Here is a 70,866-nt window from a genome sequence, read left to right on the forward strand (position 1 = left end):
ACCACGTTTACAATTTTTTCTGTCTCCTTTCATTGACACCACTTGTAAGAATTCTGATAATTTTCACACCACCTGTACTATTATTAGGAGATCTGATGGCGCAGTAGTTAAAACCATCAACCGCCAACCGAAAGGTAGGTGGTTCGAAACAGCTAGCGACTCTGCTGGAGAAAGATGTGGTGGTCTGCTTCTGCAGAGATTTATAGTCTTGGAAACTCTATGGGGTCGCTATGAGTTAGAACCAACTTGATGACAGTGGGTTTCATTTCTGGTTTGGTACTATTATTTACCTAATAATAGTCTTGAAACTATTTCCCTTTTTTAAAGGACAAATATTGTATGATCTTACCCATTGCCATCAAGTCAATTCCAACTCATAGCAACCCTATAGGACAGAGTAGAGCTGCCCCCATAGCGTTTCCAAGGCTGTAATCCTTACAGAAGCAGACTGCCACATCTTTCTCCCAAGGAGAAGCTGGTGGGTTCAAACTCCTGACTTTTTGTTTAGCAGCTGAGCACTTAACCACTATGCCACCAGGTCTCCTTTGTATTATCTTACTTATGTGAAATATCTAGAATAGGCAAATGTATAGAGACCAAAGTTTATTAGTAGTTACCAGGGGGTGGGGGGTGGGGGGAGAAGGACAGTAATTTTTTAGGAAACATTGAGTTTCTGTTTACAGTGATGGAAAATTTGACAATAGATTTTGGTGATGGTTGCACAGCATGATTAATGTAGTTGGTGTCACTAAATTGCACACATATAAAATGTTGAATTGGCAAATGTCATGCTGTATATATTTCTACAACAATTAAAAAAAAATCTCTCTTTTTTAATGGAAATAAATTTATTTTAAAAGGAAACCTGTATACTAGTTCCCAAAATGGAAGCTTGCAATTAACTAGAAGGTAATTAAAAATACTTGCGTGTGATATTAATGTTATCGTTCTAAGTAAAATTTTGCTGAAGATTTCAAAAACAGTTGCAGCAATACATCGACAGTGAACTGCCCAAAATTCAAGCCACATTCAGAAGAGGACATGGAACGAGTGATATCATTGTTGATGTCAGACGGATCTTGACTGAAAGCAGAGAATACCAGAAAGATGTTTACCTGTGTTTTGTTGACTATACAAAGGCATTGGACTGTGTGGATCATAACAGATTATGGATAATATTGAGAAGAATGGGAATTCCAGAACACTTATTTGTGCTCATGCGGAAGCTGTACATAGACCAAGATGCAGTCGTTCAAACAGAAAAACGGGATACAGCATGGTTCAAAATCAGAAAAAGTGTACGTCAGGGTTATATCCTTTCACCACATACACTTATTCAATCTGTATGCTGAGCAAGTAAGACAAGAAGCAGAGCTATCTGAAGAAGAATGAGGCATCAGGATTGGAGGAAGACTCACTAACAACCTGTGATATGCGGATAATACCACCTTGCTTGCTGAAGGCAGAGGACTTGAAGCACTTACTGATGAAGATCAAAGACTACAGCCTTCAGTACTGTTTACACCTCAACATAAAGAAAACAAAAATTCTCACAACTGGACCAATAAGAAACATCATGATAAACAAAGAAAATATTGAAATTGTCAATGATTTCCGTTTACTTGGATCCACAATCAACACCTATGGAAGCAGCAGTCAAGAAATCAAATGACGCATTGCATTGGGTAAATACACTGCAAAAGATCTCTTTAAAGTGTTAAAAAGCAAAGATATAACTTTGAGACTAAAGTGCACCTAACCCAAACCATGGTATTTTCAATCGCCTCATATGCATGAGAAAGCTGGACAATGAATAAGGAAGACCGAAGAAGAAATGATGCCTTTGAATTATGATACTGATGAAGAATATCGTTCATTCTTCTGAATGAACAAATCTGTCTTGGAAGTAGTACAGACAAAATGCTCCTCAGAAGCAAGGATGGCTAGACTTCGTCTCAAGTACTTTGGACATGTTATCAGGAGGGACCAGTCCCTGAAGAAGGACATCATGCTTGGTAAAGTAGATGGTCAGTGAAAAAGAGGAAGATCCTCAAGGAGATGGATTGACACAAGGGCTCAAACATAGCAATGATTGTGAGGATGGCGCAGGATCCAGCATTGTTTCGTTCTATCGTGCATGGGGTTGCTAAGAGTTGGAACTGACTTGACGGCACCTAACAACAAAAACAAATTGAAAATACAGATACTGAAAGCAAAAACAGTTATTAAATTCTAGTTAGATAATATTGCCTGCAGAAACTTATCATAATCTGAGGTCTGCTCTGTTTATAAAATTGGAGGGTTAAAATGTGTTAGAAGTGTTAAAAGACATGCAAATACCAGGCTGAGATATTCTCCTTGTGGTATTCAAAAGATGGGGGGTAAAAAGGGGCAGGGAATAATTTTACTATGTTATTCATTGTTATTTAATTTCATGTACTCTTAAAATAATCTTCAAGCAACCAGTGATAGAATCCCACTCTCTAGAGGATACTATTTACCTGTGGATTTTTCTGGTTCTGTATGGGAACAATTAGGTACCATGCTAAGAATAATCTCTTGAGGATGGATACAATTGGAATTGTCTTACAGTATTTGGACCAAAAGAGGGTTTGTCGATGTTTGTTTTGTGTATTGAGCAGGCATTGCCAGCATGGACTTCAGAGCAGGATAACCCTGCCTTGTGACCTAGTACCTGTTAAAATAACCGTACTTTCCCTTGAAGTTCTCATATAAGGATTAAGTGAAACAACTGATGTAGTTAGCGTGCTTGGCAGATAGTTGACAGCAAACTTTTGAAAAAGTTTTTAAAAAATGTACCAGAAATAAATCTCTGTTCTTTAAAGCCATCCACTTGTGGTATTTGTGTTACAGCAGCACTAAGACACCCTGTTTTCCAGAGTTGGCTCCAAAACTTTTGAAAACATTCGTTAAAAATGTGCCAGCTCTGGAAAACAAGGTGTGTTAGTTAGTGCTGCTATAACACAAATATCACAAATGGGTGGTTTTAAAGAACAGAAATTTATTTTCCCACACTTCTGAAGATGACACCCCAGCCTCCGGGCACCATTACCATCCCCCAACTTGTAAGTAGAGTAGCATGAGCCACCTCCCCTTCTAACTGGTTTTTCCGGATGTTTGGCTAACTTTCTGCCCAAGATAAGAGAAACAAGAGGCTGGGGTCTGCAGACCACAGAATCACTTAAGATCAAGTCTGGCCCACCTGACACGTGCAGAGCCATCAACCCCATCCTCTGGGTGACCCCGGAACTTTTCTCCCGCCGGATGGAACCAAACTTTAGTGGCCCAAGATTGGGAGAAGACTTTCAGAAACGAGGGGTCTGAGCCTAAGATCCGGTTTAAGAGACCCCCCCTTTTGGACTGAACATGTGGAGACCACGGAACTGCCCTGGGATCGTCTTTTTCAGACTAGACCAACCAACGACTTTGCTCCTTTCCCCAGGATGCTTCCCCTAAGAAATACTCTTTCGGCCATTGTTCAGAGAGCCATCTTGGTGACGCAAGTCCCGTGTGCTTCTTTGCCTGGCCAACCAAATAGAGCTGCTGCTTTCGCTTTCACCCGGTTCGTGTCTCTATGGCTGCGCCGAGCAGACCTGAAACAGTCTGGTTACAGAGGCAAAAATCCAAATCAGGATCTTGGCCATGGTGATTCTTTCCTGGTCATGAGCAGTCCTGGTCCTGGCCATTCCTTGCTTCCTTGGTGATCCTCACATGGCATCTGTCTTCCTAAGCATGTGCTGGCTTGCTCTGTGTCTGATCTGCTCTTTTTTATAACTCAGAAGTGATTAGGTTCAGGATACCCGCTGTACTGGTATGGTCTCATTAACATAGCAAAGAAAATGATTTTTCTAAATAGGATTATATCCACAGGAGTAGGGGTTAGGATTCCAACACATTTTGGGGAGGACAAGATTCAATCCATAACACAAGGCCTGTCTTTCTTTAAGGCTGAGTCTCTGGGTCAGTTAGCAATTTTCCACAAAAATGATTTCTTTCTCTATAAAACAGTGGATGGTTCTGAATTATCACCTTGTAGAAAACTCACAGGGACTCTCTTCCCTTGACATTTCTGTTTTCATTTCTTAGACTCAAGGGGTTCTTGAAGTTCAGCCATGAGAGCTTGTCTGATAGGTAGGGAAACACTCCATTTGATGAGGTTCAACATCTCCAATAACAGTTGGCAATTCTTGCTAGGTGATCTAATCTTTGGTTTACTTGGAGAATGCTGTGATTTCCTGCTTGAACTAGCCAAAGGACCGGATCATATGGTGGCTTTTATTTAACTATTGGTTCAAATTTTTGACAGTTGCATGCAACTGACTTGCATCAAGGACACCCAGACTCATTAATGGTGTCCATCACCCCTTGTGGAGTGGGGCAACGAGTGAGTAAACTACATTTTACTGAAGGTGCTATCAGGTGCTGGGCACTTGCCAGCCCTTCTTGTTAATCTTCATAATAGTTCTGCAAAGTTGCTATTGTTCCTAATAAAAGATGAAGACCTTAAGGCTCGGCAATATTAAGTAATTTGCCCAGGCGTTCATGGCTGGTAAGCAGTGGTTTGGAATCCAGATCTGATTCTAGTGCCCTTGCTGTACCTGACCTATAGCTAACACACCTCTGTGGTGTAAGAACAAGTCCAGTGAAACTGTTTACAGCCTGCATTTCTGTAGTACTTTATGTTTTTCAAGATAATGTCACATCTAGTCTTCCATTTGTACCTTACAATACCCTGCTTTGCAGAGAAGCAACTTGTTGATCTAGGGAGTGGTTTACCTGGAGTTTCACAGATACTCAGCTCATCTAGTCAACTTACTTTGTCAATAGTTGTAGTTTTAATGCAAATATGTGTACTGTAGTCTTTTTAAACTATAAGTCACATTTCCAGGGCTAGAAGAGATTTTCATTTGTATAACTAAATGTTCCATTCAGTACCGATTTATTCCTGGATTGAGACAGGTCCAGACTCTTCCAGTCCCCAAATCCCATGAAAACCAAATAAGTTTTTTTTAGAACAGAGAAATAAAAAGGTATGTTTCCTAGGGAGTTCCTGGCTGATGAAAATGGTTAACATGCTCAGCTGCTGAAAGGTTGGAGGTTCGAGTCCACCCAGAGGCAACTCAGAAGAAAGACCTGGCAATCTACTTCTGGAAAATCAGCCATTGAAAATCCTATGGGGCACAGTTCTACTCTGAAACATCTGGGGTCACAGTGAGCCAGAACTGAATCCACAGCAACTAATTTTTCTTTTTTTTAAGGCTTGTGAATTTCATTAACCCTTCTCTGTGATTTCAATTGGGCACCTTCATTTCCCCTAGCACTGGGCTCGTGGAATAGTGTATATTTTCATGATTATTTCGATACTATGGAAAATGATGGGCTCTAAAATTCTGATTGAAATTATCTGGACATCCTGTAAAGGCTACACAGACTTAAAATCCATAACTTAGTCTGATGTTTTTATTTTCTTTAGGGGTGTCTGGTTTATTTCTTTCCCCTTCAATTGTTTTTACTTTACCAAGACGCTCAGTAACTTGGAGGTGATTTTGCATTCCAGCTTAGTTTTCCTATTTCCAAAACCCTGAGAAAAGGCAACCTGACATTCCAAAGCTCATCTAAAACAAATTACAAAAGAATGGAAAGAAAAGTGTTTCCTCTGAAAGTAATAGGGAGGTTTTGTGATGAGGAGAGAGAATACAAAGCTAGAATACAAAGCTCCATTGAGTAAGTCCCGTAAGAGCTGATTGGAGTCAGTGTGTGCTTTGAGGTCTTGAGGTCAAGCTTCAATCTCCCAATTTCTTTCTGCTTTCAGTGTCTAGTAATTAGCTATAGAAAGAAAAAAGCAAAAAAATATTCTCCTTCACTTAAAAAGTATTGCTAGGGTATCCTTTTACTCTTCGGAAGGATAAAACTAGTATCTTCTGGACGTTGCATTGTTCTTGGTGCACGGAGGAAATGGTTCTGTTTGTATGGAATGCAGGACTGGAAAAAAAAAGAAAGAAAGAAAAGCCCAAAACCAATTGGCATGGAGTCGATTCTGACACATGGAGACCCCATGTGTCTCAGAGTAGAACTGTGCTCCAATGGAGTTTTCAATGGCTGGTTTTTTGGAACTAGGTTGTCAGGTCTTTCTTCCTAGGTGTCTCTGGGTGTACTAGAACCACCGGACTTCAGTAGCCGAGCATGTTAACTGTTTGCACCACCCAGGGACTCCAAGACACTGCAGCAATTCTGAGTTCTTCCAGAAAACGGTCTGGCTAAACCCCCAAGGCTCTAGCAATTAGCCCAGCCAGACTAAGTGGTTGACACCAGGCGCTAAGGTCTTATAAAGGCCCATGCTTTCTTCCCCATGGATCTTGGCAAACTATAAAGTAAATGCTCATCTTAAGCCCCCTTCTACTCCCTTTCAGTGTCTTCTACCCTCTTGGCCTTATTTTTAACTTGGATTTTTACAACATGTAGAGAATGTGACAGACACTGGTAATGGTTTATGAAGATCTGTTTCTTTTTTCTTCTTGGTATCAATGAGACAATGTTTCCTAGCCTCCTTTGACTTTTGATGGGCAGGTCAGGCATGTGACCAAGTTCAACTAATGGAATATGGGAAGAAATGATGTCCTTAACTTCCAGACCTTCCCCAGGCACATAATGATTAGCTGTTTCTAACTGGCAGTGGGCGACTAAGAAATAGACAACTAAGTTTACTGGAACAGCATCAAAATTAAGAGGAAGAAGGCTCTGAGTTAGAACTCTCCAGTAAGTAGTCCATGAACTTTAAGATGTGGCTGTTATGCTTATATTTGGCATAAGCTGTGGTAGACTGAATAATGGTCCCCCCAAAATGCCCACTTCCTAATCTGCAGAACCTGTGAATATAGTAATATACATGCAAAACAGACTCTGCAGATATGATTAAGTTAAGAATCTTGAAATGGGGAGTTTATCCTGGATTATCCATGTAAGCCCAATGTAATCACAAAAGTCCTCATAAGAAGGAGGCAGAGGGGTATTTGACGACTAGAGAAGTGTCAGGGTGATGCAGTATAAGGAAGACTTGAACAGTCATGGATGGCTTTGAAAATGGAGGAAATGGTCATGATCCAGGAATGCAGGCAGCCTCTAGACGCTGGAAAACGCAAGGGAACAGATTCTCCCCTAGAGCCTCCAGAAGGAACACAGCCCTGCCGACACCTTGATTTCAGCCTGGTGAAAGTGACTTGGGATTTCAGACCTCCAGAACTGTAAGATAATAAGTAGGCATTGTTTTATGCCACTAAATTTGTGGTAATTTGTTACAGCAGCAATAGGAAACTAATACATAAGTCTTTTTTTTTTTTCCTAGCTCTCCTTTATATTTCCCTTTCTGTTACTTCTAAGCCATTTTGTGTAAATGAGATTCTCCTATGAATAATAACAATAAACTTGAAAACATTATGCTAAGTGAAATAAGCCACGAACAAAGGAACCAATATTGTATTATCCTACTTGTAGGAAATAACTGGAATAGGTAAATCCACTGAGACAAAAGAAGATTGGTGGTTACCAGGTTTCTTGGTTACCTAGTGCTGCCATAGAACAAATATCACAAGTGGGCGGCTTTAACGAACAGAAATTTATTTTCTCACAGTTCAGGAGGCTGGAAGCCTAAATCTAGGGTGTGGCTCTAGGGGAGGTCCTTCCTTGTCTACCTCAGCTTCTAGTAGCTGCAGGCGATCCTTGTCGATGCACCTGTTTCCATTGTCTGTCTTCCTCTTCTCCCTATGTGTGTCTCTGTTCCATTCTGCTCTTTTAATAACCAGAAGTGATTAGATTTAGAACCCACACTACTGGGAATGATCTAATCAACATAACAATGAAAATCTTGTTTCCAAACAGGATTACATCCACAGGTATAGATGTCAGGATTCCAGCACATATTTTGGGGGGACACAATTTAAACCATAACACCAGGGAATAGGGGAGGGAGGGATAGGAAAAAAAATTATCATAGTGTCCACTTAAAATTGGTAAGTTGTACTTTATGTGAATTATTCCTCAATAAATATTTTAAAGAATAGGAATAACAATAGATAACATGTATTGAGCGCTAACTCCGGGCAAACTATTATACCTATCATTTTCCAGTCATTATATCAGTTAATCTTCCATACAAGCCCATCAGATAGGTCAGATTATTAATTTCCTGCTTCTGGAAAATGAAAGTAAGTCTAAGAGAGATTATGTAACTTGTCTAAGGTCACAGAGCTTATGATTGCTATAGGCAAGTAGTCTAACACCAAAGTTCATGCTTTTAACCGCATGTAACACATGTCTGCTTTATCTCCATGTATGGGGCTGTATGTGGATATAACCATACACACTCAGAAACTAAGCTCTAAAAGCTCTGTTAAAACTTGATTTAGAGAAGTATTAGCAGAAATAAAGTAATAATAAAACATCATTTTAATACATACCATTTAGAATATGTATTCACATCTTCTTAGGCAAAAAGGGCCGATTTTATACTCATGTGTAGCTAAGATTTAACCATCCACCAATAAATTACATCAGGTTGGAGCAATTTTATCCCAGTAGTTAGTTTCTTCCATCAGGCCTGTGCTCTGTAAAATAAGTGCAGTAAAAATTGTAAGTCTCCCTCATTGTATTATAGCAGGCCATAATGGGCTAAAATTATGCAGAGCACTTAAATCTTCGCATACAACTTATTAGGTCATTTTCAATAACCTTACTTTATTCAAGAAATGTTAAGACTTACCCAGCTGGAAAATCATTCAGATGTGAGAGATATTCTATGGGACCACAGTGATTTTTACCTTTCTAAATTAGAGACGCCAGTACTGATGTTCAGAAGAAAGTAGAACACCATCTTGTATTTCCTAGTGTTACGTACTGCACTTATTTCACGTGAGGACAACTATGAACTAAAGGTGAAAGGCCCAACTCACCACATGTGTGTCGTTGGGATAGACCTACTCTGCGTCTGATCTCTTCATTTATAAAGTCAGGCAGCATTTCTGTCCTATCATCCAACAGGCTTTTTGTGAAGGCTGAGCTGGGTCACATGTGACGGTACTTAGAACCCTGAAGTTATATTGAAATGAAAAAGAATTATCATGGATTTTTTATTATAATAGAATACACAAAATTCTTAGCCATTAAAATCTGAATTTTCAAAATAGTATTGTGAAGTGGTCAGGAAAAGGGAAACCGAAACTGAAAACTGCTTGGTTTTAGGAAGTTTCCGTTTAAGAAGATGGAGATTCTTTGTTCTGCTGAGAGCCTAGAAGAAGAAGCAGTATAAAGCTGCTTAATCTCTACCTGTCTTAAACATCTAGCGCTGCTATAACAAATACCACAAGCAGATGGCTTTAACAAACATGAGTTTATTCTCTCACAGTTTAGGAGGCTAGAAGTCCGAATTTGGGGTGCCTGCTCCTGGGGAAGGCTTTCTGTCTCTGTTGGCTCTAGGGGAAGATCCTTGTCACCAATCTTTCCCTGGCCTAGGAGCTTCTCAATGCAGGAAACCCAGGTCCAAAGCTCCTGGCGCTTCTTTCTTGGTGGCTTGAGGTCATCCTCTCTCTGCTTGCTTCTCTCTCCTTTTATCTCTTGTAAGATAAAAGGTGATGTAAGCCACATCCCAGGAAAACTCCCCTTACATGGGGTCAGGGCTGTGACCTGAGTAATCCTCTTTAGCATAACCTAATCTTGCCTCATTAATCACAGGCAGAGATTAGCATTTACAACACATAGGAAAATTACTCAGATCACAAAATAGAGGACAACCACACAATACTGGAAATCCTGGCCTAGCTAAATTGACACATATTTTTGGGGGGTACAATACAATCCATGACATTACCTGAGTCTTTATTTACATCTGGCTCACCCTTGTGACCTGCTGGATTTCTTGGTCCTACCCATGTTTTAAAATAAGGAAAGGGCTAGATGATTACATATACTTTAAATGCCCGTGCCATCTCCTCCCAAGACCAAAAGATTCTCAAAGTATCTCACTGACCCCTTCAGAGAATCCTTAGGACACACAGAGTCAGAGGACAGGTTTCCTCTTAGCTCTCCTGGGCTGATTTCCAGCATCTGCTCAGGGCGAGATAATTGCCTACCATCTGGGTTCAGGAAGGTGCAAGAACTGAAGTAGACTATGTAGTTCTCCACTGCAACCCCAATACCTAAAGCAGGGCCTGGCATGAGGCAGGCAATGAGTAAATGCTTATCAAATATCAAATGAAAACAGAGGCCGCTATCTGAGATTGATATACAACAAAATCAAACAGGGTGCAAGATAATCACAGCAGGAGAAAGGAGAAAAAGAAATTACTACAGAAACTGTCTGCCCCCTGCTGTATTTATCGTTCTCACACAATGAATTAGCAATAAAAATTATGCAGGCAGAAATATGTAATGTTGAATACAATTTAAAGGTCCATGGGGCAATGAAGATATTTACCAAAAAGATTTACCCAGAAGAATTTACCAAACTTAATTGAACTAAGCCAGACTGCCTGGATCCAAAGCCTAGCTCCATCGTTTACAAGCTATATGGACAGTCAAATTCCTTACCTTCTCTGTGCTTCAGCTTCCTCATTTGTAAAATGGGGCTAATAATAGAAATTCTATCCCTAAAGATGTTACAAGTATTAAATGAGTCGATACACAAAAAAACTTATAACAGTGCCTGAAATTTATTACTCACTATATAGATATTTGAGCCCTTGGTAGCACAGTGGTTAAGAGCTATGGCTGCTAACCAAAAAGGTCAGCAGTTTGACTCCACCAGCTGATCCTTGGAAACCCTATGAAGCAGTTCTGCTCTGTCCTGTAGGGTCGCTCTGAGTTGGGATCAGCTGGACAGCAGTGGGTTTTTTGGTATGTAGATATTTGCTAATATTTTTCAGTGGTGCAGTGGTTAAGCCCTTGGCTGCTAACCTAAAGGTCAGCAGTTCGAACCCACCAGTTGCTCCACTGCCTTTGTGGATACATGATTTGAGGCTTGGGGTCCACTGGGGCGTATTAGGGCCCCTGAGCTGGGACTGGGGCTGGGGGGTAGGAACTCCATTTATACTCAGTGCTAAGAATATTTGCAAAGAGTCAAGATAAAACATAAATCTTCACCTGTCCTCCCCAAACTCTTTTCATTCCTCCCCTGGGGAAGGAAGAGGCTCTTTCTTTCTCTATCCCTCTGAGTAGTGGAAGATTGAAGTACAGCTGATTCAAAGTAGGTTCGCGCTCAACTATTAGTAACCTAAGGGTTGGCAGTTCCAGTCTACCCAGAAGCACCTCCAAAGAAAGGCCTTGACAGACTTACTTCTGCAAGACGACAACCTTGAAAACCCTGTGGAGCACAGTTCTACTCTGACTCACATAAGGTCGCCATGAGTTACAGTCAGCTCTATGGCAACTGGTGTTTTGATCATATTTTAGGTTCTTCTCAGCTGCTGTTTTTTCTCCTATTAAATTGTAAAACCCCTCTCACTTCCCTCTGCAGGGTTCTGCCTTACACTCGTTCCATTTGTACTCTACCTACCCATCTCCTTCCTGAACCCCTCTGGGCTGGGTTTCCTTGGCAAAGCAGCAGAAATGAGAACTGCCTGAAAGGTGGAAGCTTCCTTGTCACACTCAGGGTGCACAAGCATCTCTCAGAACTAGGTAACTGAGTTCTATGCACCCCAGTATTTGGGAAGGACAGCTTCTCTCGGGTCACACCCACATGTGTCCTCTCTGCTCATCCATTAACACTGCAATGCATCTTAACTTTCCTAGAAACCACCTCCTGAGAAACAAACATCCCGATGCTACTTTCTCTGGACAAACGATTGCTTCTAGCATCATCTGTCATGGAAAGATACTTTCAAATGTTAATAAATTGGTTCATTTATACAAAAAGGTCAATATTAGAAAATGTCTTCCCCCTGTGTCTCTTCTACACTGTAACGTAATGTTCTATATTTGCAGTGAGCTCTCTGTGACATCAACGCAGGGAATAAATGGGTATAGAGTGAAATGATTATGAGAAAAGGCAAAAATAATTCTGCCACTGGTGCTGACTTTTTTTTCTGGTCTATTTTTTGTTTGTTTAATAAAGCATCTAAAGCAAGAAATTAAAAAAATAATGATAGGATAAAGGTCAGTTTACATCTAGTGGATCAACAGTAGCCATAAATCTAAATTTAATTTTATATTTAATAAAACCCTCTATATTCCCTGCATTAGAGTCCAGGAAACTGATTTGCTTCATCCAGATTGCTTTTCCTGCACATTAAGCTGAATATTGTATCTAATCATCTGCTTTGGTGCCTTCCAAATATACTCAACTTAAAACCTGCTGCAGAATCGGTCCAGTTGATAAATCTTGTTATCCTTTTCATATGATTTATCTACCTTTTTTTACATTATTCTTAATTATCTTTGCTGCCTTGTAATTTATAACTCGGGTCACCTAAAAAGTATAAGTCATTGTTTGATTTAGCTTCACTCTCACGTTTCTGACAGCGTGCTTTAGCTTCAGAAAGTATGAGTTTCATGCTATGCCTCTGTGTTTAACAGTTCTTTGAAGTAAAAACAAGATGTGCTAAGAGCTTGTTCCAGTATATGAGGAAAGAGAGCTGGGACAGGGATGGGTGGTAGAGTGGTGGGCAGAACTGTGGCTGGAGTAAAAGTGGTAATTGAGTTTGTACCAAAGATTTTGAAATACCAACTCCATAGCAACTGGTTTGATTTTGGGTTTTTTTTTTTTAATGTCAATACATAACAGCTGAATGGTATTCCACTCCATCACCATACCAGCCTTTAAAAAAAAACCAATCTCTTAAATAGTGCATATAGGTTTATTCCTTTTGTAGTTTTAACAAGTTAGCAATAACTATTCTCGTACATACATCTTTGTAAGTTTATACAATTATTTCCTTAGAATTAATTACTAGAGGAGCAATTGCTTAAATTAATAAGAATGTACACACCACATTATGATGCATACAGTCAGTCAGCTTTCCAGAGTACACTTCCACCAAAAGTATGTGAGAACTCATTTCCTGCACCCTTACCAGCCCTGGGCATTGTGACTCCTTTTGCTCTTGCTCTTTTTTAATATGATAGGAGACTAATGGTATTACTATTTTACTTTCATTTCTTTAATTACAAACTTTTATTTGGATTTCTTCTTTTGTGAATTTTTAAAATTATGTCAGGCTCATGTCAGGACTCTTTTGCAATTACCAGTTAACTACCTCAAATTGGTTTAAAACCAACCAACCAACCAAAATGGGATGTATTGGCTCGCTCAGCTAGGTGGACATTGGGTGTCTCAGGAAACTGAAGGAAGATCTGCAGGAACTCAAGTCTCATGGACTGGGTGAGGACATCAGCTGTCATGGATTGAATTATGTCCCCCCAAAAATGTGTGTATCAATTTGGCCGGGCCATGATTCCTGGTATTGTGTGGTTTTCCTATATGTTGTAAATCCTGCTTCTATGATGTTAATGAGGGAGGATGGGTGGCAGTTGTGTTAGTAAGGTAGGACTCAGTCTACAAGATTGGATTGTACCCTGAGGCAATGTCTTGAGATATAAAAGACAGAAGTGAGCGGTAAGACAGGGGGACCTCATACCATCAAGAAAGCAGTGCCAGGAGCACAGCGCGTCCTTTGGACCGGGGTCCCTGCACAGAGAAGCTCCTAGTCTGGGGGAACACTGAAGAGAAGAAGGCTGACAGAGAGAAAAAGCCTTCCCCTGGAGCTGACCCCCTGAATTTGGACTTTTAGCCTACTTTGACTGTGAGGAAACAAATTTCTCTTTGTTAAAGCCATCCACTTGTGGTATTTCTGTTGTAGCAGCACTGGATGACTAAGACATCAGCACTACCAAGACTTCATCTCCCACTTCTGGTCTCTGCTTGCACTCATTCTGCTGATAAGTTCTCTCTACAAGGCAAGGAAAATGGCTACTGGCAACGCAGATGTACTTCTTCCAAGTTGAGCAACGTCATTGGTAAGAAATTGTCTCTTCCAACTCCCAAAGAAGTACTCTAGTTGATTTTGCTCGAGACAATAGCTGTGTCCAGGAAATTGGGATACTGGCCATCGTGCTGGGGCCAAGTACTCATCCCTGTTCCGAGAAGGTAGGTTCTGTTACCACCAGAGCATAATGGGGATAAATGTATTGGGCAGTCTAAAATGAGTCATCACAGCCAACTACATGTCCTTGTCCATTTGTCTATTTATTCCCTTGAATTCCCATGGCAATTATAGACTGCACTACACGATCCACAGTAGCACCCACCAAATATTGCCTTGTGTATGTTTATCCTCCTCACTTGGTCCTTGATGCTAGCAAAACCCATTCTTACAGCACTGGCCTGGAGTTCTGGCTGTGGAAGTCTAGGGCCACCATACTCTTTTCTTCTCCATGGAACTGGGAAGAGGGAGAGGTGAGATTCAAACAGTATAGCTTCTATGCTCATGTCCTTCCCATGCCCCCATTCCATTCTCCTCCTTTTCCCATGACTCAATTCCAATCCTTTTGAGTTACTGTCTTCTATTTCTTTTTTTATTTTCCCCAAGATTCAACAAAGACATCATCTCCTCCATCCCACAAATCTGCATGGAGTGCCCATTTGTTGTGTTCCATTAGTCTACCCCGCACCCCACCCCCTGACCTCCTATCTCTACCATTGCCAGGACTCTTATCATCTGTATTCTTGTCCTTCTCCACCACTGCATTGTAATCCCCTTGAAGGTAGGGAAATTTGGGTATCCTCCGCACTGTGCTGCATGTAACAGGTTCTCAGTAAACATGTAAGGAATAAAGAATGTATTTGTATAATCAAAGAGTTAGACCAGATGACTTCTAAGCTTCTTTCTGATTGTCTTAGTCATCTAGTACTGCTATAACAGAAATACCACAAGTGGATGGTTTTAATGAAGAGAAGTTTATTTCCTCACAGTCAAAGTAGGCTGAAAGTCCAATTTCAGGGGGTCAGCTCCAGGGGAAGGCTCTTCCTCTCCGTCAGCCTTCTCTTCGTTGTTCCGACTAGGAGCTTCTCGGTGCAGGGACCCTGGTCCAAAGGACGCGCTCTGCCCTTGGCACTGCTTTCTTGATGGTATGAGGTCCCCCTGTCTCTCTGCTCACTTCTGTCTTTTATATCGCAAGAGATTGCCTCAGAGCACAATCCAGTCTTGTAGATCCAGTCCTGCCTTACTAACACAACTGCCACCCATCCTCCCTCATTAACATCACAGAGGCAGGATTTACAACATATAGGAAAATCACACAGTACCAGGAATCATGGCCCAGCCAAACTGATATACACATTTTTTGGGGGGACATAATTCAAACCATGACACTGATTCTAATATTTTTTGGATACTAATGAGTCTTGTACATTTTAGCCCAGCCCAAATATACATAGTAGATAGTCTCTAAGGAGTAGAAAGGTGCAGGTTTTGGTGGCAAAGGAGATATTCTTGGTCAGTTTAGTTTGATTGTGCTATGTTGACATCACTTCCTCCTCTGAAGATAGATTCTACAGAAGGAAGCCTGCGACGTAGAATCAGACAGCCCTGTGTTTAAATTCTGATTCTGTCACTTAGTGGGCATGTGACCTAGAGCTACTTATTTAATCTCTTCAGCATCTTTAAAAAAAAGGACAAGTCAAAATATAAAGTTAAAAGGACAAAAATAAGAATAACAATATTTGCCAACCAGAAATTTTACAGGTTTTGATGAGATAATGGATTTAACATTGAGCACAGTATCTGGCACATATTAGGTACTCAATAAATTATTCATTGAATAAATGAAGTATATATGATTATACCATGAGTGCTGACATACCAACCTGGACTAGATCCCAGAATATCTATGGGATATCATTGGAAGTAACATAATCAGACTCATCTTAATGAACTGAGACCACATTGTACCCACCTTCTATTGAAGCTCCTTTTTTTAAAAATTAATGTTTTATTGTGTTTAAGGTGAAAGTTTACACAGCAAATTAGGTTCCCATTTAATAATTTCTACACAAATTATTCAGGGATATTGGTTACATTTTTCACAATGTGTCATTATTCTCATTTGTTCCATTCTGGTTGTACCATTTCCAGTATTGTAGTTTCCCTGCCCCCTTACCTTCTTTACAGTAATCTTTACTGTTTGGTCTTCTATGGATGATTTTTCTTAAAGAAACTTACTACTCATGATAGCATTCTTTATGAGCCAATCTGTTATTTAGCTACAAGGTGACCTCAAGTGATAATTTTAAGGCTTAAAGTATATCCCAAGCCAATAGTCTTGAGGAGTCCTCTAGTCTCAACAGTCCAGTAAGTCTGGACTTTTTAAGAACTAGAATTCTGTTCCACATTTGTCTTCTGTTCTTTCAGGATCCATCCATTGTGGTCCTGATTAGAACTGTAGGTGGTGGTAGCTGGGCACCATCTAGTTTTCCTGGTCTCAAGGTGGATGAGGCCACAGTTTCTGTTGACTATGGAGCCCTGGTGGCACAGTGGTTAAGAGCTCGGCTGCTAACCGAAAGACTGGCAGTTTGATCCACCAGCTGCTCCTTGGAAACCCTATGGGGCAGTTCTACTCTGTCCTATAGGGGCGCTATGAGTCGGAATCGATGGCAACAGGTTTGTTTGTTTTTTTTTTTGGTTTTGAATTAGTCCTATAGACTACTTTCTTCTCTGAGTCTTTGGTTTTCTTCTTTTTCTTTTGTTCCAGATGAGTAGAGACCAATAGTTGTATCCTAGATGGCCACTTGCAGGATTTTAAGGCCCCAGACACTACTCACTACATTAGGATGTAGAACCTATACTTTATGAACTATATTATGCCCATTACCAGAGTTGTCCCACAAGGCTATGGTCCTAAATCTTCAAACCCAGAAAACCAATCTCACAAGGTGTTTAATTATATTTAAGAAGTATATGTACCTGTGTCCCCTATGTGGCTTATTATATATATGGATGTACATATGCCTATAGATTCTTCTATCTTTGCACGCATACATACCCACATATTCATACTTACATATTTACGTGCCTATGTACATATTTGGGTAACCACACACATATTTTTTGTGTTGTTAGCATTGCTAAAAAATTGTATTTGTCATATCCTTTGCCAAAGACATCCTTTTCTCTTGTGTAGTTCTTAGTGACATCCTTTAACAGAGTCGTGTGCACTTCACCCACATTTGATGCTACCTTTCCCATCACCAAAAATAACAAGTGTCTACCAGCTCCCCCCACCCCCCATCCATAGTAACCACCAATAGGTGTTGGTCTCTGTATATATATCTGTTCTTATCTTCTTAAAAAGTGCCATCATACAACGTTTGTCCTTTTGTGATTGATTTATTTCACTCAGCATAACATCCTCCAGATTCATCCATGTTATGTTTCAAGGACCCATCATTATTCTTTATGGTTGCGTAGTATTCCATATTTGTTTATCCATTCATCCGTTGATGGGCACTTAGGTTGTTTCCATCTTTCTGCTATTGTGAATAATACTGCAATGAGCATAGGTATGCATATGTTTATTCATGCTGCTGCTATTAGATTTTTAGGGTATATACCTCGGAGTGGGATTGCTGGATCATAAAGTATTTCTTTTGAGGAAGCAGCATACTGTTTTCCATAGCAGTTGTTCCATTTTACAATCTCACCAGCAGTGGATGAGGGTTCTAATCTCCCCACAACCTCACCAGCATTTGTTGTTGTTTTTTTTTTAATCAGTGCCATTTTTGCAGGGGTGAGATGTATTAATAGCTTCTTAAAGTCATCAATCCTTAACCCTGTTCTCGGTAATGAGAGAATGTAGAAATCCATTGGCTCTTGTCTAATGTGAGCATATGTTTTAGTGAGATTCCCATACCTCTTTCTCAGCACCTTACTATACTGAACTTTTAATTGATGTGCATTACTTTATCAATTGCTCTAGTATTTTCCCAGGATTTACTTGGAAGAGGGTTAGCCAGGTCTTTGTTCCTAGCTTGGTCCGCTGTGTATTTCTCAGTGGAAAAGGCATGCATATGGGACTCTTAGAGAACAGAGTGGGGAATGCAGGCAAGTATTGTTTATGAAATATAAATTAAATTCATTTCTTCATTATAAAATCTGATTTAGGTTACTGGGCTTGCAGGACATGTAGCAAACACCATTTAAAAAAAGAGTCAAGTGAACATGGGTTGGAAAAAGCCCAGATTTTGGAAATATCAGAGGCCAGAGAAGTATTTGGGGTGACTATGGCCTTTATTTACCCTTCTACAACCCATACCTTTGCGATCAACATTCCTTCTTTAAGTATAATGATCTTTATTTTTAAAATGGTAAAATATGGCACAAAGAGGGGAAAGCTAAATTAATAGTTTAAATTTTCTATTGGACTTTGTCTTGGATGGGGTAAGGGGATATTTGTATTAAAAATGGGCTTTGTATTGAGAGTTGGCATTGCATTAGATCAGGAGTCAGGAGACCTGCCTCAGTCTCTAATCAGCTGTGTGATCTACAGCAAGTCACTTGACTTCTCTGGGCTTCAAATTCCTGCTTACATAATTGAATCATCAGACCAGATCAAAATAGGCTGTGTGGGGTTTTTGTGTAACTATCAACAGGGACCAGACTCCCACCTCCAGAACACACACATAAGTAAATATTCAGCAACCAGAACAGCCCCCCATGTATTTGTTTTGTATAGATTTTATGCAGAAATTTCACAGAAAAGAAGGAATGTAATAAGATGATTATAAGAATGGGCTCTACTATCAAATTGACAGAGTTTGAACATCCATTCCACCACTGGCGACATATGCAATGTTGCAAAGCCTCAGTTTCCATACCTATATAATAATTATTATTAACAACATATTATTATCATTATTATTAACAATACTCACCTTATACGGATGTTGTGAGGGTTAAAAGAGGTTATGCAAAGTATTCGGAACAGTGTCTGACACACAGTGTCTACATAATAATATTGTATTTGTGGAAAGGATGCTGAAATTCAAAAAAGATTTGAAAAATCAATGGACTAGATAATTTTCAAAATTCCTTCCAACTCTAAAATTATAAATTTCTAAAAAGTGACTCTTGTTAAACAGAAGAAAGGAGTCAGCAGTAGAAGGAATTTTTTAATTCCTTGACTTCAAATGCAGCTTACCTCCCAAGCAGTACTTTGTTGTGAATTTTATTTGTGGATGTGTATATGTATTTATTTATTTTTAAAAGTCAGGTTTAGTGAGGTATAATTTGTGTATAGTAAAATGTGCCGTTGGGATAAAGATGTGGCAGTCCGCTCCTGTAAAGAGTACAGCCTTGGCAACTCTATGGGGCAGTTCTACTCTGTCCTGTAGGATTGCTACGAGTTGGAATCGACTCGATGCCAAGGGATTTGGTTTTGGCTTTTAAAATGCACCCTTCAGGGCTACAGCTCTATGAGTTTTGACGAACACATAGAGGCATGTAACCACTACCACAATCAAGGTTTAGAATAGTTGTAGTACCCCCCGAAAGTTCCTTCATGCCCCTTTGTAGTCAGTCTCTGTTCTCTCCTCCGGCCCCTGGTTACCACTAATGTTGTTTCTGTCTCCATCAGACATGTTACTCATGTGTTTTACTTCTTCTAGAAAGTCATGTAAATTATACAGCATATGGACTTTTGAGTCTGGCTTCTTTATTTAGCATAATTCATTTGCAATTCATCCATGTTGTTGCATGTATCAGTAGTTCGGTCCTTTTTATTGCCAAACAGTATTCCATTGTGTGACTATACCATAGTTTGTCTATTCACCAGTTGATAAATTGTGAAAAATGTCACAATCAGCATTTGTGTGGATGTAGGTTTTTATTTATCTAGGGTAAGTATCTAGGAATGAGATTGCTGGGTCTTGTCGTAGATGTCTTTTTCACTGTATAAGAAACTGCTAAATTTTGTTTCCACAGTAGCTGTCCCATTGCACTCCTATTAGACATTTAGGAGAGATCCGGTTAGTCCCTGTCTTCATTTTCTATGGCTGCTGTAACAAATTACCACAAATTTAGGGGCTTAACGCAACACATTTTTTACCTTTCTGGAAGTCAGAAGTCCAAAATGAGTCTCACTGGGCTAAAATCAAGGCAAGACTGCATTCCTTTCTGGGGGGTCTATGGGAAAATTAGTTTCCTTGCCTTTTTCTACTTCTAGAAGCTGCTAAGTTTCTTGTCCTTTGGGCCCCCTTCCATTTTCCAAAGCAGCAATGGCTGGTAGTCTTTCTCACATCACCTCACTCTGACACTGACTCCGGCCTATTCTTCTGCAGTTAAAGGACCCTATGACTATGTTGACTACTTTGATAAGCCAGGAGACTCTCCTTACTTTAAAGCAAGTTGATTAGCAACCTTAATTCCATAAGCAACCTTATTTCTCCTTTGCCAGGTAACATAACATATTCACAGGCTCTGGGGATTAGAACACGGACATCTGTAGGCGATCATTATCATGCCTATCCCAGTCCGCATCCTGGTGAGCACATAATACTGTCATTAAAAAATAATCATAATAATTAAGTCATTCTAACGATTGTGTAGCGGTAACTCCTTATGGTTTTAATTTGCATTTCCCTAAGGACTAACAACATTGGGCATCTGTTCTTGTGTTTCTTCACCATTGTATGTCTTCTTTGGTGAAGTATTTGTTCAAATCTTTTGCCCTTTTTTCAAATTTATTTGTTTTATTATTATGAAGTTTGAGAGTTCTTTAGATATTCTGGATTCCAGTCTTTTATCAGATATGTATTTTGCAAATATTTTCTCCCAGTCTAAGGATTATATTTTCATTTTCTTAATGATGTCTTTTGAAGAGAAGGTTTTAATTTTGATGAAATCCAGTTTATCCCCCTTTTTTTTCCCCTTTATGATTCATGCTTTTTGTGGACTGAGAAATCTTCGCCTAACCCTAGGGCACAAAGTTTTTCTTCTACGTTTTTTCCTACAAATTTTATGATTTTAGATTTTACATTTGGGTCTATGATCTATCTTGTATTAAATTTTATAGGTACAAAGTATGAGTTCAGGTTGTTTTTGAACATGGATGTCCAATTATTCCAACACCATTTCTTAAAAAGAATTACATATTTCTTTTATTTTAAAAAAAATTCTTGAAGGAAAACTTCTCAGCTGTTTTTGATTTTTTGTTATCTCAGAAAGCCCTGTGTGCTAATGGTAACAGGCTCTTGTTGAAACTGAAACATTCATTCATTATAGACCAGGTGAGACACATACCAAGATGGTCAATACACATCCCCAGATTTATGATGAATAATTGATTTCTCCCTGCCATGAGCAGGGCCTAAATAATTTGATTATGTATTTAGCTGGTAATGGAAACTCATTAACAGAATTCTATTTCATGCTTATTTGCACCTGCAAACTATTTCTTCTTGTTTAAAGGATTGTTCCATTTGATTTGCCTGAAATAATTTTGCTCAGTAATACTGTACTGATGATCATCAACCAACCTCGCTAGAAAGTATGATGAGCTCTCAATCATTCCCTTCCCACCTGGCCCGATTAACGCTTCATATCATCATGGTGCCTTCACTGGCACAAAAGACTTGGAGTTCCAGGATCTTTTTTGAGAATTGGCTCTGAGTGACTTTGGGCAAGTTGCTTAAGCCAAGAATAAAAGCATGGGGGCACCGGAAATCACATCTGCATGTATACAAAACATCTTCAACATGTACTCTTCACAAACATTGCATTTAAGCATTTTGCCTATGTATGTGGAGTGGCTAGAGAGAAGAGGAACTCAAACACCTAGTGATTAGGAAATCATTGGAAATACGCTTTCACCATAATGATTGCTTCAATGATGATTGCTTCAAATCCAAATATCACTGACTCATCCAGAACATAAATTGTTCTTTTTGTTTTGAAAATAGAAGATTCACTGAGATTACAAAGCACTTAAATCAGACTGAGGTTGCATTTTAATAGGAATGGGTATGAGCATTGATTTAGCCAATGGAGCTGTGACTGGCTGTTCCTTTCTCCCTGCATTATTTACAGGTTTCACTTACACTCCCTCAGAGCAGAGAGAAGCAAGGGTGCAAGGACTCAGGGTTAGTGCTCTGAGATAATTTATGAGCCATCTGGAAGTAGGATCAGCTATAAATCCATAGATACTGGATTCCTGATATCAAAAGAAGCAAAGCAGTAATCTTCAAAAACTTCAAAAATGCTTAAACTACACCATGTTATTGTTGTTGTAAGCTACCATCAACACACAATATAATAAGACACTGCTTGGTCCTGCTCTATCCTCAGTATTTTATTGTGGTCCATAGGGATTTCATTGGCTGATTTTCAGAAGTAGATCACCAGGTCTTTCTTCCTAGTCCATCTTAGTCTGCAAGCTCTGCTGAAACCTATTCAGCATCATAGCAACACCCAATACTCCACTGACATTTGGGTGGTGGCTGTGCATGAGGTGCATTGGTCAGGAATCAAACACAGGTCTCCTGCCTGGAAGGCAAGAATTCTACAACTGAACCACCAATGCCCCAAACTATACCTACTATCCTCCTTTAGAAGATTTATTATGCATGTTAATGACCCTAAGAAGTCCTGCAACAAAGAAGTTAGTTTTACTTTATTAGCTTCCCAAGCATGTTTGACCCTGGAACACTTGTTTTCCCAGCACACCTATTAATAGGCTATGGAATAGCTTTCTGTGGGACACCAGTCTGGGAAATACTGACCTAGAATGCCGGGAGCTAGAAAGGTGCTTACAGGTCATCTTTTTTATACTATTTTCTCTTTTCCTCTGAGAGTTTCAGTATTTTCTCCCATTTCCCTAACCTCAGTGAATTTCATTTTTTCCCATCCTGATAGCAATCGAGTATTTTCAAGTTATACTGGGTTCATCAGTGCATCTTTTAATATATACAAAACAACATGTGTGAATGGTTCCAAGCCTCTTCTTAAAAGATGGTTGCACAACATGATTGATGTGAGTGGTCTCAATGAATTGTACATGTGAAAAATGTTGAATTGGCAAATACCAATATTTCTATAATTAAAAAAGAAACTAGAACTTTATCAATTAAAACAAAATTTAGAAACTATTGAGTCTGTTATATGTTCTGAACTTTCAGCTAATAAGTTACAAATATGTATGGAACTCAATTACTAAAATTATATCTTATCAAATCTAAATAATCACATGAACTTATGTAAATATCTAATCAATATAAACTCTGAAAATTAAAAAAAGACTACTAGTTTGATTCTTGCAAAGATTAAATAAAACACGGTAACTTGGAAATCCTTAGTAAAATGTCTACTGAGATTATTATAACTACTTCTTTAGACTAATTATATTTTCTATCTCCCATTTGAACAACCACCACCTGCCTGTCACTTTGTCCTACTGTGGTGGCTTTTGTGTTGTTATGATGCTGGAAGTTATGCCACCAGTGTTTCAAATGCCAGCAGGGTCATCCATGGTGGACAGGTTTCAGCGGAACTTCCAGACTAAGACAGACTAGGAGGAAAGTATCACCTGGTGATATGCTTTCAAAAAGTAGCCCATGAAAACTCTGTGAATCACAACAGAATATTGTCTGATACAGTGCTAGACCTTATCATGAAAGACTAGTCACTAGAGAAGGACATCATGTTTGGTAAAGTGGAGGGCGGCAAAAACAAGGGAAAGCCTCAGTGAGATGGACTGACACAACGGCCACACCAATGTGCTAAGACATGAAGATGGCGTAGGTCTGGGCATCATTTTGTTCTGTTATACATAAAAGGTCGGCATGAATCACAGCCACTTGATGGCAGCTACCAAGAACGAGCTGAACTAGCTCATCTGGCATAGGGCAAAATAGTGGAAAGATGAGGTTTATTTTTGGGCAAACATCACTTCTGATTTTGTACTCCCTCATGGACCCCCTCTTCCTGTTCTGTTGTCCTTTTTCCTCTCTTCCTAGCCTGCTCGCAGGAAGGGATAAGATAGAAGTTATTTACACTTCACAATTAATGTAGGCATTTGAATTTTCAGCCCTATTAGTCAGTAAGGTGAAGAAGGTGTGGAAGTGTGTTTGGATGGAGGCCCTACCCTCTCCACTTGTCACCAGTCTTGGAGCCAGGGGAGGCACAAGGCTACAATTATTCCAGATATAGTCCTATCAGGAGAATTTTATGGAGCATGTCATCTTGGGAGCGTTTAACCTTATTGAGGATCTACACAGTTTTGTGTGATTTGGGGACACATTTTACTCCCACTTATATAACTTTGAAGGAGCCCTGGTGGCACAGTGGTTAACTACTCAGTTGCTAACAAAAAGGTTGGTAGTTTGAACCCATCCAGCAACTCTGTGGGAGAAAGACCTGGCAATCTGCTCCTGTAAAGATTACAGCCTACAAAATCTTATGGGGGAAGTTCTACTCTGTCACATGGGGTCGCTACGAGTCAAAATCGATTCGACGGCACCCAACAACAACAACACAAATGACTTTAGACAGTGTGAGGAGAGTGCGAATGACCGAGGATCTGTGATGGTCATCAGATACTCCCTAGTAATGCTTTTATTTTTAAGGGCGAAACCTTGGGTCTCAGAGAGGTGACGTGAGTTATTCAAGAGTACAAAGCGTGTATCTGGAACAATGGTGGAAGAGTAGACAACATTAGGAGCTGGTCAAAGCCAAGAATATGAACCTCAGATCTGGGTACCATAGGGAAGAGAAATATAGGCGAATACTCATTGCACTGCCAAAGGACTTGAAATTACTTCACAGAATAAATGGTTGAAGAGAATAGGGATGTTGGACCCAAGAAGAGAAGAGTCTTTAGTATATGGAAGCTCAGAAGACCTGAGGAACAGAGGCTGTAAAACAGAGGCAAAATCTTCTGTGTTTCAAATAGAGACTGACATATAATCTCCTTCTTCTCCGGCTGAGATGGAAACAGCAGAGAAGTAAAGTCTTTCTTAAGATCAGTTAAAAAAAGAAAGAAAGAAAAGGCATGAAGACTTCTACCTTCCATTCTTTTGAGTGTCAAATTTTCAAAAGAGAAATAATCTCTCAAGAGTTTCCCTTGAATTGGATTATTTCAGGCAAGGCCTGAGAATCCGGCACACAAGCAATTAGCAATATGAATCATGGTCCTTAGTGAAATCCCCTTGGCCAAGGAGCAATACTTCTCTTTTCCAGAGCGCATAGCAGCTCAAACAACACTGCCTCTGAGGCTGCCTCCTCCCTGGGAGAGGATCTGCCTGGTAGTATCTGTTGGTGTGACAGGCCCAGGGTTTAAATACAAAATTTAAAAACACAAAGCAACCTCACTGTGAAAAGAGTAAAATTATTTAAGTCCTAATCTACTTGTTGTTCAATAAAACATTGTTAAAATGGACGATTTGCATGACTTTTGATAGCCTCTTCCTTTGGGGAGTAGAACAATCTTACTCTAAAGTTTCATTAACAGCAACAACAACAACAAAAACCCAAACCAATTGCTGTTGAGTCGACTTCTACTCATGATGGCCACATGCGTGTCAGAGTAAAACTGTTAGATTGCCAGGCCTTTCTTCCAAGGCTCCTCTGGGTAGATTCAAACCACCAACCTTTTGGTCAGTAGGCAAGTGTTCAACCATTTATGCCACACTGGGACTCCTAGAGTTCCATTATACCACTTAAAAGGAGTTGGATAAAACCTGTGGGCCAGGTATGGTGGTTTTTAACAATTTTTCTCCTTCACTTAAATATATATATCTTTATGGCTCTCTGGAGAGTTACTGACCTAGAGATAAGTATTTTTTTTTTTTTAAAGCCTCAAGAAATATTCTCATAAATATTTGACAGAACCCCACACGAGTCATCCAGTTTTCAGCTGAAGGAAACAGCAGCTCGGTTTTTATGCTGACACATTTGAGATAGTAATTTACGGGGTGCTGCAGAAAGCTCCCGCAGTAAACTAAAACTCTGATTCTCTCAGCATTCTCCAAAGTGTACAGACAACTGGTCGGATGCCTGTGTCTTTAAGACCATGTTCGTGGGATTGTGGCATGGGTGAATTGCACTACATCTCATGCAAAGCTGCCCTGATTGGATTCTTATAAGAATCAGTAGCTTTGAGACTGATGTGGTGGTTGCCAAATTCCTTGTGCCTGGCAACTGCTTCCCATGGAGAACCCTTAACAGCATGATGCAGGCAAATCTAGGTATGCTGTATCACCCCTCTAAAATGTCCTTTTCTGACTCTGCTTCTCGTTTCCTGGTGATGCACAAGGAAACGAGAACAAGGGATATGCAAAGGCCATGATCCTACTGCCTTGGCCTATGCCCTCAACATGTGCTGAAACAGCCCATAATTTTTCTACACCTTTCCAAAAACTATGAGGACAGACATTGCTACAGCGCTCATCAATATCACCTCATTAAATTCGCTCAGAATTTCATGCTTAGAAAAATATCTGACACTTCTTTGTATTGATGTTAGATTATGAAAGCACTGCCACATATTGTATTTCCCTTTTTGCCTTGGCTGACAGGAATCTCAGAAATGAGCTAAGTGCTCTGTTTTAGCAACTTTCATTAACCTCAGTTTTCTGTACAGTTTTTCTCCCCAGGCCTTAAAATATTGCTTTAGATCTTTTATCTTTGTTTTTAATCATCCTATTATATCTGTACCTTTTAGTATAAGCAGTTAGAAATAAGTACATACCTGTTGCCGTCGAGTCTATTCTGACTCCTAGTGACCCTACAGGACAGAGCAGAACTGCCCCATAGGGTTTCCAAGGAGCGGCTGCTGGATTCGAACTACCAACCTTTTGGTTAGCAGCCATAGCTCTTAACCACTGTGCCACCATGGCTCCCTTAGAAATAAGTACATAGAGCCCATGTATTCTAAACGTAGAACGTTTAATCTGATGAATCTTTACTGGTGGTACTCTATAGAGCAATGGTGCTCATATGTGGAGGGGGAAATCTTTCTGAGTATACTTGCCATTCTCCTTTCCCTTAAGTATATCCTGATGGTTGGTGATGAGATGTAAATGCTAGGCTAGGTATGTGTGGTTTGGAAAAGGTTCCATGATAATTTTTATATTCTCCTTAAACACTGCCACCCAGATTGAGAGCTATGGGAACAGAGCAATGTTCTTAAACTTTAGTGTCTGGGATGTATTCTGGTCATTGGCCTGGCATAGGATCCAGGGATGTATAATTAAAACTTTTTCTTATGGAGATTTTCACACAACAGGTTTGAAACACTGCTATAAAGATTCTGAGAAGTGGTGACTAACCAAAGTGAAAAAAAAGAAGTGGGATAAGGATGGAGATTGACCTTCGCTCCACAGCTCAGCATCAAATGCTGATTTCAGAATCAAACGGTCTCCATTGCCATGGGACATTCCCTACCTCAGTGGAATTGAAGAGTAGGAGACCGGGACTCTTGTCTGACTCTGACTGGTATCTTGGTGACCTTGAGGAATCCACTTAATGTCTGTGTCCTCAATTTCCTCATCTCTAAAATAAATGGCAGGCCTATGACTGAAGCCAAGTTCCTGGGTAGTGAAACTGTTAAAGTGCTCGACTACTAGCCCAAAGTTTGGCAGTTCAAACCCACCCAGAGGAGCCTCGGAAGACAGGCCTGGCAAACTGCTTCTGAAAGGTCACAGCCTTGCAAACCCTATAAAGTACAGTTCTACCCTGCACACATGGGGTCGCCACGAGTCCGAATCGACTAGACAGCAACTAACAACAACCACAATGACCGACACGACTCCGTGCATCCAGAAAATTCAATGATTCTTCCCTGCCATCCAGGGAGATGGAGAATTTAGACACAAGAGGAATTTTAGTGCTGCCAGATAAGGGATGATCTGTGCGAATGACGGGAAAAGGCATTTCTGTAAGAAGTCAATATGGCTTGATTGCCTGCCAGGAAAACACACATCCACTTTGGTTCCTCAGCATTATAGATGTGAAAAGGGAACTCGCAAGTTGTGCAAATGGCTGTTTCATCAACAGGAGTTGAAGCCAAGTGCAATTGTTAAATATTCACAATTGATTGAACAAATCTGTAAACTTGATTTAGCTTGGAAGAAGGGAGGCTGGCTGAAAGCACGTGCTCTAAGGCACAGAGCAGCCCCGGCAGCATGGATGCTGAGGGTGATAAAACTGTCTCTTTCCGCCCAGATCTATTTCACCCAGGAATCGTAATTCCCCAAATCAGAAGATTAAAACTCCTTTGCAGCAATGACCAATTGAAATTAATGAGTTCATAATCCTGTGTCTCTTTTGGAAGCCGTTCTGATCAAGACTAATTACCTCCAGTATAAAAAAGTTTTTTTAGTAAAACAGATTCCTTTTTCTTATTGCTGTACCTTACAGTACAGCACCACGTTTTAAATAGAGAAGCTGTAATTAAATTAGAACTCACGGTGAAAAAGCAGTGGAGGCTGATAATAATCGCTTTTCAGAGACTGCTGTAATTGGCCCTCCAAGGATTTTATTTCAAAGCATCAAAGTCAATTTAAGACGCTTGCTTTATCTGATTTGAGCTTCTTTGATGAAGACACTATGTCTTCATATGTCAAGGTTTTCTTAAACTTAACTAAACTGTTTTTAATGATTATGCTAATAATTACAGCACCACTAGGCTGTTTTATGGACACTGGAAGATAAAATTCAAATTCCCTTTCTGCCTATTAGTTAAAGTTGTAACCACAAAATGTATACAATTCTTGCTTATTAACCATTTGATTAGCTCTTGAAATTCCACGACCAATAAAAATACTTTCATCACTTGATACCTCCCATGCTGTGTTTAATACATTAAACCAAGGCATGAGAGGGAGTTTGTTAATGAACACCCCCATACACCATTTGTTTTTGCTCATGCTGGTCCCTCTACCTGGAATGTCTCCCCATTTTTGTTCTGGTCCAATGGGTAAAATTCTACTTGTCTTTCAAATCCCAGCTCAAATGCCACATCTTTCGTGAAGGCTTCCCTGATTACCACAAGAGTTTAAGATCCCAGATCCCAGAGCTTAAGCTTTCTCATCTGCAATATGATGATCACAGGTCTATGCTGATGATGAAATGAGATATTTGTGGAGTCTGAAAGGCTATTGCAATCACTGTTTTGAGTCCTTTTCTGCTTACCTCTCAGGCTCCTACTAGCCAGAAGACATGGGATACAACACAAAAGTAGGCTAAAGACAAGAGTCATCAGGACAAAATTTTTACCTCTAGGAGTCAAGCACTAATTAATTGCCTATAGAATGAAAGAAAGTATTGGGGTCCCGAACTGGACACACTACCTGCCTGTGTGACCTTGGAAAAGTCGCTTGACTTTTCTGGGCTTCAATTACTGTTGTGCAAAACAAGTTGTCATACTAAGTTATCATTAAGATTCCTCTTGCCTCCAGAATTCTATGAGTATAATTACAGGTGGTACACACCTTAAAATTGTGCCTAGGGTACTTACAGCATTAAAACTAATTAATAACTTGCCAAATCATGCCAATGGAGATCCAATTTCTCCCATGCAATTATTGCTCCTGGCTTCATAAAGGCAAAGCAAAGCAAAACTTCATTATCTTACCTCTCCATGCAAAGCTGATTAGTTGTGTGAAACATGCTGGGTAATTAATAACTGGAAGTAGAACTCTCCATCTCATGGTTGCATTGTCATCTTAACAAAATACCGGAGTCCCTCCCCTTTTGCAGAGAATACACTGAATTCTGTAAATGCTGTGCTATTTCTGTGCATGATAGAAAAAAAGACATCTCAATGATAAATCAAAAAATAGCTAGCATTTTTATTATTTCTATGTTATTATTATTTGTATCTCCCACCATGAGCTGGGTGGAAACCCTGGTGGCGTAGTGGTTAAGAGCTACAGCTGCTAACCTAAAGGTCAGTAGTTCGAATCCACCAGGTGCTCCTTGGAAACTCTATGGGGCAGTTCTACTCTGTCCTATAGGGTCGCTATGAGTCAGAACAGACTCAATGGCAAGAGGTTTTATGAGGTAGGTACTGTGCTATCATGAATTATCTTTTCTTCTCTGTTATACAAAATCTTTCAAATTTTAAAATCTTTCTTTCTGGAATATGAAGTGGAATTTTATAGACATAAACTTATCTATTTTCTAGCAAGAAATGGCTTCTGGTCACTTGTGTCCTGATTAGCTGTGGACAGTTTTCTTTCTTTCCTAGTGTCACCTTGGGTGCTTCTGATTGAGAGTTTGGGAAGTTTCTGCAGCCTTCCAGTCTGGAAAATACATCATATTGCCTGGGGCTTTTCTCAGTAAATAAACGAGACCATGCTATCACACCAGTCTTCTTGGGAAACGTCAGCCTTAGCTGGTCTCTCACCTCACAGCAGAGAAGAACCAGGAAAGAAATTTTGACAAAGTGCCATCAAAGTGTCTCTGCCGTACCCCATTGTGAATTGTACTGTCAGTTCAATGGGACACAACTTAATTCATGGATGCTGGTCTACAGTTTCATTTATGTGCATAACATGAAATGGAAATATCAATCTAACCTGATAGTTTTGCTCATGGATAATATTTTAAATGTACAATTTGATGAGAGGATCACATAGCTTCTTGCAAGGAGTAACAGGAACATAATTATGGGACATTCCAATGTTAGTCAGTTGACATAACATAGTTTCAACCTTTCTATCAATGTATTTTGCATACTTCAGCTTAAGCGTTCACTTGCCTTAAACTTGGGCCTAATGATTAGAAAAATAAAGACCAGCTTAATAGATTTAATGATGGTAAGCTGAGGGAAAACAAAGCCAAGAGGATAGGAATAGGATGCTTGAATCTAGGTCTTAGAGCTTACGCAAATAATAATTGTGGAAGTAATACTTGTAATAATGAAGATGATTTATAAAAATATAATAGCTAGAATGCACACACACACAAATATACATATATGTCTGCTTATATGTGCTGAATATGAGTAGGCTAGTTTATCTACGGGGAGAAAAAGAATAGAGAAATAAAAGTTATCTGCTTTCGGGGAATGACTAAGAATAAGATAATAGTGTGTAGCCTAAATACACGGGCCCTATATTATCCAGTTATATGTATGCAAAAGCTGGACAATGAATAAAGAAGATCAAAGCAGAATGGAAGTCTCTGAATTATGGTGTTGGCAAAGAATACTGAATATACCATAGACTGCCAAAAGAATGAACAAATCTGTCTTGGAAGAAGTACAGCCAGAATGCTCCTTAGAGGCAAGGATGGCAAGACTTCATCTCACATACTTTGGACATATTATCAGAAGGGATCAGTCCCTGAAGAAGGATATCATCCTTGGTAAAGTAGAAGGTCAGTAAAACAGAAGAAGACCCTCAATGAGATGGATTGACACAGTGGCTGCAACAATGGGCTCAAACATAACAACAATTATGAGGATGGTGCAGGACCGGGTAATGTTTTGTTCAGTTGTATATAGGGTTGCTGTGAATCAGAACCAACTCGATGGCACCTAACAACAAAAACAACATGTTACCCAGTGTCTATAAAAAGTTGAATTCTAAGAAGCACATTCTTGGAAACTGAGTATTTAAAAGAAATTCCAATCATTATTTGTATGTCCTGAAAAACTTTGTTGTTCTTAGTTGCTGTCATGTTGGCTCTGACTCATGGAGACCTTATGTAAAATAGAATAAAATTACTGCCTGGTTCAGTGCCATCTTCATGATCCTTCCAACCTAGAAGGGGGCTCATCTTCCAGCACTATATCAGACAATGTTCTATTGCAATCCATAAGATTTTCACTGGATGATTTTTTGGAAGTAGATGTAAAAAAAAGGTGCAGTGGAGGCATATGACCTCCTCTAACTTCACAAGGGGATAAGAGAATTAAGATCAACATCTCAAGGCTGACTGCTATGAGATGGAAGTCAGATATGCCTCCTCTGTCCAATGTTTTTACCAATTCTACTCCCAGCTGTCCCTCCCATGGCACTCTCTACTTCTCTGCTGGGTTCCATAATTCATTGCTATGGCCACACAGAACTCACAGGCCATACTCACAGTTACGGGGTTTATTAGAGAAGTAATAGGTTACAATTCAGGATCAGAAATAACTCAGGATACAGTTCTTTGATCCGGACAACATCTTCTCAGCCAGCCCACAGGCAGGCCTCTCTATGGCCCTCAGCCCCTCGGCCCGGCCTCTGTTCTGCTTGGGCAAGTGTTACAAAGCTCCTTCGCTCTGCCAGTAAGTGCCTGGAGGCACCCCACTCTGCCAGGAAACCTCCTGCCTGAAGGCGCTGCCTCCGTGGGTCTGCACACCCACTGTAACCACCTTGCTCCATGGGCCAGGAAGCCCATTGTGCTGTCTTGTGCCAGTCTCCTGGTTCTGCTACCACTGTTTCTCTGCTGCCACATTCTGCTGTCTTGCACCGTCTCTGGTGTTACAGATCTCTCGCTCTCTCTGTCTTTTGGGTCTAGGTGGTTCTCAGCATAAGCACCCCAATCTAAATGATGCACTCTGCTCTCATCTATTCTTCTTGGTGGTAGTCACGTCCCTCCTAACCACCTCTGGGATGGCAAAACTGACCAACACCCTCATTAGGGTTCCATACATCTTACTTGCATGGTTTCACCCCCACAAGGGTGCCATGCACCTTATTTGCATTATTAGCAAGTTACCTAATCTCCTTGGTGGGCCACAAGCACCTTATCTGCGTAGTCTAACCCAATCTTTTGGTGGGAGTTAAAAGACCATGGCTAGAAAGGCCATATAAAAGTGACTCATCATACTGCAGTAGATCTTCCTAGTCTTAGTCTGGAAGCTCCAATGAAACCTGTGCACCATGGGTGACCCTGCTGGTATGTGAAATACTGGTAGTAGAGCACCCAGCATCATAGCAACACGCAAGCCACCGCAGTACAACAAACTGACAGATGAGTGGTGGTGAAAAACATTAAAGGATAATGTTTTACAGTGTTGTTCGTAATGTTCACCGTCATTTCTCAAAAGCTCCTTCCTCAAAAGAAGAGATTGAAAAGGTGATTAAAAAACTCTCAACAGAAAAAAGCCCTGGCCTGGATGGCTTCACTGGAGAATTCTACCAAACTTTCAGAAAAGCGTTAACATCACTACTGCTAAAGGTATTTCAAAGCATAGAAAACGATGGAATACTCCCAAACTCATTCTATGAAGCCAGCATAACCCTGATCCAAAACCAGGTAAAGACACCACAAAAAAAGAAAATTACAGACCAATATCCCTCATAAACATGGACGCAAAAATCCTCAACAAAATTTTAGCCAATAGAGTTCAGCAACGTATCAAAAAAATAATTCACCATGATCAAGTGGGATTTATACCAGGTATGCAGGGAGGGATGGTTCAAACATCAGAAAAACAATCAATGTAATCCACCACGTTAATAAAACAAAAGGCAAGAGCAGAAAAGGCATTTAATAAAGTCCAACACCCATTCATGATAAAAACTCTCAACGAAATGGAAGGGAAATTCCTCAACCTAATTAAGGGCATTAATACAAAGTCAACAGCCAACATCATCCTAAATGGAGAGAGCCTGAAAACACTCTCCTTGAGAACAAGAAGCAGACAAGGATGCCCTTTATCACCTCTGTTGTTCAACATTGTGCTGGAGGTCCTAGCCAGAGCAATTAGGCTACAAGAAGAAATAAAGGGCATCCAAATTGGTAGGGAAGAAGTCAAAGTATCTCTGTTTGCAGATGATATGATCTTATACACAGAAAACCTCAAAGAATCCACAAGAAAACTACTGGAACTAGTAGAAGATTCAGCAAAGTATCAGGATATAAGATAAACATACAAAAATCAGTTGGATGCCTCTACACCAACAAAGAGAACCTCAAAGAGGAAATCACCAAATCAATACCATTTACAATAGCCTCCAAGAAGATAAAATACTTAGGAATAAATATAACCAGTGACGTAAAAGACCTATACAGTGAAAACTACAAGACACTACTGCAAGAAACCAAAAGAGACCTGCATAATTGGAAAAACATACCTTGCTCATGGATAGGAAGACTCAACATTGTGAAAATGTCAATTCTACCTAAGCAATCTTCAGATACAATGCAATCCCGATCCAAATTCCAGTGGCATTTTTTAATGAGATGGAGAAACAAATCACCAACTTCATATGGAAAGGGAAGAAGCCCCAGATAAGTAAAGCATTACTCAAGAAGAAGAACAAAGTGGGAGGCCTCACGTTACCTGATTTTAGAACCTATTATACCGCCACAGTAGTCAAAACAGCCTGGTACTGGTACAACAACAGATACATAGACCAATGGAACAGAACTGAGAATCCAGACATAAATTCATCCACCTATGAGCAGCTGATATTTGACAAAGTCTGTTAATTGGGGAAAAGACAGTCTCTTTAACAAATGGTGCTGGCATAACTGTATATCCATCTGGAAAACACTGAAACAAGACCCATACCTCACACCGTGCACAAAAACTAACTCAAAATGGATCAAAGACCTAAATATAAAATCTAAAACGATAAAGATCATGGAAGAAAAAATAGGGACAATGCTAGGAGCCCTAATACATGTCATAAACAGAATACGAACCATAAGTAACAATGCACAAGCACCAGAAGACAGATCAGATAACTGAGAGCTCCTAAAAATCAAATACTTATGCTCATCAAAAGACTTCACCAGAAGATTAAAAAGACAACCTACAGACTGGGAAAAAATTTTTTAGGGTATGACAAATCCAATCAGTATCTAATCTCTAAAATCTACAAGATACTGCAAAACCTCAACAACAAAAAGACAAATAACCCAATTAAAAAATGGACAAAGGATATGAACAGACACTTCACCAAAGAAGACTTTCAGGCAGCTAACAGACACATGAAGAAATGCTAACCATCATTAGCCATTAGAGAAATCCAAATCAAAACTACAATGAGATACCATCTCACCCCAACAAGGCTAGCATTAACCCAAAAAACACAAAATAATAAATGCTGGAGAAGTTGTGGAGAGACTGGAACACTTATGCACTGTTAGTGGGAATGTAAAATGGTACAACCACTTTGGAAATCTATTTGGCTCTTCCTTAAAAAGCTAGAAATAGAAGTACCATACGATCCAGCTATCTCACTCCTTAGAATATATCCTAGAGAAATAAGAACCATCACACGAATAGATATATGCACACCCATATTCATTGCAGCACTGTTCATGATAGCAAAAAGATGGAAGCAACCTAGGCGCCCATCAACGGACGAACGGATAAACATATTATGGTATATTCACCCAATGGAATACTATGCAATCCGTGAAACATTTTATATCATGGAGGAATCTGGAGGGCATTATGCTGATTGCATTTAGTCAGTCACAGAAGGACAAATATTGTATAAGACCACTATTATAAGAACTTAAGAAAAGGTTTAAACACAGAAGAAAACACTCTTTGATGGTTATGAGGGTGGGGAGGGAAGGAGAGGGGTATTCACTAACTGGAAAGTAAAGAAGAATTATCTTAGGTGAAGGGAAGGACAGCACACACTACAGGGGAAGTCAGTACAACTGGACTAAACCAAAGCTAAGAAGTTTCCTGAATACAGTCAAACACTTCGAGGGACAGAGTAGCAGGGGTGGGGGTCTGGGGACCATGCTTTCAGGGGACAGCTAGGTCAATTGGCATAACAAAGTTTATTAAGAAAATATTCTGCATCCTACTTTGGTGAGTGGCATCTGGGGTCTTAAAAGCTAGCATGCAGCCATCTAAAATGCATCAACTGGTCTCAAACACCTGGAGTAAAGGAGAATGAAGAGCACCAAAGACACAAGGAAAGTATTAGCCCGAGAGACAGAAATGGCCACATAAACCAGAAACTTCATCAGCCTGAGACCAGAAGAGCTAGACGGTGCCTGGCTACCACCAATGACCACCCTGACAGGGAACACAACAGAGAATCCCTGTTGGAGCAGGAGAAAAGTGGGGTGCTGAACTCAAATTCTAGTGAAAAGACCAGACTTACTGGTCTGACTGAGACTGGAGGAACCCTAGAAAGCACGGCCGCTGGACTCTCTGTCATCCCAGAACTAAAACAATTCCCGAGTCCAACTCTTCAGACAAAGATTGGACTGGACTGTGGGACATAAAACGATACTCATGAAGAGTGTGCTTCTCAACTCAACTAGATACATGAGAGTCAATTGGCAGCTTCTGTCTGGAGGTGAGATAAGAAGGCAGAGAGGGTTAGGAGCTGGTCGAATGGACGTGGGAGATCAGGGGTGGAAAGGAGGAGTGTGCTGTCACAGTAAGGGGAGAGCAATTAGTGTCACATAACAGTGTATCCATAAATTTTTGAATGGCAGACTGACTTGAATTGTAAACGTTCACTTAAACTAGAACAATAATAATAAAAAAAAAAAAAGCTCCTTCCTGAGTTTCCCAGCTCCCTCATATACCAAATCACCAAACTTTCTTTTTAGTCTGAGCCCAGTGGCTTGTCTTCCTCTGTTCTTACTCCTTTTCTCCCAGTTCTTTGTTATGGAAGTCCATTATATTAGTCTTCCATTTGCCTCTCTGATCTGCTTCTTGCTTAGGATTCTATTTCAGAAAAGATCAGGAAACTGGGGTCATTAAGACTTCTTTAGTGGGTAGATGATGATGGGGGAAGTGTTTTGTGTGTGTGTGTGTGTGGTGGGGAGGGTGGTACCAGGAACAACTGCATGGCAATGAAGTCCCATATGGAAGGTTTGGCTTGCTCTAGTCTCAACCTGCAAGGGAACATAATCACTTTTGTCCGTAAAAAGGACTCCTCCTCCTCTAACAGGAGGTAGTTCTGTCACCATGCCCTCAGTTACAGAAAGAGCTCTTCTCAGACTTAAAAGTTGAGAAATTTAAGCGTGGAGCCAAGTTATAAGGGTTACCCACTGGCAGTTCAGACACAGTGGGTCCCTGGGTAGCACCAATGTGGATCATGCTAAGCAGGCGTCTTCGCAGCCAGCCCTCTTTCTCACAAAAGTTTTCATAAAAGCTTTTTATTACATAATTATACTTATATGTGGTAACCCCTCACAATTAGCATGTTTCATTAGGAAATTAGGTGTTATAATCACAATATAGAGCAAAAATTTGTCATTAAGTTTTAGTTCATAAACAAATGGCTTTTTTCTTTAAGGAGCAAAAACACAAAATCAATGTTAACTTTTCTTTCTGGCAGATAGTGAGATTTATGTTTAGCGCTAAAAGGGGAGTATCCCATCTGTTTTCCAGATGGAATCCGCCTTCCCCCTTTAGCTGGGAATTAATCACTTGCTATGTAACTGTCAACCTCAGTCACTCCTGAGCTATGCTAGGTTTTCTCTCTAGAGTATATATTGAGCTGATTCACCAGAAGCTCTGGTGGTGCAATGGTTAAAGCAATTGACTGCTAACTGAAGGGTTGGCGGTTTGAACCCACCAGCAGCTCCGTAGGACAAAGATGTGGCAGTCTGCTTCTATAGAGATTTACAGCCTTGGAAATCCTATGGGGTTGCTATGAGTTGGAATTGACTCGATGGCAGTGGGTTTGGTTTTTTTGGTTACCTAGAGGCATGTATTACAGTGTCAGTACCCAATAATTTCATTCATTCTGTTCAAGACATGTTTAGTGCACCCTATTGTGTGTTAGGCACTGTGAAGTGCTGGAGATGAATTCATCAGCTTAGTGGGAGAAACTGTATTAATTTCCTAGGGATGCCATAACATAGTGTCACAGACTGGGTGACAACAGAAATTTATTGTCTCACGGTTCTGGAGGCTATAAGTCTGAAATCAAGGTGCATCATGGACTGAATTGTGTCCTCCAAAAAATGTGTGTCAACTTGGCTAGGCCATGATTCCCAGTATTGTGTGAGTGCCCACCATTTTGTCATCTGATGTGATTTTCCTTATGTGTTGTAAATCCTACGTCTATGATGTTAATGTGGCAGGATTAGAGGCAATTAAGTTAATGAGGCAGGACTCAATCTATAAGATTAGCATGTTTCTTGAGCCAATCTCTTTTGAGATATAAAAGACAGAAGTCAATAGAGAGATAGGGGGACCTCCTACCACCAAGAAAGCAGAGCCAGGAGCAGGGCGTATTCTTTGGATCCAGGTTCCCTGTGCTGAGACACTCCTAGACCAGGGGAAGATTGATGACAAGGACCTTCCCCCAGAGCCAAGAGAGAATGAAAGCCTTCCACTGGAGCTGGTGCCCTGAATTCAGACTTCTAGCCTCCTAAACTGTGAAAGAATAAATTTCTCTTTGTTAAAGCCACACACTTGTGGTATTTCTGTTATAGCAATACTAGATAACTAAGACAAAGTGTCAGCAAGTTAGGTTACTTCCTGAGGCTCTGAGGGAGAATCTGTTCCATGTCTCTCTCCTTGCTTTTGGTGGTTGCTGCCAATCCCTGATGTTCCTTGGCTTAAAGAAGTATCACTCCAATCTCTGCCTCCATCATCACATGGCCATCTTGTTTCTGTGTCTGTCTCTGTGTCTCTTCTCTTCTTATAAGACAAGTCATTGGAGTAGGGTCCACTAATCCAGTATGACTGCATATTATTGTAACTAATTACATCTGCAAAGACCTTGTTTCCAAATAAGGTCTCATTCCCAGGTTCCGGGTGGACATGAATTTTTGAAGGACACTATTCAACTCACGACAGAGACCAACTTCTAAATACATTGGGCACTGATAGAGGAATATAGTAAATGCTCTGGAAACACAGGGGAGGGAGCACCTAATGACAACGTCAAGGTAATCAGCTTTATGTAGCTTCCCCAGGAATAAAAACGATGTTTGTATCAACCAGCCAAACTAAAGTGCGAAGAATTTGGTCACAATGTATATCTTTACATCATACTTCTTAACATAGAGTTCAAGACCCCCCAGTGGTTCTATAAATGGGCTTGATTGTCTGCTGAGTCTTGCTTCATTCTCTCTGAGGGCAGGCGATGAGTTTACCTATCTTGTGACATGTGAGATGTGAAATTGTAGGTAGAATTTCATACATTTGCATTTTTATAGAAAAAAGATATACAACTTTATCATATTCTCAGTGGTGTCTATGACCCATAAAATGTTAAAGCAACTGATCTACGTATTTATGTATAACTCATTAATTTCATAAGTATAGTTGAGGAGATAGAGATACGGGCATAGTCCCTATCTTCAAGCTATCAGGGGAGAACAAAAACAGGAATGGCAGAGATGCTCAGATGCTCAGGTATTCTCCCTTCCCATAGTGTAGTACTGTTGCTAGGAAGCAGCTGTCTAGCCAGGGACAATGATTCCCCTCCCTCCTTACATCAACGTGTAGCCACATGATAAGCTCTTTACAACAGAATGTGAATAATAGAATGTATGTCACTTTCAAGCTAACCAGATTAAGAAATGGGTCTACTTTCTCCACCCTCTTTTTCTCTTCTGTGATGACTTTGAAGCCATGTGTTGAAGATGGCAGAGCCACAAGATGGAAGGAGCTCAGCTCCCTGAATCCCCAAGTAGAAGGCTGCTCATTGAACAACTGTACTGGACTGTTCTTAAAGCAAAAATAATTTTGTACTGTAACAGCCATTAAATTTTTTGTGTTTATATGGTATAAAAACTAAGATTAATTTACCAGATACAAAAAGCAAGTTCAACAGAATGTGGAAAGTGTTACAATACTGTTAGATGCTATGGGATCATAGAAGATGATGGTTGGGGGTGATTAAGAAAGGCATCCACAATGGGATAACATGTAAACAATACCTCAGTGATGAGCAGAAAGCAACGTGAGGAATGCAGAGCAGGTTATAGGGGCTTGGCAGAAAGTGGGTGACAGAAAGTGAGCATTTCAAGCAGAGGGAACATGCAAACACACACAAAGTCCTGGGTGTGAGAGCGAGTGAGGACTGGCTGAAAGTGGTTCAATATGGCTGGAGAAGAGAATGTGAGAGGGGTGGCCATAGGAGACATCTGCAAAATCTAGATCTGGAAAGGAAGGTGTTTAGATTTGATTCACAGAGTGAGATAAATGAGTTATAAGTAGGAGATGACATAATCAGATTTGGATTTTTGAAATATAACCTGCCTGCTGTGTGAACAATGGTGGGAGCAAGATTGGAGGCAGGCAGGGTGACCAATGAGAAGGCAATATTCTAATCCTGGTGAGAAGTGACAGTGGCCCAAATGAAGGAAGAGGCAATGAGAACAGAGAGAAGTGGTTGGATTTGAAAGATGTTAAAGTGACAGGAATTGATGACTGGACATAGGAGAAAATGGATATAAAAGCTAGAGTCAGAGATAAATATTGGTATAGGGGTATAAACACAAAAATACACAGAGTCATTATACCAGAAAGAATTGGTCGACGTTCAACCACTTCAAGAGGCAGAATATGATCAGGAACCAACGGTACTGAAGGAGAAGTCCAAGCTGCACTGAAGGCACTGGCGAAAAACAAGGCTCCAGGAATTGATGGAATATCAACTGAGATGTTTTCAACAAATGGATGCAGCACTGGAAGCGCTCACTTGTCTATGCCAAGAAATTGGGAAGACAGCTACCTTGCCAACCGACTGGAAGAAATCCATATTTATGCCTATTCCCAAGAAAGGTGATCCAACTGAATGTAGAAATTATCGAACAATATCATTAATATCACACACAAGTAAAATTTTGCTGAAGATCACTCAAAAGCAGCTGCAGCAGCATGTCGACAGGGAACTGCCAGAAATTCAGGTCGGATTCAGAAGAGGACGTGGAACCAGGGATATCATTGCTGATGTCAGATGGATCCTGGCTGAAAGCAGAGAATACCAGAAAGATGTTTACCTGTGCTTTATTGACTATGCAAAGGAATTCAATTGTGTGCATCATAACAAATTATGGATACCATTGTGAAGAATGGGAATTCCAGAACACTTAATAGTGCTCATGAGGAACCTATAAACAGATCAAGAGGCAGTTGTTTAGATACAACAAGGGGATATTGCATGGCTTAAAGTCAGGAAAGGTGTGTGTCAGGGTTGCATCCTTTCACCATACCTATTCAACCTGTATGCTGAGCAAATAATCCGAGAAGGGGGCATCAGGATTGGAGGAAGACTCATTAACAACCTGCAATATACAGATGATACAACCTTGCTTGCTGAAAGTGAAGAGGACTTGAAGCACTTACTAGTGAAGTTCAAAGACCACAGCCTTCAGTATGGATTACACCTCAACATAAAGAAAACAAAAATCCCCACAACTGGACCAATAAGCAACATCATGATAAATGGAGAAAAGATTGAGGTTGTCAAGGATTTCATTTTACTTGGATCCACAATCAACATTCATGGAAGCAACAGTCAGGAAATCAAAGACGCATTGCATTGGGCAAATCTACTGCAAAAGACCTCTTTAAAGTGTTGAAAAACAAAAGTGTCACCTTGAAGACTAAGGTGGGCCTGACTCAAGCCATGATATTTTCAATTGCCTCATATGCATGCGAAAGCTGAACAATGAATAAGGAAGACCGAAGAAGAATTGATGCCTTTGAATTGTGATATTCGCAAAGAATATTGAATATACCATGGACTGCCAAAAGAACGAACAAATCTGTCTTGGAAGAAGTACAAACAGGATGCTCCTTAGAAGAAAGGATGGTGAGACTACGTCTTACATACTTTGGACATGTTGTCAGGAGGAATCAGTCCCTGGAGAAGGACATCATACTTGGTAAAGTAGAGGGTAAGCAAAAAAGAAGAAGACCCTCAATGAGATGGATTGAAACAGTGGCTGCAACAATGGGCTCAAGCATAACAATGATTGTGAGGATGGCACAGGACCAGGCAGTGTTTCCTTCTGTGGTGTATAGGGTCACTATGAGTCAGAACCTTCCTGACGGCACCTAACAACAACAACAGGGGTATAAAGAGCAGAGGAGTGGACTATGTGATGATGGCCCCAATCTTGACTTTGCTATTAGGCTGATGCGTTTTTAAAAAATCTCTCTAGAATTAGTTGTACCTGTAAAATGGGGATGATAACAACTACTTTGCAAAGCTTCTGTCAGGATTAAATGAAATCATGCATGTGGAAGCATCATGTAAACTCTGTAGACTCTCACCTACAGATATTCTCTACATTACCATTGCCCAAGTGTCTCCAGCCTTAGTAGAGACTCTTTAGAGGTGAAGTTTCCTAGTTCCACATGAAAAAGGATCCCTTTCTACTCTGGTGGTCTAACCTCACATAAAGTGTGGGTGATGTCTTCCCCAGTGGGCTCACCATTTCCCTCAAGGCGAGTTGGTCACTTAGTTTTCCTTAACTAGACTACATCACATGCTTGGATGTCTCTGAAGTCACCTTTTTCTTCAGGCACAGCCCCGAAGCCTTGCATTTTTCGTTTCCTCAAACGACTTCTGTCTCAGTCTTTTGGCTACTGAAAGTAGTATGAAGTTCTGCATGATGGTGGCCAGCATTCCAAAATTTCCTCATTTCTTCTAAAAGTGCTCAGGCTCGTAGATAGGTGGACTGTTCAGAATGACCCTTCCTTTACCAAATTAAGTGGGTAGGAGGCCTTTTAGTGAGCACAGGGTGGGAACACACTGTCCATTGCCACTGAGTCAGTCAATTCTGACTCATGGCAGCACCATGTGTGTTACAGAGTAGAACTGGTCCATAGGACTTTCTTGGCCATAATCTTTACTGAAGCAGATCATCAGGACTTTCTTTCCTCAGCATTGCTGGGTGAGTTTGAACTGCCAACCTTTAGGTTAGTAGTACAGAGCAAACCATTTGTACCACTCAGGGATCTTAGAAACACACTAGGCTCTCAATCAACTGTTGCCATGTGGCTCCCACTCTCATAAAACACATCGATCATGTGGTTGTTCTCTTGTTTCCTGACAGCAGCTGGACTCTCTCTGCTATTTTACACTTAGTGATCAAGGCACTGACTTCATTTTTAAAAACCAGAACCACCTCTACATTTAACTAATACAACTTAGATAGTTAGGTCTAATCTGCATAAACACTTGCCATTACTACATATCTAAACCTTGGAGATAATTCAGAAAACTTTTATCTTCAACCAGATTGACAAAGCATTTTTTTGGACCAAAAGAAACCTGATTCAAGAAATTACTTATTCTTACCCGTACTTTCTGAGGCTTGGCCAGCCAATTTGGCAGGTGGAAAGTAACTGGAGTTTATAGTAGAACGAATCTTTGATTGAAGTACCTGGGTCAAAGATAAAAAAGAGCAGTTCATACAGCTCGGCAGCTGGTATTATAAACTCTTGGCATAAAACAACAATTTGCAACAAGTATAGATGTATCATTAGTGCTTTTGGAACAATAAGCCTCTCATGTGATTGCACTATTTTAAATGTTTGATGGAGTGTATTGTGATACCTAATTTAGTTGTTCTCAAATGGCAGCACGGATGATGTTCCTCATCTTTGTTTGCAGTTCATCAAACGTCTGCCATTCTCCTGTGATGAGAAATTATTCTGGAAGGAAAAGGGAAATCACAGGGTGAAATGCAGTGCAGATTACCAAAGAACATTGTGGACACATTCAGCATGGCAGGTCCCAGGTAGATGACACTGGAGACTGGGCTGGTCATTGCTCTCAGAGGGATGTCTGCCTGGCTCTGCCCCAGAAACCAGCAGTAAAATATCCTGCATATAATAGACACTATAGTGGACTGTGGTTCTGCCTGCTCAGCTATTCCCATCTCCCTTCTTCTGGTAACAGCACCTCCTTTCCTTTGGGAAACTCTTCCACCATTTTATGTGGTATTTGCGTGGTTGTCAATCATATCAGCCCCCCTCTCTCCCAACACAGCTGGTGAGGGCATGGAAACCAGGTCTGGCCAGTGTGAGTAGACTTTTTCTTCTGAGAATGATGATTGGCTCAGGAACAGGCATGTGACCAAAGTCAAGCCAATCAGATTCCTTCCTCAGACTTTTCCGAATTAGTTGGAGAGAAAACTTGTTCTTGTTTTAGATCACAAGTTATAAATACTTAGGCCAGGGCTATTAGTACCCATCTTTCCTGCCATGTGGAAGGAGCCTCCCTTCAGTAGGAGAGGACAAGGTGCATGTCCAAAAGAAAGCAGGACCAGATGTGGAGAGATGGGAGATCACTCAGATTCTAAGTCCCTGCAGCTAGGAATAAAACCCACACTTGGTCTCCCTAGGTGCATAAGCCAGTAAATTCCTGCTTCCATTTCTTGCTGCTGCTGGTTTGATTTGGGTTTCTGCCACTTGAAATGAAAAGTTCCGACTAATACAATTGTTGAAAGATGGATTTCAATGAAGGAATCAACTATCTTTCTCCATAACTCATTTTATCATGACCCATGTCTAGACAGTACTCATGCTAGATTTCTGATTACAGCATGTAGGAAATAATTACTTGTAGCACATTTTTTTATGAGAGTGATAAAAATCAAGTCAGAATGAGGTCAGCCAAGAGACCATTTTTTTCCATCCGTGGAGGTAAATTGTGTTTAAACGTTAGAGCTAGGATGCCACCATCCATCACTGCTATAACAGACCCAGTAGTGTAAGAGTACCATCTTTGTGAACAAAGGCAAAAAGAGTTGTCTGTAAAGGTGAAGGGTTGTTATGGAGAAAAATAATCCCTTTCTCAACACTTGCATCCGGCCCTCCATTTCCAATCACTTCTTTTTTGTGTTACAGCTTTATTGAGATATAATTCACATACCACACAATACATCCATCTAAAGGGTATAATTCAATGGTTTTTGGTATAGGCACAGAGTTGTGCAACCATCACCACGATACATCTTAGAACATTTTCAACAGCCCAGAAAGATGCCCTGTACACTTTAGCAGTTATCTACTGTAGAAGGCTCAATAATAGCCCCCAAAGATATCAAATCCTAATCCCTGGAAACTGTAAATATTACCTTACAAGGAAAAAGGGTCTTTACAGATGTGATTAAGGATTTTGAGATGAGGAAATTATCCTGTATTATCCATGTGGGCCCTAAATCCAATCACAAGGGAGACAGAGGGAGATTTCAGACACAGAGACATGGGTGGGGTTGGGGGGAGGGGGAGGGGGTGGGATTACTTTAAGGAAATGGCTTATGCAATTGTGAGGGCTAGTAAGTCCCAAATTCGTAGGTCAGGCAGCAGGCTGTAGACCTTTGCTGGCTCACGGGATTGTGGGGCTGGCAAATCCAAAATCGGTAGGTCAGGTGCTGGCCGAAGACTTCTGAAACTTTATGTCCCAAGATCCGGAGCTCAGGCAATGAGAAGAGTACAGGGTTGAGAGAAAGCAGGTAAGCCCCACCAACACATGGATTTATATATTCTGGAGGCAGACTATACCCCCAAGGAAACGCCCCTTTCAACTGATTGGTTTGTCATTTCAGATCACATCATGGAAGATAATTACATTACATGATGGAACAGCAACCAGTCCAGTGTCTGCCAAACCACCTAGAATCATAGCCTAACCAAGTTGACACATAAAATTAACCACTACACTCCTCTCCACCCCCAATTTCCATATAACCCCTTTAGACCTTGGCAACCATTAATTTACTTCCTCTATCTATGGATTTACTTATTCTGGATATTTCATATAAATGGAAGTACACAATATGTGGTCTTTTGTGACAAGCTTCTTTGATTTAGCATAATGTTTTCAAGGTTCATCCATGTTGCAGCATATATCTGTACTTCATTCCTTCTTATTGCTGAATAATATTCCATTGTATGGATATGGATATACCACATTGTATTTATCCATTCCCCAGTTGATGAACATTTGGATTGTTTCTACTTTTTCACTTCTATAAACATTCATGTACAAGTTCTTGTGTGGTCATATGCTTTCATTTCTCTTCAGTGTATACCTAGGTGTGGAATTGCTGGGTCATAGGATAACTCTATGTTTAAGATTTTGAGGAACTTCCAGACTGTTTTCCAAAGTGGTTGTACCATTTCATACTCCTGCCAGCATTGTATGAGGCTTCCAATTTCTCCATATCCTTGTCAACACTTGTTATTATCTGTTTTTGTTATTGTTGTTTGCTTTTTTATTATAGCCATCTGTCTTAGTTATCTAGTGCCGCTTTAACAGAAATACCATAAGTGATGGCTTTAACAAAGAGAAATTTATTCTGTCACATTTTAGAAGGCTAGAAGTCCAAATTCAGGATGCCAGCTCCAGGCGAAGGCTTTCTCTCTCTGTCAGCTGTGAGGAAAGGTCCTTTCCCTGGTCTAGGAGCTTCTCAGCACAGGGACCCTGGGCCCAAAGGACATGTTTTGCTCCTGGCTCTTCTTGCTTAGCAGTACTGAGGTCCCTCTCCTCTCTGCTTGCCTCTCTCTTTTATATCTCAAAAGACATTGACTCAAAACACAACCTAATCCTGTAGATTGTGCCCTGCTTCATTAACATAACTGCCTCATTAACATCATAGAAGTTAGGATTTACAACACATAGGTAATTACATCAGATCACAAAATGGAGGACAACCACACAATACTGCAAATCATGGCCTAGCCAAATTGACGCACATTTTAGGGGGAACACAATTCAATCCATAACACCATTTTAGCAGGCATGAAGTGGTATCTCATTGTAGTTATTTGCTTTTCCGTCATGGATAATGATGTTGAACATCTTTTCATGTGCTTATTGGTCATTTGTATTTATTCTTTGGAAAAATTTCTGATCAGACCATTTGCCCTTTTAAAAATTGAGTTCTATCACTTCTGTAACAGTGGCAACAGCACTTTGGTGAACAAAACTTGGCCTGAGGTTTTGAAGTGACTATCTATTGCTGGAAAATAAATTCTTTAGGATAAATGGAATCAGAAAGATAAACATGGAAGGGAATAGACCAGAGAGGAGACAAGTGTTTTAGTCCCGTTCTGGTGCAGGGAGTAAGATGAATGGATATGGGGTGGGTATCAATACCTCTGGCTTCTTTTCAAACTTCAGGACTCCGTTTATGCGTCATCTCCTCAGAGAGGCCTTCCTTGATTGCTTTCAGAGAGATTCCATGAATCATTTTTATGTTAGGCCGATTTGTTTGTTTCTCTCATAACACTTATATGATTTATACTTATTTGACTTATTTGTCTTCTTCCTTTTTATTTTTAACTCTATCTCCTAGTTCTTTGAGGACAAGGTTAATGTCTGTCTCACTACTGCTGTGTTCTCAGCACCTAGTGCAGTGCCTGGCATAGTGCAGGTAGCTGTTGCTGCTGTAGTTGAGTCGATTCCAACTCATAGCAACCCCATAGGACAGAGTAGAACTGCCCCATAGGGTTTCCAAGGAGCAGCTGATGAATCTGAACTGCCGACCTTTTGGTGAATAGCTGGGCTCTTTAACCACTATGCCACCAGGGCTCCATAGTGCAGATGCTCAGCAAATAATTCTTGGATGGAAAATAGCTCATGTTATAAGAAAGAATAGTTATATTAGTTTATGTTTCCCAAATATTGGGGAAAACTTTATGAGACAGCCCCTAGTAAAAGACTAACTTGCAAACTCACTTCTACTCCCTACCACCACCACCAATCTATAACCTTAACTTGGCAGAATCAACATCTATTACATGCTCACAATATTCAGTCTTGAAAACGATGAAGCATACTGGGCACTCTTTACGTGTTCTTCATTGTGAGGAAACTTTAGCTCATGATCAGCTGCTTCTGGACAAAATATATTTTATAAAAAGGCAATGTTACCTATATTACAGGGCTACTGCACTGAGCCCGCATGCAACAGAATTTGAATGGGCTCCACACTTTGTGTTTTGTGTTAGGGGAAAAAAAAAAAAAAAACTTCTGAGAAAGAGAATAACACATCTCACCCTGTTTAAGCACAAATTCTGAATTCTGCTCCATTACTAAAGCTCTATTTTCATGTCACTCCTACATTGGTTACGCTTGTGTAGAATACATGGTGGAACCATATTCAGGAATAGGAGATAAAAACCTCAGACTAGGACACAAGAAATTTTAAAATTGTGAATGATTTTAAATGCTTGCTCCTGTATTTACCAAGTTGAAGAACTTTAGCTAAATGGAAGGGCCTTCCTCTCCCTTCTCTACAACTCTCACTCCTGAGAATACAAGTAAAGTCCTCTGTTGGTGGTTGATTGGGTGCTGAGGAAGAGGGAGGCATCTAGGATCATACTGAGGTGACCTGAATGGATAGTGGTGCCATAATTTGAGATTGGGAGAGCAGTATGCGAAGTGGACTTGAGAGTCAGGCTGTCTGGGTTCAAATTCTGGTGCTGCCACTTACTAGCTATGTGACTTGTGCAAGTTACTCAATTTCTCTTTCCCTCCATTTCTTTATAGAACAAGGATAGTAATAGCACCCACGTCATAGAATTGACGTGAGGACTAAGTGATAAGAACTTAGAACTGTGCTGGAATTAGTGTTTACAAGTGTTTGTTTTCTTCTTCCGCTCCTCCTTCTCTTTCATCTTCATTAATATGATCATCATCATTATTATAATCATCATCAGAATTGTAGGAGAAGGAGGCATTTAGGGGAAAGTAGATGTATTAGGGCTGCCATAACAAAGTACCACTAATTGGGTCGTTTATAACAACAAAAATGAAGTGACTCAATTATGGAGGCTAGGAGTCTGAAATCAAGGTGTCGGCTGTGCTGATGACTTCTGAGGCTTTGAGGGAGAATCTGTTCCATCACTCTCTCCTAGCTTCTGGTGATGGCCAGCAATCCTTGCTGTTCATTGGCTTGAAGCTCCAATCTCTGCCTCCTCCATCATGACCATCTTCCCTCTGTGTGTCTCTGTGTCTTCTCTTCTTTTATAATGACACCGTTTGGCTAGAATTAGGCCCTGTCCTACTCCAGTATGACTTCATGTTAACTTGATAATACCTTCAAAGACCCTATTTCCAAACAAAGTCACATTCACAGGTATTGGGGGTTAGGACTTCAACATATATTTTTGGGGGACAGAATTCAATCTATAAAAGTAGGTAAGTTGTTGATAGACCCATTTTGGACATATAAACTTGGGGGTAGCTGTGGGACATCCAGTAGAGACATCTAGTAGGTAATTTGACACAGGGTTCAAAGAATATATCTGGGCTGCTGATGTGGCTTTTGGAACCATTAGCATACAGGTGATAGGTGAATGTCTAAAACTAGACAAGAACATACAGAGAGTAAGTGGCATGAGAAGACAAGGGGACTTAAGGGTAATGTCTTACAGGGAATGCAAAGGAAAAGAAGCCAGTGACAGATAGCAGTGGTCATAAAAGTGAGAAGATACTAGGGATAGTGCTATGCTGGAAATTAGAAGAGATGAAGGTTTAAAAAAGGGAGTGGTCCATAATATTAGATGATTCAGAAAGTTCGAATAATGTTAAGGAGTAAGCAGCCTATTGAATTGAGTAATTAAGAGGTCACTGGTAATGTTTATCAGCGCATATCCAGAGGTGGTGGACTACCTCATTTAGCTGATGAACAGCTCCTCCTCTGTTGGGGAAGGCCTAGTATCCCTCAAGTTCTCTCTATATGGGTTGGACCAGAAATGTGACATGAGAGGCCCAACTCTGCCCCTGCCTCCCCTTGGACTTTGACTGAGCTGAAGTTGGTGGTTAGCAGGGTGTATGTATCAGAGGATGTGGTTTCCATATCTGGGCATATGTTCTATAAGAGCAATACTTTCCTGATCTTTTTCAAAGAGCTCAGATGATAGAACACTTGGCAGTTATACTCTTCATAGAACACCATGAAATATTGATACATTTAATTCTAGGAACAATTTTAGGGAGAAAATATGACTGCATTATATGTCACAATATAAAATCATAACCACAAGCACACACATCCATAAAAAAAGCCTGCTGTTGAATTAAGAGTGATTGGCTGTTTGCATTAACTTTTGTTTGCTACTTCCTCATTTGATTTGTTACCAGCTAGCACTCACCAGCAGCCAAGCAGTAGCAGTTGCAAAAAGGCTAAAACATTTTGGCAAAGAAAAGCTTAAAATTAAGAAAATTTTATCCATTAAGTTTTATTTTCTGGAAATTGCAAGAACCCAGCAATTATTCCAATTTAGTGATGGAACACATCCGTTCTACAGAGACTGAGAAGCTTTAAACTAGTTCTAAAAATTTCCTACTACAAATGGTCTCGTCCACAAAAGCTGTGACTTGTCTATTAACGGCCCCTGCATTAACAAAATGAGTCACTGGTGGTTCAGTGGTATAATTATCACCTTCCATGCCAGAGACCCGAGTCTGATTCCCGGCCAATGTACCTCATGCACAGCCATCACCCATCTGTCAGTGGAAGCTTGCATGTTGCTGTGATACTGAACAGGTTTTAGCAGAGCTTCCAGACTAAGATGGACTAGGAAGAAAGGCCTGACAACCTACCTTCAAATATCAGCCAATGAAAACCCTATGGATCACAACAAAATATTATCTGATCCACAACTTGTCATGGGGATGGCACAGGACCGGGCAGCATTTGCTTCCATTGTATATCGAGTCACCATGAGTAGGGGGCTGACTTGATGGCAGCTAACAACAACATATTAATGAAAGAACTCAAATTTGCATCAGCAGTGGGGTGAGAATAGCGAAGGGAAGCTGTAGTTCCGCTGTTTATACTCCCCATTTCCTCTAAGTACATGTTGACTTTTCAGTATCTTTGCCCTTTTCCATATGTAACTTTTCAAATTTTCTGTGCCACATGCAAAATAACCTCTCCCTGGAGAAGACAGAAGAGTGATACAGTGTGAATAAAGAGTCTCTTCTTCCTCCATTCAGTTCTGAGAGCTTTTTGCTACTTTATATTATCTCCTAAATTGCATGAGGTAGTAAGTTTTTTTTATGTCTACTAGAATGTAAGCATTAAGGCAAGGTGTCTATGTTATTAACTGCTGTACTCCCAGCATATACCGAGGTGCTTAATAAACATTTGTCATTGAATCTGGTGTCTGTAGAAGCATCACATTTCAGATGGCAAGGCTTTTGGAGTAGGACATAACCTGGATTTGATCTCAGCTTCCACCTTCAGCAAGGAACTTAACATCTCACTATGTCTTTATACAGCTGCTAAATTGAGGCAATAATATTTACTTTATACTATTGCCCTGAGGATTAAGAGTTAATCTTGCATATAAGATTTAATTAATAAATAACAATTATTATTTTTTCAATTTGGGCATAAATTGCTCTTCTTTCTCTAGTTCAGTAAGGCAAAAGTTTAGGTTATTGATCATAAATCTTTCTTCTAATATATGCATTTAGTGCTATAAATTTCCTTCCAAGCATAGCTTTTGCCGTATGCTATAAATTTTGATATTTTCATTTTCTTTTAGTTAAAAAAATTTTTGACAAGAAATGAGATTTCTCACAATTTTATATACTTCACCAAATTGCACGATAATGAAGCAATTTGGATTAATTTTCTTATAATGGAATTTTGACAATGTAATATTTCATATTTTTAAAACAATGTAAATTTCCTTATTAAAATGTTTTAGCAATTAGCAGTCCACATAGACACAATTTTTAAATCTAATTTAATCTTCTGTTAATAGTTAAAAACAAAGAACTCCATCAAAGAAAGTTTAAAATTGCTTGGTTGCAGAATGAGCAAAAGCTCAAGAGTGTAAGCACACGTGAAAAAAATTGGCATAGCAGCACTTATGAAAATACCTGGCAGGGAGGGCACGGTTGGCAAACAAATGTAGAAGGCGCACACTATTTGCGTAAAGATAGGGTATACACTTCAGTTTTAGTGCAGGTATCCTATAACAGAGTTTTCCCAACTGTCTTTCCTGTTCCTTGTGACATTACTGTCATTCATTTCATTTATCTATATGCTTAGAATCACCAATGGAGTCCCTGGGTGGTGTAAATGGTTAAGTGCTTGACTACTAGCTGAAAGGTGGGTGGTATGAACTCAGCAGAGGCCCGCTGGAAAACAGGCCTGGTGATCTGCTTCTGAAAGGTCACAGCCTTGAAAACAGGATGGAGCAGTTCTACTCTGCACTCAGGGGGTCACCAGAAGTTGGAATTGACTCCATGGTAACTAACAACAACAACTACAGTCAATACATTGTTACTATTATTTCCTTAAACAGCTATCTTTTAGATCAATTAGGAATAAGGAAAATAAAATATTCTGTTTCTCCTTTATTTATACTTTCTCTGATGCTCTTCCTTTTTTTATGTAGATCCACATTTCTGACCTATATCATTTTCCTTCCATCTGAAGAATTTATTTTAACATTTCTTGCAGGGCAGGTCTGCTGGTGACAGATTTCTCCAGTTTTTGTTTGTCTCAGAAAGTCTTTATTTCTCCTTCTCATATGAAGGGTAATTTTATGAGATACAAAATTCTAGGTTGGTGGATTTTTTTTTTCCAACAATTTAAATATTTCACTCCACTCTCAACTCCCTTGCAGGGATTTTAATGAGGAGTCTGCTGTAATTCTTATCCTTGTTCTTCTACAGTGAAGATTCCTCCCATCCCCCACCTTGCCTCTTGGTTTCTTTTAAGATTTTCTCTTGTCCTTGGTTTTCTGTAGTTTTAATACGATATGCCTAGATGTAGGTTTGTTTTTTGTTTTTTGGTTTTTTTGTCCTTCTTGGTGTTCTCTCAGCTTCCTGGATCCCTTGTTTGGTGTTTGTCATTAATTTGGAAAGTTCTGGGTTGTTATTCAAGTATTTCTTCTACTCTGTTCTCTCTTATCTTTCTAATATTCTAATTACATGTATGCTGCAACTTTTAAAATTGTCCCACACTTTTGTTCTGTCCTGGGTTTTATTTTTATTTTTTCACTCTTTTTTTCTCTTTGCCTTTCAGTCTGGGAAGTTTCTATTGATCTATTTTCAAGTCAAATGGATTCTTCCCTTGGCTGTGTTGAGTCTATTGATGAGCCCATCTAAGGAATTCATCATTTCTGTTACAAGGTTTTTATTTTCTAACATTTAGTTTCTATTCTTCCTTGGAGTTTCCATTTCTCTGTTTATCTTACCCATCTGTTCTTGCATGTTGTCAACTTTTCCATTAGAGCTCTTAATATGTTAATCATAAAAAGGAACAGTTGCTGTTGAGTCAATTCTGACTCATATTAATCATAACCAAAACACCAAATCCATTGCCATCCAGTTGATTCCGACTCATCGCTACCCTATAGGACAGAGTAGAACTACCCCATAGGGTTTCCAAGGCTGTAAATCTTTGTGGAAGCAGACTGCCGCATCTTTCTCCCAGGGAACATCTGGTGGGTTTGAACCGCTAATCTTTCAGTTACCAGCCAAGCGCTTAACCAATGTGCCACCAGGGCTACTCATAATAGTCATTGTTATTTTAAATACCTTGTCTGATAATTCCAACATCTGTGTCATAGCTGAGCCTGGTTCTGAGGACTGCTTTGTCTCTTTAGACTGTATTTTTTCTTGTCTTTTGGCATACCTTGTACTATTTTCTGTTGTTGTTGAAAGCCAGACATATTATATTGGGTAATGGGAACAAATGTAAATAGGACTTTAAGATGAAAATTTATGTTAATCCAGCTAGGAGTTGGACTATGTTTAATGTTTGCTGTAGCTGTAGTACCAGAAGCTTCAAATTCCTCTAGGATCTTTGTTTTTATCTCCTCTCTTGACTTTGAGCTTCTCTAAGATAGTGTCTGTGCCTTGCAGCTCTTTCAGCTGTAATCCACTGTTAATTTACTGAGGTCCTATAGTTGTGGTGGTAAGATTTGCAGGAAGGGGAGTGTCTATAATCTTCAGATGATCTCTCAGTGCTTTAGTGGGCCTGAATCTTGGGGCTGTGACCTTCACAAGTGTTCATCCAGCAGTTCATTCTCCTCTGCCTCCAACTCCCTTCCTTGGCTACAGCATTCCCCATCTAAATCCTTGAAGCCCTGACCCCTGTTAGGTACGTTTATTTCTCTTTCCTCCTTAGATGAGACAGGAAGGCTAGGGGGGTGCTGGAGTTGGAGGAATGCCTTTCCCCTACTGGATAAGCATTTTTCCCTGGAGAGCAGGCCTTGTTATGGAGAAGACTCTGGGCATGTTTTAAAATCATTACTCTTCCCCTGCCCCTGCCAAAGCTATGTGAGAATTTTTCATCGATCTTCAGACCAGGTGAGAACCTGGTGAGGGTACTGGAGGTAAAGCCCAAGAAAGCTTGGGCACCCATAAAACTGTGGTCCCCAGGAGTTTCAAGAAAAGTCCAAAAAAAGTGGCTGATTTTCAGTTATTCCAGCTTTTTCTTGTTGTAAGCATGGGAATGACATCTCCCAAACTCTTTACATGTCAGAGACGAAAGTAGAGATTCCAATCTCAAGAAATGAGGATGTATTTATTTACCTATATAACACATTTATGGAAAAGCAGAGGAAGAGCTGGCTTCAGGAACCCCCAGAACTAAGGCCTTGAATGCCACCAAGAGTGCCTCTCTACATTTTGGCTTCTCCCTGTGACAGTGTCACTCTTCCTATTGTTGATCTGTGTTCTCCATGACTGCAGGTAGCTCTGGACTCATATACTAAGAGCTCTGTTACCACAGAAGCAAAGAACCTTCTCTTTTAGCTCCAAATTAAAAAAAAAAAATCGCATAGAAGGACTGTGTTTGGTTCAACTTGGGTCACATGCCCCCTGCCTGCTGAACTATTGTAGCTGTAAAGGGGAAGGTCTTTGATTGGCCCAGACTGAACTGAGAGCACACTCCTGGGGCCAGGGGCATTGGGTGATTATCAGAAGGGATAATGGAAATTCTTCCTAAGCATAAGGAAAACCATTTTAGAAGAGGGAGTGGGGAAAGGAAAAGGAAGACTAATTGGCCGTGCACAGGAAGGCGAAGTGGAGGAAGAGAAGGCAAAATCTTCCCACTTCACCATTTCATCTGCTTAGAAACCATTTTTAATTCCTTTGGATGTTTATGAGAAGGGATGATTTCAAACCTTGCCTCTTAGGCTCCTTGGTGAAGTGGATAACTGAGCCTATTAATCTGACAACACATTTAAACTGAGTTATTGTGACAAGGGGCTCCATTATCTATTTTATCTAGTTGCAAACTGTCAGAATAAATCTCATGAGGGGGAAAAGATGAAAGCCGCTTTCTTTTGTTTGCCATTTTTATATTCCATAAATGCTTAGGTTTGATGTGGTTTAATGCACAAGCCCAGGACGAAAGGGCAAGGTGGTGATTTCTACCGTAAGCTCTGTCACCTCCATCCCCCACAATATAAAAGAAGGAAGACGCTAAGGTAACAATTCCTGGCGGCTTAACCTGCATAAGCTTGCCCATTTTTTGATTAATTAACGTAAGCTAATTCAAGCTTAGCTTGAAATGGCCTGAATCGCCCTGAAAATTTTCATAAAATGAACCCAGGTTTCAAGACAAACTTACTGTAAAAATAATCATAAGGTGCGTAAACCCAACTTGAACCTGCTTAAGCAAAAAAAAAAAAAAAAAAAGGAACTGTAGAGCCTCGCATTTAAAAACAAAACAAAACATACAAACAAAAACAACAACGAACAAAAATAAGCACTTGATCTAGGGGTTTAAATGATGTCAGTGAGGATTTGGTCTTCCTCTATCTCTTGGGTTTTGCTCTTTGTGATAGGCTTCATTCTCAGCCTACTTCCTTCTGAGCGGATGTCCAGTAGTTGAGAAAGCAGACCTCTCTTTCAGAGTCCCATCAAAACTACGGGTTGTACTTCATTGGTTTTACTGGGTCACATGTTCAAACCTCAGTCCATCACTGTGGCCAGATGATGATGGCTTTAATTGGTGAGACTGGAGTCAGGAAGGTGGAGTACAAATTTACAGAATACGATCTAAGAGTAAAGAAGGGGTGTTTCCCCTGAGAAAACTCAGATATTATTACAAAAATGAAAGGGGCTGTGTGGGAATTTCACATTTATTGTCAGTTGTGTAGACCTAGCATCCTGGGTATTGTGCTATTGTTAATGCAAAGCTTGCATAGTTCACTTCTCCATGCTCCCATGATTCTGATTTATTATCCACTCCTGTACGCTCCTATGATTCTGATTTATTTTCCTTCTCTCTTCCCTCCTGTTTTTCCATGATTTTATAAAAGTTTAAAAATTAACCTGAGTTCCTCCTTGGGAGGAAGAACAACGAGTGATAAAATCTGAAGGCCAGACAACTGAACAAAGGATCTTCAAGATACCTGCAGAGGGTCAACATGTCTGGATCGAGGTCATTGTGCCCACCTCAAAGGGGAACTAACATCATACAGATTCTTCAGATCCTGACCCTGTCCCTATAAAATCCTCCGATCAGCCTCCAGAGGGGGGAGGCAGATTTAGGAGGAGCTCATTCCCCTCTGTCTCTGGTATATCGATATACAATAAAACACTCCTGCTGCTCACCTCACCCCTGTCTCAGTATTGGCTTTTGCAGCAGGTGGCTCAGACCTGCGTTTTGCAGTAATGAAAATATCAGTAATAGCTATAACAACAGCTATGATAACAATAACAGACATTTATAGAGTGCTTAGTATATGCCTGAGCTCCTGGGCGGTGTAAATGGTTAACATGCTTGGCTGTTAACCAAAAGGTTGGAGGTTCAAGTCCCAAAAGGTACCCTGGAAGAAAGGCCTGGCAATCCACTTCAGAAAAATCAGCCATTGAAAACTGTGGAACACAGTTCTACTGTGACACACAGGAGGTTGTCATGATTCGGAATCGACTCGAGGAAAACTGGCTTGGTTTGGTTTGTTTGTTTTAGTATGAGCACTTTAAATATTCTAACTAATTTAATCCTCAAAACAATCTTAGGAGAAGGCAGAGAGGTTGAATAACTTGCTCAAAACTACACAGCTAATGAGTAGTGAACCAGGATTTGAATCTAGGCAGTCTTGCTCCAGAGTTAATGCTTTTAACCACTGCTCAATTCTGCCTCTTCACAGACACAGGGCAATAAAACACAAAAAGTCACCCTAGAAGGCAGGGTACAAGTATGGATAATGTTTCATATCTCTTCATATGCTGCAAAACTACATCTCATGTGCTCTTCAGTTGCTTGTGAAGTGCATCCTGATCCCAGATTGCCTGGCTCATTTGGAAAATGTACGCATCTGGACTCAAAGGCTAAAAATCTCAACCTGCAATTTATAAACACTATTTGGGCCCTATTTCTTTAGTCTCAGCCTCAGTAGCAGGATTTCCATAAAGAAGGATTAGGTTTGAAGTGAACCAGTCATTTATGTGTGTCTGTATCTGTCTAGTTCTCTCTGTAAGAAAATTATCTCCAGTTTATAAATATTTAGGAGTCGGCCTGCTCCTCCATTACCAAGAACTCCTTTCTCTTTCCTGTTCTCCTCCATCCCCATGGGAACCCCACTGAGTTGGACATCGGAAAACTGATTTCACCCTCCATGGCTATACAAACCACTTGCCGTGCCCTTTGACAACAGACGAATTTAAGGAAATCCCAAAGAGAATTTGCCCTGGCAAGGCAAAACATCTTGTTTCAGCCCTTTTGAGATACACGTGGAGTTTATGGGAAAAATTATCTTGAGACAATTTAAAGCTGGAAGAGTCAATGGGAAGATAGAGAACATCGAAATTTTGGAGTTAGGAACTCTGAGTAACCTAGTTTGAAAGTAAAAAAAATCTTGATGAATTCATTGAAAAACATTTTATAAATGTGCCGAGTGTGATTTTTTATTGAATAAGTGGATATTTTACTGGGTTTGACCAGGTATTTTTTGTTCCTAAAATTGTTTATGCTGTGTAACAAATCATCCAAAATCCAGTCGCATAAAAGAGCAGTCATTTTATTTCTTATGAGCTTGCTGACTGACTGGGTACTATCTCATACAGGCTGGGCTCTGCCAGGGATTAGTCTGCTCCACATGCTTCTCATCCTTCTGGAATTACAGGTCAACTTGGTTGGACGTGACCTTCTCATAAGTATGGCAGAGGATCAAGAGAGTGAGCCCAACTCTGTAAGCACTTAGTAACCTCTGCTTTATGTCTGCCATCTTTCCACTGGCCAAAGCAAGTCACATACCAAGCCTACAGTGAAGGCATGGGAAATACGCCCTACCCATGTAGAGGACACTGCAAAGTTCCATAACAAAGGGAGTGGATATGTGGAGGGGCAAAGAATTCAGGCCTTTAGTGAAATCTACTATATCCTATCATCCAACTTCTACTGATTAGACCTATGGGTGGGTAGTTGACAAATGATCAGTCAGCTTTTAGGCTGACCAGGCTTCTAGCCATGGCTTGAGTGAGCCAATCAGATACTCATAAGAGCAAACACCTATATTATTATGCTTACTATATGCCAGGCATTGTTCTGTTTTACATATAGCATTTAATTCTCACAGCAATCTTATGAGACAGGTACAATTATGGCCCCCATCTTACTCACGAAGAAATTAAACCACAGAGAAGTTCAGTAACTTGCCCAGCTAGTCAGTAGCAGAGCCAGGATTCAAACCTGGGTAGTCTGGCTCCAAAGTTCGTGCACCTAACCACCATGTTTCTCTTTATTAGAGACAAACATAAAGAACTTACAAAATAGTAGTGGAGCAGAAGTGATCGGGATGCCATGGCAAGCCAAAGACACATGTTAGCTTAGCTTAGTTAGCAAGAAAGCATGTAGAAGTTGAGAATGTTAGTAAGTAGAGAAAGAAAGAAAACAGGACAGATGCAGGAAGAAGTGAAGACAACATGAAGACCTAAGAGCTGAGATGAGAAGCAGGAAAGTAGAAGGAGAATCCCTAGTGCTGTCTGGGTCCTGACAGCCTTCCATTTCCAACTTTCTTCCCCCAAAACCTCTGCTATTATAATGAAATAATGCTAGCAGGTCCCTGTTTCTCGGAAAGTATATTGTCTTCAGTTGTTGGGTTCCGCTCTCATTCACAGTGGTTTTATGCAGACCAGAACGAAATGTTGCCTGGTCCTTGCTCATCCTTACAATTGTTGCTACATTTGAGCCCACTGCTACCATAACTGTCTCAATTTCCTGTTACCAGGCATTTAGTCTGGAAAAGTACTAGGAAAAAAGATCATAAGTGATTTATGATTTAGGAACTAAGTGCTTGCCCCATGGTTTTAAGCTTATGTAAATTCAATCTTAGATTTCCAAAGTATAAAACAAGTAAAAGCAGAACTATTCTGTTCAAAGATGGCACCTCTTTTGCATGTCCTCTTCCTCGGAACCACCTTCTCCCATCCCCTGCTCTGTTGAACTATTGGGATCCTTAGGACACTGTTTTAAAACCACTGACCTAAAGCAATGGTCAGCAAACTTTTTCTTAAAGGGCCATAGAGTAAATACTTCAGTATTTTTGGCTTTCCGGGTCACATGGTCTCTGTTGGAACTACTTTAGTCTGCTGTTACAATGCAAAAGCAGCTATAGACAATACCGAAACACATGTGCATGGCTGTGTTGCAATACAGCTTTATCTTATAGGCACGGAATTTGAATTTCATGTAATTTTCACGTTACAAAACATTATTCTTTTAAAATTTTTTTTCAATCATTTTAAAATATAAAATCCACCCTTAGCATACAAAAGCAGGTGGTGGGCTGAATTTGGCCCATGGGCTGCAGTTTGCTGACTCCTACATAGACCTTCATCAAGGAACCCTGGTTAAGAGCCCTGCTGAAACTTACTTCCAAGTAACAGGGACTATCTCAGATATATGCTAAGGTGTGTGTAGTTTATACAATTTCAGCACTTGTGGTTGTTTCTAACTCTGAACGTCCTCCATACTAACTCATAGATATTTGCTGCTCTTTCTAGGCCTTGACATCTTCTATTCCACAATAAGTAAGATTTAAAAACTCATCTGAAATTCTGCAGGTGTGAGATCCTTTTCTGAGAGCAGGTTCTGTCTTGAGCAGCTAGGGAAGGAACAGCTAGGCTCTTCCATCCTTGAGGTTTTAAGATTTTATAATAGAGACAGAAGAAGGCGGGGCACTGAGGGCATTTTGAAGGCCGAACAGAGGTCTCTTCACTCACTGCCTTGCCTGGGACCAGCCATGGCGGCAAATCAATAGAAGCTTCCTAACAGAGAGTTCTGGAACTGGACTGTCGATTCCAATTTGCTGTGTCAATGAGCAAATGAAGCAAGCTTAGATGAACAAAACCTAACCAACTTCTGGCAATTCTTTTATATCAAAGTTTCTTAAGAAGTGCTTCTGCAGTGTCTGTGGTTTCTTGTCCCCTATTTGGAGTCAATCAATAAATATAAAGAGGAGAAAAGAAAGAAGGAAACTTCTCAAGGGCTTTAGAAGGCTCCAAGATGTAATCAGCTTCAGAGCAATTAAAAATTGACTATATTTTTATTATTAACATCTAAATCCCCATTGAGGCTGCTGTTAAAAGCTAATTTACTTTGGCTGTATCTTTAATACATGGGATTTACTTAAAAATAAAAGTTGTTTGCAGAAAAAATAAATAAATAAAAGAAGACAAAGCTTCTAGCTTAACTGACCACTTTGTGTTAATTGCTTGGCAGTTCAAGTTAAACTGGGTGTCAAGATAACCAAAAAAGTCATTTATCCGTAGATGTAACCTTAGAATAAATAATGGAAAAATAGACGGAAGTAACTAACATGCTCCTGGTTTTCACTTCCTTCTTACCTTCTGCGGAGACATCTTATAATTCAACCCCCTCAACTGACTAGAATGCTTTGCTTTGCTTCTTTTCTTTGCCTGAGTAAAACCCTAAAAAAAATATTTTTTGTAATATCTGCTGAAAACAGATAAGACTTGGGAAGACATGATGAAATGGTAATTTGTGGCCCCCTCTCCCCCTCACCCTCTTCTTTTGCAGCCACATTGGTTTATGTATTGTGTGTGATCAGGAGATCTGGTTTAATGAAAACATTATTTGATGGATGATACAGGCAAGTGGTAAGAGAAAATAAAAAGCACACATAGAAGACTCCCTCTCTGTTGGGGAATCAGCAGTTACATCCGACTAGACTAATTGTATTTCTGCAAACTCTAACTATTCTAAAAAGCGCTAAAAAACCTTCATTCATGGTTTTCCCTGAAGCTGTCATTCGGTCTCAGTGGGTGGTCAGGAAGCCAAGCACTAAGCATCAGTGCCACAGCATCTCAGGGAGTCTTGGCTTTGATCAAGCTTGCAGCCCAGACAGGAAACAGTATGCTCACTGCTTTACTGCCATTGCGGATTGTTCATTAGTTTTAATTATTTTCTAAGATCTAGGGGGAGCCATCAAAAAAAATTAATCATGAATGGAAGGCGAGGCAGCCTTCTGTGGTCATAAAAACACATAAAGCGTTTTGAATTATGGATTTTTGTGATTTACACTCAAACTTGAGCTGAAGGGGGCATATGGTACACTACCATTTATTAAATAAACATGGAGGTGGATGATAAATCGTAGTTTGTTGTAAAATAAAATAAATTGCCTTTCTATTGCGTTTTTAAAAACAACTTTGTGAGTACGGGGAGGGGAGTCCTTTCTAAATTTTGTCCCTGTTGGAAGGCAAAATAGATAAATAGCATCTCGTTTTTAGGAGGGACTTTAAAGATTACTCCAATTATGTGACGTATGAATTTCCTCTAAGCGTTCCCACCAAGCTCAGAGAACCTCTCTTTTGTGAGCAGCCTAATCTGGACAGTTCAGAAATTCAGAACCCTGCCTCTCCACAAGGTCACACATTCACTTAGTTTATGAAACTAGTTCAAAGTTTCATAAAATAAACCATACAGTATTTCTTCTGTGATAGCCCTACAAGTATTGAAGCAGCTATTGAACTTGTTTAAATCTTCTGAAAGGTTTAAGATTGCTGGTTCTGGAATTCATCTGCTCAGGTTCAATTCAGGTTATACCACTTTCTTGGTATGTGACCAGGGCAGTTATTTAGCCATTGTAAGCCTCAGTTTCCTCCACACGAAAAGTGGGAGAAATAATTATGCCTACTCATAGGCTGGTTGTAAAAATTAAATGAAGATATTCATCTGAAGTATTTATCAGAGTCTGCCAAATGGTAAGTGCTAGTTATTACTACTAATATTGTAATTATATGTTTCTGATGAAAAAAAAATCCAGTATGTCCTCATGTGACATGGTTTTGAGTCCCTTCGTTATTAGGGTGATCAACTTGTCTCAATTTTATAACTGGAAGTCCCACATCCTGGGAACCCCCTCGGTCCTACGCAAACCAAGATGATTGGTCACCCTACCCACTATAATGGTTATTCCCTTCAGACCTCACCCAACCCCCAATAAAGAACCTTTAAGATGGCTCTGGAAAAAGCTGCCACATTGGAGAGTCCAATTAAAAACTGCACAGAGTGCCAAGAAATGTGTTTGAGGACACCTGTTTGACCTACTCTTTGATCAACTCTTGCTTCATGTCTGATGTAGGTACTGATGTAAAGGTACTGTCTGGTGCCTTTAATGCTGTACCCGTAGTCTTCAGATTTGGGCTCATTCTGGATCAGCTTTGAGAGCCTCATTATAAATCTTCATATCTGAACCCTCACTTATTCGCCTACCTATGCAAGATGCTGCTTCCCATACGACAGATGCATCTAAACTGATGCCTACCTGTGCTTAGCTGGTGTTGACGTGGCATGCCCCTGGAGTTTGCCTCTATCTTATCCTTTTACACTGGATAAATCACCCTGAGCCAAGCTACAAGACATGGGCTTGGAAATCAGTGAAAATTTATTCATCTGCACCCTGAAGGGTGACCTTTAAGCTACTTAATAAACCTTCTTAATTTGCATGTAAAAATGGCGTGGCATCAGATCTTCTTGTCTAACTTCAGGGGGGGAGAGGAGAATTATCAAGATGCAACATCTATGAGGTGGAAGTCAGACACACCTCTACTCTTCAAACTTTTTACCAACTCTGAAACCAGCTGTCCCTCTCACGACACTCTCTACTTCTCTGCTGGGTTTGATAATTTGTTGTAAGGCCACAAAGAGCTCACAGATCATAATCATGATTATGGTGTTTATTAGGGAAGTAACAGGTACAACTCGGGATCAGGATCAATACGTTACAACTCAGGATGAGGATCAGGAAGCATGTAGGCAAAGTCTACCATTGGGAATAAATGATGATATCACTATATATTAGTAAGTAAGCACAAGTAAGTCCGTGCTTATCTTGATTACTGGGTGAACCACCCCTGTTCCTGGGTCTAGGAGGTTCTCAGAAAAGGGACCCTGGGTCCAAAAGACATGCTTTTCTCCTGGCTCTTCTTCCTGATGGTAGTCAGGTTCCCCCCTTCAGTCTCTGAGATTGGCTCCCTTTAAGCCTAGCAGGATGGCAAAACCAACCAATCCCCTACAAGGACTCCATGTACCTTATTTGATGGTCCTACTCCTGCAAGGGTTTCATGCATCTAGCAAAACTGTCCAATCCCCTTGGTGGGCCACAAGCACCTTATTTGCCTAGTTCCACCCAATTATTTTGTGGGCATTACAAGAACCATGGCTAGAAAGGCCATATAATAATAATTCACTGCACTGCAGCACTGCCCTCGAATGCATACTTCTTTATTTATAAGCATATTATGAAAGAACTAAGTCAATGCCTTGCTGAAACTTTAATACACTATTTCTCCTACATTTATTTATCCTTTCTTCTGGTAATCCTTTCCAAAAGGGAAATGAGGTTGGTCTGGCATGGCAGCTGACTCCATGACTACTCCTTCCCTGTCTAACATCTCTGAAACCATCTCTGTGGTTGTTGAAATATATGTGATTCATGAAAAGACATCAACAGACACAGGAAAAATGTGTAAGTTTTACTTAATTGTAAAGGATAAAGAAATTTACCTGTTTGGAGGTGACTACTCAATGCAGGAGACTATTAGCATCCTCTTGGCTTGTCAAGTCTCCCCAGGATCCCCATGGAGACCTACAGCTACTTTATAGACTGAACTGTGTCCCCGCCAAAGTATAAGTTGAAATCCTAACCCCAGTACCTGTATATATGACCCTGTTTGGAAAGAAAGTTTTCTTTTGTTATGTTAATGAGATCATATTAGAGCAGGTGGGTCCTAAATCTAATCACTTCTGAGTTATAAAAAGAACAGAAGAGATACAGAAATACTCAGGAAAATGCCATGAAAACAGACATAAAAACAGATGCACCAACAAGCCTAGGAACACCAAGGATTTCCAGTAACTATTAGAAATTGAAATAGACAGAGTAGGACCTCCCCCTAAAGCCATGCCCTGATTTCAAACTTGGGAACTGTGAGAAGGTAAATTTCTGCTCTTTAAGGCCACCTACTTGTGATATTTTTGTTACGCAGCACTAGAAAATTAAGACAAGCTGGCACCACCTTCATGCAGTGTTGAATTTGCCATGAACAAAAAGCCTGCACTACCCTATTCTCAGAAGTCTTCACATCCTCTTTGCCTTCCAACTGCCCTTATGATTTTGGCTATGTGCCACCTACTCACCAGGTGCAATTAATTAGTAGAAAACAGTTTCAATACATTTCTGGGTGTTTACAGCCAGATATGGGTGAATATAAGATAAATTTCTCAGGCACAGCCTCCTTCCACAGGGCCAAGCCCCATACCTTCACCTGCCTTAGGTCTCTTCTAATATTCAGTTCTAGAAAATCGCCTGAAAATATTATTAACATACTGGTCAATGATGTACATAAGCTACTTTTCTCCTTCTCTTTAATATTCAGAACTAGATTTTCTAATCTTTGGGCTTCTTAAGAGGTTCCATATTGTTTATTTTCTGTTGAGACTTGAGACATTTCAGGGAGTAGTAAAGAACACATCAAAAAGGTAAGAAGGGTTGGTAATACATTATGAGTTACAAGGAGGCTTTAAGAAAGATAGGGTGGTCTTTGGATATCCTTGCCTTTTCTGAACTTCTGTAGGATGCAATTCTGTCCTTTGTAACATTCATACATGGTTTAGCTCTTACTATATTGGAAATTCTTCAAGAGCAGCAAATAGATTTATCTTTGTATTCTATACAGTGCTTAGCACAGGGTCTTACAAATTGATATATATATATATATATACACACACATTTATGTATTTGTGGTAGAAGAATATTTTCTAAGTCTCGAAAATAATCAGACATATCCTCCAGGTAAACAAACTACAGCTACATATAAACTGAAATTCAGCATAAGGATTTATGTACGCCATCCAATGGAGATTGTTTAGTGGAGTTCTATAGAATGGTGTGTAGATTCATGTCCCTGCTCATCCCTCCAAGCATAAACAATGCTCACGTCAACAGTTCCCACTGATATTGTAGTTAATTTTTTGCGAAGTAAATGCTTTGTCCTAATGTCCATCTTTTGAGATAGGGTATCAATAATCCAGGTCCCTGTGTGGCTCAAATGATTTGTGCTTGTTTACTAAGGTTGGCAGTTTGAAACCACCCAGTGGAAAGGCCTAGTGATCTGCTTTCGTAACGATTACAACCAAGAAAACTTTATGGAGCAGTTCTACTCTGTGACACATGGGGTCACCATTAGTCACAATCTACTTTATGGGAGGAGGTTTGGTTTTTTGGTTTTTGATCAATAATTCCATTTTACAGCTGAAAAAAATAAGGCTCAGAGAGTATAGGTGACTATACCACAGAAATAGAACTAAAAATTGCAGAACCAAGACCGAACTCAGTCATCTGGTTCCTTCTACTCTTTCCGAACTGGATTTCCATGTTGTTGATATTTTGCCTATACATTCGTGGCATGTGGGAAGCAAAGGATATGTAAGGGCAGCCACACTTAAACCACAAACCCAGGAGTTAACCTCTGTCTCCCTCCCCTCCACATTCAATCCATTAGCAGATCCTCTCAATTTTTCCTACCAAATTTGTCTATTTCTCTCTGTTGCCACAGCTGCCACCTGAGTCTAAGTTACTATTATTCCTGCCTGAATGACTACAATAGCTTCCTCAGGACTTTTCCCCCATCACTCTTATCTCAACACTGCCGGTTCTAAATTTGTATTACAGAACAAATTGCTGGGCTCCACCCCAGAGTTTCTGATTCAGTAGGCCCGGATTGGGCCTGAGATTTCCATTTCTCACAGGTTGCCAGATGATGCTGCTGGTACAGGGACCATACACTGGAAACCACCACTCTACACAATCAGTTTCCCATATAACAGCCAGAGCACTCTTTCCTACACTCAAATCTCACCCTTGCAAACATGCTTCTGAGGCTTTCTCATTTATACCCATTTCATAAACCTAATCCCTTACCATGATCTAGGAGGTCCTTTGTGATATGGCTCCTGATAGTTTCTCTGATCTTATTTTCTCCATATTCACTGAGCACCAGCTGCACTCACCTTCTGTTCATTGCCCTTTACCCACGCATCTTCCCATCTCCAAGCCATAGATCATCCCTCTACCCTGAATGTCCCTCCCTCAAATCTTTGAATGGGTGGCTACTCCTAGTCATTTAGGTGTCGGTTCAGAGTTCTTTCCTGACTACTTTGTCAAGAATTGCCCTCCCAGCCCATCTCTCATATCACCTCATTCTTATTTTCATATTTGTTTGGCTTGCTCATTTTCTTCCCTGACCAGCAGAAATCATGACAAGAGAGTTGCCTTCTATCTGCCTTATTTACTGCTATGAGCTCTGTGTCTAAAACTATGTCTGACACATAGTTGTACTCAATAAATATTTGTTAAATGAATGAAGGATCCCCTATGTCTCTCTTAAAATACACAATATACTTCAGGTTAATAATCCCAAGCCTCATGCCAGGTAAATCTCCGAGGGCCTGGGGTTAGCTCTACAAGCCCTACAGCATTCTCTGCCATTAGAGAAACAACTATATGAGACCAAGGGCACCTTGCAACTGCCTGAGTCAGAAACAAGTAGTAGATCATAAAAACATTAACAAGTAGAGCCCTAGAATCATTTTTTCTCCCTACTTGGTCAAAATACGAAAAGAGATCCTTAAGGAGCTAAGGAACCTTGAGAGAGATGGGGAAGTGACTCCAAGCACCCCCATAAGTACCTTTAGGCGCTGCTGCCGAACCCAGGGATTGGGTTTGGCTACATTCAGGAATAGGTGCAGTGGATATTGATATGTAGAACTAATATAGATGTGAATATAGATGTGTGTGTGGGGGGTAGGTAGGTAGGTAGATGGATGGATAGATAGATAGTTAGATAGACAGACAGACAAAACATCTTTGGTCTGTCTAACTTCTGTTCTTTTGAAGAAATCCCCAAGCCTTTCCTCCCTGAGAATGTGGAACTGGTGGAGTTGTCCTCTCCCGCCAGATCCAGGGCTGGGCTCATGCCCCAAGCCTGGCCAAACAGACAACTGTATTCCTCTGGCTAGTGGTTGGTTGAGAAAAAGCAACTGCATTATGCTGGGCCAATGAGAGTCCCCTCTGTGACTTCTCCTGGGGCTATCAGGAAATATACACCTTCCTCTCTGGAATCATGAGAACAATGTAAGCTTGGGGACTCTGGTGGCCACCTTGTCAGTACATGGATAGAGCCCATCTGAGAATAAAGCCAAACAAAGACAGGCAGAATCCAGATATGGAGAAACACAGTCTGGATGACATCGCTTAGCACCAGGATGCAGCTGTACCTGATCTAACACTTGGGTTTCCTACTTAGGTGAACACATAGTTTTTCATTTGTGCTTAATTGAATTTAAGTTACATTCTGTCACTCACAGCTGAAAGAGTGCTGTGGAATACAACTTGTCCTTACGAGACTCCTCCCTGAATCGTCATGCTGTGCTGTGTTATTTTTCTGTCAACACCTAGTTAAAAGGCAGTTGGAACCGCCCACAACACCGCACTGAAGCTACTGTGAATCTTGAGCCCACGCACTAGTGCCAAGACAGTATGGGGAATGTTATTAATAACAAATGCATTACATGTCTATGGAGTTTTCTTCTGAAGAGGTCAACGAACCTACTGTAGATTTCTTTTTCCTTCACCCTGCTCCTGTAACAAAGAAAGAAAAACATACCCCAAGCTGTGTGACCTGGGGAAGCTACCTCAGCTCTCTGAGTGTCAGTTCTCTGAAGTGATAAAATAAAATGGGGGTAGGAAGTTTCAGACTGAACATTCAATGAGACTGTGAGGCAGAACATGAAATAATTAGCACCCTGACTGCAGAGTTTAGAGAAACAGAATGTTGGTATTGAATAGTGTCATCTGCAAGTAAAGTCTGAGGACGTATATTCTAGGTCATATCAGAATCTTTCAATGTCACTCAGAAGAAGTATGGAAAAATCATTTTCATGCTTCCTGATAAACCTTTTATCTGAAAGGAGCACAAGATGAACTGAAACAGTTTTAAGAGATCCACTTACTTTATTTTACTACCAGCTTCTTTAGGGAAATAATATTGTCATTTTACCATAAACCTTGGGGCATAAGCCAGTATAATGTGCCCAAGAGTTAAGCTGTGAATTACAGATGTCTTCATGTTTTCCCAAAGCAAACCTGACTCTGAGAAAAGATGATTGTGTGGCCCACACTTGCCAAAAAATACGTCTAAATCATTGCTTCTTAAAGGGTTATAATTCAGCTGATAACCTGCATTCTGCCTCCTGATTCAAAGCCCTTTGGCCAATGTAACTGAAACATGAGCAAATAAACAGCCACAGAACTGGCAGTGGATCTGTGTCATCCTGTGTATGTACAATGGAGCCCTGGTGGCGCAGTGGTTAAGAACTCGGCTGCTAAGCAAAAGTTCAGCAGTTTGAATCCACCAGCAGTTCCTTGGAAACCCTATGGGACAATTCTACTCTACCCTATAGGGTTGCTGTAAGTTGAAATTGACTTGATGGCAACAGTGTTTTGTTTTTTAAACGTGTGTATGATACTAATTAGCCCTTTTAAACACACAACTGTGTGCACAGTTAAAAAATAGGCCCTATAGGAAAATATAAAAGTAAACTTGTATCTGGCTTCAAATTATAAAACAACTCATTGAAAGCCCATGGGAAACATCAAGAAAATATTTCAAGGAAACGTTTAACTCTCTGCTAGTTAATATAACAAACACAATAGAATTGAAAAGAGTGAGAGATCTAGATGAATTTAATCAGAGAAATCTTACTGGCAGAGTTGAGCTTTATGATGAGATTTTCTAGAAGGTAGAGCGTATATATCTATTTGGAAGTATTTGAGGAGTTACATGTTTTTCATCGGTGGTGGAGGGCAGCAGTTTATAAATGAAGGCCATTAAACTCTATCATGTGGTATGTTGAAGAATATATCATTATACACTGTATAAAATCTCAGTGAGGTGAGGTGGGTTAAATTTATCTCTTTGAAAGAATGGTGTCCGAAAACATCAACAGAAGCAGTGGAGACTGATACCACTTAGCACTTACTATGTGCCAGCTTCTGTCGTGGGCTCTTTATACATTTTTGACTCACTTAATCCTTACAAAAACCTCTGAGGTAGGTTTATTACTTTACCTCTTTTCCAGAGGAAAAAACTGAGACACAGAGAGATTAAGTAACTTGGCCAAGGTCAGAAGCTGCTAAGTGACAGAACCAGGACTTGAACTCAGGCAATTGCCTCCAGAATTTGTGCTCTAAACTACTACATAATTGTGCTGGGTGAGGTCTGGGCCACACAGTAACTGAGAAAACACGTCATCCTGAAGCCTAGAGTTTAATTTTTGGCTTAGTCCTTCTGGCAAAAAAGCACCCATTAAAAAAATCCATTGCCCATACAAAAATCAGTTAGATTCCTCTACACCAGCAAAGAAAACTTTGAAGAGGAAATCACCAAATCAATACCATTTACAATAGCTCCCAAGATGATAAAATTCTTAAGAATAAATCTAACCAGAGACGTAAAAGACCTATACAATGAAAACTACAAGGGACTACTGCAAGAAACCAAAAGAGACCTGCATAAGTGGAAAAACATACCCTGCTCATGGATAGGAAGACTCAACATTGTAAAAATGTCAATTCTACCCAAAGCGATCTACAGATACAATGCAATCCCGATCCAACTTTCAACAGCATTTTTTAATGAGATGGAGAAACAAATCACCAACTTCATTTGGAAAGGGAAGAGGTCCCAGATAAGTAAAGCATTACTCAAGAAGAACAAAATGGGAGGCCTCATGCTACCTGATTTTAGAACCTATTATACCGCCACGGTAGTCAAAACAGCCTGGTACTGGTACAACAACAGATACATAGACCAATGGAACATAATTGAGAATCCAGATGTAAATTCATCCACCTATGAGCAGCTGCTATTTGACAAAGGCCCAAAGTTCATTAACTGGGAAAAAGACAGTCTCTTCAAGAAATGTTGCTGGCATAACTGGATATCCATCTGCAAAAAACTAAAACAAGACTCATACCTCACACCATGCACAAAAACTAACCCAGAATGGATCAAAGACCTACATATAAAATAGAAAACAATAAAGATCATGGAAGAAAAAATAGGGACAATGCTAGGAGCCCTAATACATGGCGTAAACAGAATACGAACCCTAAGTAACAATGCACAAACACCAGAAGAAAAACTAGATAACTGGGGGCTCCTAAAAATCAAACACTTATGCTCATCAAAAGACTTCACCAAAAGAGTCAAAAGACAACCTACAGATTGAGAAAAAATTTTTGGCTACAACAAATACGATCAGCAACAAATCTCTAAAATCTACAAGATACTGCAAAACTTCAACAACAAAAAGACAAATAATCCAGTTAAAAAAATGGGCAAAGGATATGAACAAGTACTTCACCAAAGAAGTCATTCAGGCGGCTAAGAGACACATGAAGAAATGCTCACAATCATTAGCCATTAGAGAAATGCAAATCAAAACT

At 40.1% G+C, this 70,866-nt stretch overlaps 1 long non-coding RNA gene across 1 annotated transcript; it reads right to left on the minus strand.

The window, feature by feature from the left end:
• Nucleotides 1-8,509: 8,509 nt before the first annotated feature.
• On the minus strand, nt 8,510-43,541 carry LOC111819660 (uncharacterized). The gene is made up of 5 exons (XR_002823238.1): nt 43,454-43,541; nt 43,196-43,280; nt 29,629-29,788; nt 18,935-19,037; nt 8,510-8,621 (listed from the first exon to the last, which is right to left on the minus strand). It is a non-coding gene; the product is annotated as an uncharacterized LOC111819660 (long non-coding RNA).
• Nucleotides 43,542-70,866: the final 27,325 nt, after the last annotated feature.

The sequence above is a fragment of the Trichechus manatus genome, unplaced genomic scaffold (assembly GCF_000243295.1).
Source record: "Trichechus manatus latirostris isolate Lorelei unplaced genomic scaffold, TriManLat1.0 scaffold00001, whole genome shotgun sequence".
In the NCBI taxonomy this organism is placed as follows: domain Eukaryota; kingdom Metazoa; phylum Chordata; class Mammalia; order Sirenia; family Trichechidae; genus Trichechus; species Trichechus manatus.